We start from the raw sequence: 72089 nt of genomic DNA on the forward strand, positions 1-72089 counted from the left end.
AGGCCTAACTGGGGCTGGAAGATCTGCTTTCAAAGTGCTTTGCTGACATTTCTATCAAGGTAGTGCTGATGGGCAGAAGGTCTTCAGTTCCTTGGCATGTGAAACACTCCATAGGACTGCTTGAGTATCTTTCCAACATGATAGTTGACTTCAAGTAGCAAATGACCCAAGAAGGCGCAAGTAAAAATATTCAATGTCTTGAAGATGGTGGCGGGCAAGACTGGAGCAAGAGTGAGTGTGTGAGTGTGAATGAGTGTGAGAGAGTGTGAGTGGATGTGAGTGTGGATGAGTAACCATGAGCAGTGCAGAAATGTGGGGCAGAAGGTTTCTGTGCTGTGGATGGAAAAGAGCCAGCTATCATGGTAAGCGGCTCATCGGGGAGCTTATCCCTGTGTGGCTGGGAGGCCCCACCATTTTGGAAGATCTCTGATCTACTCTGGGAGAAGGCAGCAGGGAGCTGCTAGGGCCAAGTGACCTGAGCCCACCAGAGTGCCTTGCACCATGAGACCACAAGACCCCACTGTGTCAACGCAGACCAGCACATAATAGCAGTGCTATCATGGTGCCTGCCACAGTAGCCACAACTGACCAGGAGCCAGGCACCATCCCCCATAGCAGAAGCCTGTTTGGAGCCCAGCACCTTCCCCCACAAAAGCAGTGGCTGGGCAGGAGTGGAGCCCCACCCCCAATAGCAGCTGAGGCTCAGGAGCAGACATCCATCCCCAGGCAGCAACAGCATAGATTGGCAGCTGATACCCATCACCAGCAGCATCAGCAGAGGCTGATCAGAAATGGTACCCCAGCCCAAGCAGCAGTAAGACTTGGGGAGCCGAGAACTGCACGACAGACTAGTACCAGCCACCAGTTGTCAATCCTCCAGGACGCATAGCAGGCAAGAAGTGCCATACACCAAAACAGTCTGGGAGGTGCACCAGCCTTATTTAATACACACCAACCTGCCGACACATTCCAACATCACTCACCAGGCCTAGAACTACCAGACGGCTAAAATGGTGAGACAAAGAAACTACATCCAAATGAAAGAAAAGGAGGAATCACCAGAAAAGGAACTACAGGAAATGGAAGAAAGCAATTTGTCAGATAAAGAATTCAAAGCAATGATTTTAAGGGTGTTCAAGCAATTTAGTGAGAACAACAAGCAACTTAATGAGAATTATGAAGAGCTCAGTGGGAACTACAACAGCTTAAAAAAAAAAAAGAGGCAGAAGCTATGAATAAAAGTCAAGAGGAAATAATAATGACATAGCTGTTACAAAAAAACACCTTAGAAAGATTCAATAGTAGATTAGAAGAAGCTGAAGATCGAGTCAGTGAGTTAGAAGACAAGGTAGGAAAAAAACACCCAAATAGAGCAGCAAATGGGGGGAAATTTTTTTAAAGGCAGGAGGAGAATTTAAGGGAGCTTTGGGACAATACAAAATGTAACAACATTTGTATCATAGGGGTACCAAAAGAAGAAGAATCAGAGAAAGAAATAGAGAACCTGTTTGAAGAAATAATGACAGAACTTCCCTAAATTGGTGAAGAAAAATGTCACACAAGTCTAGGAAATATAGAGAGTCCTAAGCAAGATGAACCCAAAAATACCCAGAGCTAGACACATCATAATGAAAATGATAAACATTAAAGACAAAGAAAGAATCTTAAAGGAAGTAAGAGAGAGACAGAAAGTTACCTACAAGGGAACTCCCATTAGACTGTCAGATAATTTCTCAATAGAAACACTGTGGGCCAGAAAGGAGTGGCATGATGTACACAAAGTAATGAAAGGCAAGGATCTGAATTCAAGACTACACTATCCAGCAAGGCTATCAGTCAAAATTGAAGGAGAAATAAAGAGCTTCACAAACAAACAAACAAACAAAATGCTAAAGGAATTTACCACCACCAAACCAGCACTGCAAGAAATGTTAAAGGGACTGCTGTAAGAAGAAGAATAAACAGAGAGAGAGAGAGAGAGAGAGAGAGAGAGAGAGAGAGAGAAACACAGGCATAAAATAAAAATGGCAACTAATAAGTATCTATCAATAATAAACTTAAATGTAAGTGGCTTAAATGCTCCAATCAATAGACATAGGGTAGCTGATTAAATAAGAAAACACGACCCATATACACGCTGTCCACAAAAGACCCACCTCACAACAAAAGACTCACACAGGATGAAAGTGAAAGGATGGAAAAAAATTTTCCAAGCAAATAGAAATGAAAAATAAAAAGCTGGTGTAGCAATACTCATATCTGATAAGATAGACTTCAAAATGAGAGCCATAATAAGAGACAAAGAAAATCAATACATAATATTAAAAGGATCAATCCAAAAAGAGGATATAACTCTGGTACACATATACACACCAAATACAGGAGCACCAAAATGTATTTAAAAACTTCCGGAGAACTTGAAAGGAGAGATCAATAACAATACAATCATAGTGGATGACTTTAACACCCCACTGACACCACTGAATAAATCTTCTAGACAAAAAATTAACAAGAACACAGAGTCCCTAAATGACGAACAAGATCAGTTGGACTTAATTGATTTTTACAGAACATTTCACCCCAAAGCTGCAGAATATACATTCTTCTCCAGTGCAAATGGAACATTCTCAAAGATAGACCACATTAGGATAGAAAGTAAATCTCTACAAATTCAACTAGATTGAAATCATATCAAGCATCTTCACAGATCACAATGGCATGAAACTAGAAATCAATTACAACAAAAACTTTTAAACACTTGGAAGCTAAATAGCACATTATTAAACAACAAATGGGTTACCAAGAAGATCAAGGAAGAAATTAAAAACTTCCTGGAAACCAATGAAAATGAACACACAACAACACAAAATCTATGGGATGCAGCAAAAGCAGTCCTGAGAGGAAAGTTCATAGCACTATAGGCCTACCTCTAGAAACAAGAAAAATTCCTAATTGACTTTCTAACCCTACAACTTAAAGAACTAGGAAGTAAACAAAAAGAAAAACCCAGAGCAAGTAGAAGGAAAGAAATAGTAAAGGTCAGAGCAGAAACAAATGACATAGAAACTAGAAAAACAATTCAAAAGACCAATGAAACAAAGGGATGGTTCTTTGAAAAGATAAACAAGATTGATGGACCCTTAGTCAGACTCACCAAGAAACAAAAGGAGAGGACCCAAATAAAATCAGAAACAAATGAGGAGAAGTAACAACTGACACCACAGAAATACAATAGAACATTAAAACATATTATGAACAATAGTACATCAACAAATTGAAAAATCTAGGCAAAATTTCTAGAAACACACAGTCTGGACAAATTTCTAGAAACACACAGTCTCCCAAAATTGAACCGGAAAGAGATAGAAAACTTGAACAGACCAATAACAATTAAGGAAGTAAAAGATGTAATCGAGAAACTCCCAGAAACAAAAGCTCAGGCCCAGAAGGCTTAATGGGGGAGTTTGACTGAACATTTAAAGAAGATCTAACATGCATTCTCCTCAAACTATTCCAGAAAATCCAAGAAGATGGAACACTTCCAAACTCATTTTATGAGGCCAGCATAAACTCCAAAACCAGATAAAGACACTACAAAGAAAGAAATCTACGGGCCAATATCCCTGATGAACACAGATGCCAAAATTCTTAACAAAATATTAGCAAATTGAATCCAGAGATATATAAAAAATATCATTCATCAGGACCAAGTAAGATTCATCCCAGTGATGCAAGGATGGTACAATATTCCCAAATCGATTAATGTGATGCACCACATAAACAAAATGAAAGATAAAAACCACATAATCTTACCAGTAGATACTAAATAAGCTAAAAAACACATAATCTTACCAATAGATACTAAATAAGCATTTGACAACATTCAGCACCCATTTCTTTATTTTTTTTCCAATTTTTATTAATTTATTTTTGTTACAAATGTTTCTCCTTTTTCCCCCTCTAGACACCTTACTCCCCAACCCCTCCCCAAGCAATGTTGTCTATGTCCATTGGTTATGCATACATGCATATAATTTCTTTGGTTCATCTCATCCATCCCTCCCTACTCCCCTATTCTGAGTTTTGTCAGTCTGAACCATAATCCTTTCTATGTTTCTTGGTCTATTTTGTTTATCAGCCCACCTTGTTCATTATATTTCACAAATAAGTGAAATCATGTGGTGTTTGTCTTTCTCTGATTGGTTTATTGCACTTAGCATAATACTCTCGAGGTCCCTCCATGTTGTCTCAAAAGACAAGAGATCTTTCTTTCTTAAAGCTGCATAGTATTCCTTGTGTATATGTACCACCGCTTTTTTATCCACTCATTTATTTATGGACACTTGGGCTATTTCCAGATCTTAGGGATTGCAAATAGTGCTGCTATGAACATAAGGGTACATATATTCTTTCTGATTGGTGTTTCAACCTCTTAGAATATATTCCTAGAATTGGGATCACTGGAACAAATGGCAGATCAATTTTAAATTTTTTGAGGTAATACCATATTGTTTTCCATAGTGGCTGCACCAGTCTGCATTCCCACCAGCAGTGTACTAGAGTCCCCTTTTCTCCACACCCTCACCAGCACTTGTTGTTTGATGATTTGTTGATGGCAGCCATTCTCAGTGGTGTGAGGTGATACCTCATTGTTGTTTTAATTTGCATCTCTCTGATGATTAGTGATGTTGAGCATTTCTTCATATGTCTCTTGGCCATGTGTATGTCCTGTTTGGAGAAGTGTCTGTTTAGTTCCTCTGCCCATTTTCTAAGGTCCCTTGTCTTCCTTTTGTTGAGTTGTATGAGCACTCTACATATTTTGGAAATTAACCCCTTATCTGATGTATCATTGGCAATTATGCTCTCCTATATAGTAGCTCTTTCCATTTTGATGGTTGTTTCTTTTGCTGTGCAGAAGCTTTTTAGTTTGACGTAGTCCCGTGTGTTCATTTTTTCCTTTGTTTCTGTTACCTTAGGTGATGTATCAGTGAAAATTCTGCTGCGTGTGATGTCCGGAATTTTGTTGCCTACATTTTCTTCTATGATTTTCATGGATTCACAAGGAACATTTAAATCTTTTATCCATTTTGAGTTTATTCTTGTGTATGGTATAAGTTGTTCATCTAGTTTCATTTTTTTTGCATGTAGCTGTCCAATTTTCCAACACTAATTATTAAAGAGGCTGTCTTGACTCCATTGTATGCTCTTGCCACCTTTGTCTAATATTAATTGAGCATAATATTTCAGGTCAATTTCTGTGTCCTCTGTTCTGTTTCATTGATCTATATGCCTGTTCTTGTGCCAGCTCAAGGCTGTTTTGATTATAGTAGCTTTGTAGTAAAACCTGATATTTGGTATTATGGTCCCACCTACTTTGTTCTTTTTCAAGATTGCTGTGGCTATTCAGGGTCTTTTTTGGTTCCATATGAACTTTTGATGTATTTGTTCTACTTCTGTGAAGTATGTCATCGGTATTTTGATGGGGATTGCATTGAATCTATGATTGCTTTGGGTAGTATGGTCATTTTAATGGTGTTAATGCTTCCAATACATGAACAAGGTATGTGCTTTCACTTTTTTATATCTTTCTCTATTTCCTTTTTCAATGTCCTGTAATTTTCTGCAAGTAGGTTCTTTACTTCTTTGGTTAAGTTTATTCCTAGGTATCTTAATTTTTTTGCCCCATGATGGTAAATGGGATTGTTTTTTTAGTTTCTCTTTCTGTGAGTTCACCATTGGTGAATAAGAATGCCATCTATTTCTTGACATTAATTTTGTATCCTGCTACTTTGCCAAATTCATTTATTAAGTCTAGTAAATTTTTGATGGAATCTTTAGGGTTTTCTATGTCTTATATCATGTAATCTGTGAATAATGACAGTTTCACTTCCTCCTTTCCAATTTGAATTATTTTTATTTTTTCTTTGTGTCTGATTGCTATGGTCAAGACTTCCAGTACTATGTTAAATAAAAGTGGTGAGAGTGGGTATCCCTGTCTTGTTCCTGTTCTTAAGGAAAATGTTTTTAGTTTTTGCCAATTGAGTATGATGTCGGCTGTAGGTCTTTCATATATGGCCTTTATTATGTTGAGATAAGATCCCTCTATTCCCACATTGTTGAGCATTTTTATCAGAAAGAGGTGCTGGTTTCTGATAAAGGAAATGGTGTTTATTATATAAACTACTCAGAAAATTATATTCAGCCTTTTTTTTAAAGTTATAAATGACAACATGACATGGCTATATATTTAATATATCTGAATATTGTGATGCCCAATGCTTTGAATGACATTGAAAATGATCATTTGTTAATAATTTACTACATCAACTTTTTCTTTAAATCTAACTTGGTACTAGCATACTTGGGGACATCTCTAAATAAAAGGAACAATAGTTAATTCCTCTTCTCCCACCACACATTCACACCATTTGCTGACAGTAACTCAGGGAGGCAACTGGCAAGGAGAAATGAACCCTAGCCAACTGCTAAAACTTGAAAATTCCGTCAGCCCATAACATTCTTTATTTAAAGGATCACAGCACAACAGGTAACATGTACATCTACTGCTTCTAAATTTTCCACGATAGTTCTAATTTTTACACTTTTTTTCTTACTGTCCAGATGCAGGTCAAAAACATATATTTGATTGTCAAACAGGCCTATATTCAAATTGCTACACTACCTTTAATGAATTGACAAGTTAGGTAATCTCCAGGAACCTCATGTTCCTCTCTAATGTGAATTCACATCCATCCTTTATCCAAGGTTAGATCTTGAAAGTATGATTGCTGCATATACATTTCTCCCATCCTCCAGCTGCTCTTGAGAGATCACCCCTTCTCCTTTTCCAAACCTTGTGTTAATCTGATTTGGGGCACTGAGTCATCTTGAAACTTTGCACAAATCACTTAACCACAATGACCAGTTTCTTCATGTGTTAAACAGCAATATGATTTTTGCCCTTATAAACACCTCTCAGCCTTATGTTAATATAGTTAAGTGTCAAAGGCTTTGTGAACTGCAAAGTCCTGGTTGGTAAACTTTTCAGTTTTCTCCTTAAACTGCCAGTAGATGCAGACTTCTTCACTTCTAGATTATTAAACAACATACATATTACATACAATTTAGAAAAGTGCTTTAAAATATTTATCTACTAATTAAAATTATTTGTACATATTTTCTATAACTGAAATGGTAAAAAATTAATAATCTGTTAATATTTCAATCTTTTTCACTGTAAACAAACTCAGTAGAAAGCAAAAACTTTTTTTTATTAAAAATTTCAATTCTATTGGAAGCATCAGGTTATTATTATGAACTCTTACATACCTATTCCCTAGCTTCAACATTTATCAATCTGTTTCATCCAAACCCTACACTTCATCCCTAATTATTTGAAAGCAAATACGGGTGCGTACATCATTTTATCAGTAAATATTTCGATATCTACCTACAAACTGTTGTGGCAGGAGAGAACGGAGAGACCACCAGGGCTGAATTAAAGTCAAATAGAGAGCATAGCCGGTGGTGACTGATCTCGAGTTCCCCAGAGGAGAACTTTTAGATCAGCCCGATTTCAGCTACATTTTTATTTTATAGGGAGCTTGTTTCAAATTTCTGCATCTGGCATTTCTTGACGGCCTTGAGGGGAGAGCAAGCAAGCAAGTACAGAAGCGGAGGCAGTTGACAATAAGCGGGAGGGAGCGGAGGCAGGAGCCAGCTGAGGCGGGAGTGAACTGCATCAGCACACATCTATGGACAGGGTTGTCCTGCCATTCACTCTATTTTCTAAGTTCTAAAAAACAAGAACTGTGCTTAGAGGACAAATTCTCTTAGAGAACAGCCAGGCCAGCTGGCACTTCCTCAATCTGTCCCCGAAAGCTCCACAGTCAGCCTTTTGCATTATTTAATCAGGGTGGAATGTGACAAGTAGGCCAGTGCACAAACAAACCATAAGGACCTTTAAAAGATAGCAATGCCTGGCCAGTGTGGCTCAGAGGTTGAGCATCCACCCATGAACCAAGAGGTCCCCAGTTTGATTCCCAGTCAGCGCACATGCCCATGTTGTGGGCCTGATCCCCAGTCGGGGGCATGCAGGGAGTGGCCAATAGATGTTCTCTCTGGATGTTTCTCTCTCTGCCCTTCTCCCTTCCTCTCTCTAAAATCGATACAGAGAAAAATTTTTTTTAAAAAGCAACAATATTACTATCACATAAATATGGTAATTTCTTAATATTGTTATAACTCCGTGCCATTGACCTAAACTCCCAGAGGCCTTCACGACAACCAAAGGGGTTGTCAGTTACTCATCTACTGAAGAACATTCTTCACTAACTAACCCCTGAGTAATCACTAACCCCAGGGTAACAACTAACCCTTGAGTAATCCTGGGCTCGGCGCCAGGAATAATCTATTGAAAACATCTTGGCCTTTGAGATGTCTGGGAAACTGAGTAACAGGTAATTAACTAACCGCTAAATTCCGCTTCTGTAACATGCTTGCTTACACCTAGTACCCCCTTACAAAATCCTATAAAAGGGAGCCATTTTAGCTCTCCGGGGCGCAGTTACTCCTATGTGGGACATACTGCAGGTGCCTGCGGACTTAGCTCAATAAACTCCTTTTATTAAACCCTATCTCGGCGTCTGAGTTTGGTCGCTCTCCTGGGTTACAACATTTGGAGGCCCCAGCAAGATCACCTCGAGGTCCCCCTCTGAGAGGGGTCGACCTCCTCAGGCACAAGGCGAGGCGCCTCCATCCTCGCCTCTACAAATTTGATCTTCTGACTGCGGCCAGATTCGGCTTAGGGTCTCCGCGCCACGTGGTCTTGGTAAGTGGATCGATCCATTTGTTTCTCTGTGTCTTTGGCTCCGGAGCATTTGGTGAGGCTGTACAGGTGGGTTGCCGCACACTGTCTGCCTCTAATCAGAGTCAGGACGCTGACTTCTGATTTTGGAAGCCTAGGTGCTTCACTTTGAAGGTGTGTGTGTTCCGTGAGGGTGTGAGACTAGTCTCAGTGATTGTTCTTGTTTGTCTTCTGATTTCGTGTTCTTGTATGTTCAGCCTCTCTTTCTGCTCTAACTGTTTCACTTTCAGGAGAGACGCCATGGATCAAGGACCATCCAGGAAACCGACCCCCCTTGAATGTCTGCTCTCTAACTTTTCCAATTTTCTCAAAAGGTCCTGTAATTACAGGAAGCCAGCAGACCCCGGCTTCCTGAGGACGCTATGTGAACTAGAGTGGCCAACCTTCGGGGTGGAATGGCCCTCGGAGGGGAGTTTTGACCCTAACCTCCTCTTCGCCTGCGTTCGGTTGTCTATAGGGTCCCTCACCCAGATCAACGGGTATATATAGATGTCTGGATTGACATAGTATTAGACAAGCCTCCCTATATAACAAAATGCGGAAGGGAGGAGCCCCAAAAGGGAATGAAAGCTAAGGTAGGAAACCATACCATCATGGTTGCAGCCCCAAAGGAGAGACCGTGGGGGGCAACCAAGGAGAACCAACCAGAATCCCCTGGGAAAGCACCCAAACCCCCGTTATATCCAGTCCTCCCAGGGGATCCTGAGGAATCGCTCCTAGAAGTAATGACACCCCCGCCCTATGCAGGAAACACCTCGGGCGGGAAGGCGACGGCACCCTCAGATGAGCCTCAGGCAAGAGCCCCAGGCCCGGCTGACAAGGCCAGACTTTTGAGTCCCTCACATACACGGGACTGCACCCCTTATCAACTGGCTCAGGAACCAGACACCTCAGTCCCGATGCTCCCATTACGAGAGGTGCCCACCGCGCCCGGCACTATGGGCCCGGCACTATGATCTATGTCCCTTTTTCAACTAGTGATTTATATAATTGGAAACAACAAAACCCCCCTTTCTTGGAGCAACCACAAGCTCTGATTAGTTTATTGGAGTCTGTATTCCGGACCCACCAACCCACTTGGGATGATTGTCAACAGATCTTACAAACTTTGTTCACCTCAGAGGAGAGGGAGAGGATACGCGCTGAGGCAATTAAGGCTGTGATTGGAGATGACACTGGCCCCGAGGGCTTAGACGATGAACTGCCTCAACGACCCCCAGAATGGGATCCAAACACTGGGGAGGGGATGCAGAGGTTACGCACTTATCACCAAAACCTCCTCAGGGGTCTAAGGGGCACTGCTAAGAAACCCACCAATTTAGCAAAAGTAGCAGCCACTATGCAAGGGAAGGACAAATCTCCCATGGCCTTTTCAGAAAGATTATTAGAAGCCTACAGAACTTATACCCCCTTAGACCTGGATGCAGATGAGAATAGACGAATGGTCAACATGGTCTTCATCTCACAGTCAACCCCAGACATCAGAAAGAAATTGCAGAAATTAGAAGGCTTTGAGGGAAAGAATAGAAGTGAGTTACTTGAAATAGCTCAGAAAGTTTTTCAGAACCTGGAGGATCCCATTAAGGAGCAAACTAGGCAACTGTCTCGAATCTTGCTGGCAACCCCTAACAAGGGACCACTAGCCACCTATCAGGGGAATAAGGAACCATCTAAAGGTAGACCCCAACTTAAGAAAGATCAATGCTCCTTCCGCAAGTTTATGGGACACTGGAAGAAAGACTGCCCCAAGCCAATGGCAAGAAAAGCACAAGAAATCCCTGCACGCTTACTCCTAGAGACTGAGGAAGATTAGGGGGGTCAGGGTTCCATAAATTTAGGCCCCCAGGAACCCATGATAACCCTGACGGTCGAGGGAAAACAAACTGACTTCCTTGTTGACACGGGGGCCACCTATTCGGTTCTTCAGTAGGCCTCTGGAAAGCTCTCCTCCCAAAAGACATCGATTATAGGGGCGACAGGAAAGCCAAAAGCATACCCATGGACTAAGGCCAGAATCACTGATCTTGGGAAGGGCACTATCACTCACTCCTTCCTTGTAATGCCCGACTGCCCCTACCCATTGCCTGGCAGAGACCTGCTGCGAAAGCTGAAAGCAACTATAACTTTTCAAGACAATAGCACAACTCTAAGCTTAGGGAACCAACAACCTTCCACTATCATGGTTACATTACCCCTTTCTGAGGAATATCTCCTTCAAGAGGAAATGTCACCTTCCTCTGGGGAAAGTAACTCACAGGATGTCTTGACTAAATTAGCCAAACAGATTCCTGAAGTTTGGGCTGAAACAAACCCACCGGGGCTAGCCTCTCACCAGCCCCCTATCATTGTGCAATTGGCCAGCACTGCTACTCCCATTCAAGTAAGACAATACCCAATTCCCCAAAAGGCCAAGGAAGGGATTGCCAAACATATTAAGAGACTGAGAGATGCAGGCATTTTAATTCCGTGTCAGTCCCCCTGGAACACCCCATTGTTGCCCATGGAGAAACCGGGAACGGAAGATTATAGGCCAGTTCAGGATTTGCGGGAGGTAAACAAAAGGGTTGAATCTATCCACCCTACTGTGCCTAACCCATATACCCTTCTGAGTCTTTTACCTCCAGACAAGGTTTACTACTCAGTCCTGGACCTCAAAGACGCCTTCTTCACCCTGCTGCTTGCTGTGAAGAGCCAACCCATCTTTGCCTTTGAATGGACAGACCCCAAAGGGGGTTTCTCAGGCCAGCTTACCTGGACCAGACTCCCTCAGGGCTTCAAGAACTCTCCCACCATTTTTGACGAAGCCCTGAGCCGGGACCTCCTCAACTTCTGAGACAGCCACCCACAGGTAACCCTGCTCCAATATGTAGATGAGCTACTCCTAGCTGCCCAGACCTCCGATGAATGCCTTGCTGCCACTCGAGCTCTTCTCATTGAGTTAGGCAATCTTGGGTACCAGGTATCCATGAGAAAAGCCCAAATCTGTGTCAAGAAAGCCACCTATTTGGGTTACCATTTAGAGGAAGGGAAATGCACCTTATCCTCAGGAAGAATCCAAGCAATCCTTGGGGTCCCAAGGCCAACCACCAAAAGGCAGGTACGAGATTTTCTAGGCGCGGTTGGATATTGCAGACTGTGGATTCTAGGGTTTGCAGAAATTGCAAGACCGCTCTATTTATGTACGGGGGGAAAGGAACCTGATTTAACTTGGACTGAAAAGGAGGAAGAGGCTTTTGAAACACTTAAACAGGCACTTGCCTCAGCCCCTGCCCTTGCCTTGCCAGATACCACCAAACCTTTCCAGCTTTTTGTTGCAGAACGCAAAGGCATAGCAAAAGGAGTCCTAACCCAGACTCTGGGACCAAGGAAACACCCGATTGCTTATCTCTCCAAACAGCTTGACCCTGTTGCCGCAGGCTGGCCGTCCTGCATAAGAGCAATAGCTGCAACCGCTCTCCTTGTCAAGGAGGCGCAGAAGCTGACCTTAGGCCAGGACCTCCAAATCATCGGAGGCCACACCACTGAAGCCTTACTCAGTCCCCTCCTGACAGATGGATTTCCAACGCTCGCCTCACCCAATATCAGGTACTATTATTGAACCCACCACAGGTTACCTTCTCCAAGTCTACTGCCCTCAACCCGGCTACCTTACTCCCCGATGGGAATCAAGGAAAACTGCTCCACGATTGCCACTTGTTACTAGATTCCATAGAGGAAATAAGACCGGACCGCAAAGACGAGCAAATAGCCAACTCTGACTATGACCTCTATACTGATGGGAGCAGTTTTATCAAGGATGGAACTCGTTATGCCGGGGCAGCAGTAGTCACCAATTTACAGGTAATCCGGGCTCAGGCCTTGCCCCATGGAATTTCTGCACAGAAAGCAGAACTGATTGCCCTGACACAGGCACTAAACTGGGCAAAAGGCAAGAGGGTCAACATCTATACTGACAGCTGCTATGCTTTTGCAACTGCTCATGTGCATGGAGCCCTATACCAAGAAAGGGGGCTCCTCACATCAGCTGGGAAAGAAATTAAAAATAGAGAAGAAATACTCAACCTCTTAGCAGCCATCTGGCAACCTAAGGCTGTAGCCATTGTTCACTGCAGAGGGCACAAAACCAAGCCTAGTCAGATAAAAGAAGGAAATGACCTAGCAGACCGGACTCCTAAACAAATTGCCCTAACTGAGGAAAAACCTACAGAAATCCTCCCTGCTCTTCCCCTTCAGAAATTGCCCTCCTCACCATCCCACAATGAAGAGGAGCTCAACCTGGGAAAGAAATTAAATTGTTCAACAGAAAAGGGGAACTGGCATTGGCTCCCCGACGGAAGACTACTTCTCCCCAAAGCCTTGGGAATTACTCTCATTAGACATCGCCACTTTAGTACTCACCTAGGCACATCAAAATTAATCTCTCTAGTCAGTAGACACTTCTATATTCCAGATCTCAAGACTATAGCCACTTCGGAGGTTACCCGATGTTCTGCCTGTGCACAGGTAAATCCAGGACCTCCCAGACCCCATGGACTTGGGGTCCGAATCAGAGGGCATGAACCAGGTGAGCATTGGGAACTTGATTTTACTGAGATCTCAAATTTGGATTTAAGTACTTACTAGTTTTTGTTGATACCTACTCAGGATGGACTGAGGCTTTTGCCATGAGGCATGAGACTGCTAACGCAGTTGTCAGACATCTTCTAACTGGGATCATTCCTAGATTTGGCCTGCCCTTAGTACTGGGGTCAGACAATGGGCCGGCTTTCATAGCCAAAATTTCCAAATTAATAGCAGAAGCTCTCAGAATAGGCTGGAAATTACATTGTGCCTATAGACCCCACAGCTCAGGTCAGGTAGAGAGAATGAATAGAACTCTTAAGGAGACTCTTACCAAACTTAAGATTGAAACCTCTTGCCGTTTGCTCTGTTGCGCACTCCATGCACCCCATATCTCAAGAACCTTACCCCTTATGAAATCATCTATGGGAGACCACCATCTATTATCCCTAAGATTCACTAAGACCACATAGGCGAATTATCTAACCAGGGGCTTCTCAAGTCTTTGCAGGCCATCAAAGTCATCAGAAGAGAGGCCCGCATCCCCTGGAACCTACCTGGGATGGGCCCCACTTGGTAATTCTGACAACCCCCACAGCCTTTAAGGTGTCTAATAAGAGACCATGGATTCATCACACCCAGGTAAAGAAAGCACACCCTGATCAGATCCCAAAGAAATGGATTCTTTCCAAGGATCCCACAGACCCTCTAAAACTCAAGTTTACTGCCTCCTCTTGAGTTTGTTATGGGTCCCTACCCTCTGCAGCATTCCAACTAAACATACCTGGATCCTCACCAGGACTAGAGATGGTTCTAGGCTAGCCATCAATGAGACCTTCCAAACCTCCCAGGTAACCCTTAAGACTGACTTTTCACAATTCTTCAATGACAACCTCTGTCACGGAGAATTTGGTTCCCGTCACACAACCCAACCAATAACTCGCTTTGGCTCAGCAAGTAAAACTTCAGTCTGTAACCTGGGACACCTTAACCATGTCCTGTGGAGCACTCAGTATTATGGTTGTCCCGAGAACCCATTCCCCAGGCATATGAGGGCTACATGTGGTGGACCAGGAGAATTTTATTGGAAGGCCTGGGGTTGTGAGACCCTAGCCCTCAGATGGTCACCAGGGGGTGGCAATGATGATGATATAACCCTCCTGTGGGACCGCACACCCCATACCCACAAGGGACTAGATGGAATAGACCCTACTTGCAAGAACCAAACTTGTAACCCCACCACTATTACTATAAACCAGCCTCTAAACTCAGCCTGGCTCACTGGAAAAACATGGGGATTGAGACTATATCTCACTGGATCCGACATTGGTACCTTATTCACCATCCAGCGACTTCCCTGGGTTCCTTCTTGGAGGGACCCACCCAACCCTGCTGGGGGTCTACCCCCACGGCTTCCCATCGGACCAAACCACATTCTCAACCCAGTAACACTCGCAGAGTCTCTAGATAGCCGGAATAGGACAACAGCTCCAGCTTCTGGGTCCCCTCAGGTGCCAACGCCACACCCCCTCAATTCCTTTAGCAACTCGCTTCTAACCATGTTAGATTCTGTTTTCTCTCTCTTAAATAATTCTCAACCTAACACCACCAAAGACTGCTGGCTCTGTGTAGATCCAGCACCACCCTACTATGTTGGTATTGGGGCAAATGCCACGGGTACTCTTGCCCCCATGAACCAAACTTTCAGTGACTCAGACTCACCTGGGGAAGGAACCCTAGCCAACTGTGCTCGAGCCGGCAAGCTCACCCTAGGAGATCTTCAAGGAAAGGGGACCTGCTTCATCCTTGGAAACCTCGACCTCCAAGCTTCGCCATACAAAGACAACTGCCTGACCAACACCCTCATGGACTCTGCACCTAGCAGGACTTGGTTTGCATGCTTATCAGGTATCCACTGTTGCATTAGCCCCAGGAATCATTCAGATCTTTGTGTTGTTATCTATATAGTTCCCCAGGTATACCTATATGCAGGGCCCACAGGTGCAGCCCATTTTCTAGCCTCAGACTATCATACTAGACTCCAGAAACGTGTACCCATTCTGATCCCTGTACTGGCTACCCTTGGTATTGCCGGCTCCACTGCCCTAGGAGCGACAGCCCTCATTAAGAATGACCTTGCCCTTCGTGATCTGTCAGGCACGTTCTCCTGCGATATCGAATTACTCCAAACCCAAGACAAATACCTTGAAAAACAGGTTGACTCCCTAGCCGAAGTGGCCCTCCAAAATCACAGAGGTTTAGATCTGCTCTTCCTCAAACAGGGAGGCCTCTGTGCTGCCCTAGGAGAGACCTGTTGTTTCTATGCTAATCACTCAGGTATCATCAGACAATCTATACAAGAGCAGCAAAAGCGATTACGAGATAGAGAGAGAGAAGAACTTACCTCCACCTCATGGTATGAGAGTATGTTCAATTGGTCTCCCTGGCTGACCACCCTCCTCACAGCTCTAGTGGGTCTGCTCCTCCTCTTATTCATAGCCTTAGCTTGCGGACCTATCATCCTTAACAGAATCACTGCATTTGTCAAGGAGCGGGTCCAATCAATTAAGCTTATGGTACTAGCCCAACAGCAACATTACCAACGCTTACCCCTGATCGATGACTAATATGAATCAAGAATTTGATTAATTCACCAGAAGAAGTGGGGAATGTTATAACTCAGTGCCATTGACCTAAATAAACTCCCAGAGGCCTTCACGACAACCAAAGGGGTTGTCAGTTACTCATCTACTGAAGAACATTCTTCACTAACTAACCCCTGAGTAATCGCTAACGCTGGGGTAATTACTAACCCTTGAGTAATCCTGGGCTCCACGCCAGGAATAATCTATTGAAAACATCTTGACCTTTGAGATGTCTGGGAAACTGAGTAACAGGTAATTAACCGCTAAATTCCGCTTCTGTAACATGCTTGCTTACACCTAGTACCTCCCTTACAAAATCCTATAAAAGGGAGCCATTTTAGCTCTCCGGGCGCAGTTACTCCTATGTGGGACATACTGCAGGTGCCTGCGGACTTAGCTCAATAAACTCCTTTTATTAAACCCCATCTCGGCGTCTGAGTTTGGTCGATCTCCTGGGTTACAACAATATCATCAACTATCCAGTCAACGTTCAAACTTTCTCCATAACCTCATAGTCTTATATGTTTTTATATCCATGTGTTTAACCGAATTCCTTTTGGTTTTGAGATGTCGGTCTCCCATTCACCATCCGCGCTTTGCTCGCTGCCCCCTTCCTCCAAGGTCCCGCTGAAAAGTGACTGGTCAGCCCCACCCTGGCTTGGCAGCACCGCTAACGTGCTGGAGACTATGGCTCGGGGAACCGAAGTCGCGACTCCACTGTGAGCCCCAGAGGGAGCTCTTTTTCAATTACACTGAGGATAGTCTTCACTAACGCGATTGGCAGAGGCACCGGAAGCGCTTGTGAGTCTACAACCCAGGCCAAGGGTTGTTCCGGGAGACGCTCTGGAAGACTGGTGCGCGGTTTCCATCGGGACTGGAGCCCAGAGTGACCCCGCCCGCCGCCGCGATGGAGCCAGACGCGGGAGGCCGCACGGCCAGCGCACTGTTCGCGGGGTTCCGGGCCTTGGGGCTTTTCAGCAACGACATTCCACACGTGGTGCGGTTCAGTGCGCTGAAGCGCCGATTCTATGTGACCACCTGCGTGGGCAAGAGCTTCCACACCTATGACGTGAGTGACTTCTTCCTTAGGAGCTTCCCGAAACATCCCTCGGGGCCCGTCCTGTCCCTCCATCCCACTTCCACCCACCTGGCGTTACTCTTTTTGCCCGTCTCTTTTTTAACCCCTTCCAGCCCCCTTTTGCCGTCGCATAGCTTCCACGTGCTGATTTGGATCTTGCAGTCCGCTTGGGGCGAGTTTCGGAGGCAGTCTGGTTAGGGGAAAGTACTAGAGAACGTTTACGTCTGCGTAATATATTTGTACAGTAAGTAATTATTGAAGTTCCCTTGAAGATGTAAACGTGCTTGAGACTAGCCCTAGGCCCCGCCCTCTTAATGAGAAGTATTGCAAGACATTTTATTGTGCGGTTGGCGCCACATGCTAGGTTAAAATTCACACTGACCATATGTTGAGAGAACTGAAGAGGGTGAGATTAATTTTGATTTAGGGAACTGTCCATATTTGATAGCAAACTGATTTCCCTAAACTTCCCCTGAGCATCTGTTTTCTATTAAGTTGAGGGTCCGACAGGGGACACTCTCAGCCTTGCTGCGATTTCTTTGCAAGGTACATATGATTATTTTGTAGCACCCTTATGTAAACTAGGAAGCTAAATCTCAGAAAAATCAAGTTATTTGCCCAAGGCCTTCCAGCTTGTTAGGGGTAGGTCTTTCTCCTTTAATATCTCATATCTCATCAGTCATGAAATAGTCTTTGTTGCTGTTTACTTGTTTCTTTTGTCTTCTCCAAATGAATGTGTGCTCTGTGAAAGTACGGACCTTTTCTTCTTGATGAGAAAGATAGTAGCAAGTGTTAATTAAGGACCTTTTTTTCTGGAAACTGCTGTAAAGTTGTATTCCTTGAAAGATCGTGAAAATCAAATGGGTTATTAGCACGAACTGGCTGTTGGTAGCCTGTTGAGTTAGTAGAATAGGAAAATGAGGGTCATGCCCAAGGTGGAAATGGTGGTGATTGTAGCCAACTTTTATCAAGCAGTTACTGTATGACTGGCTCCATTCTGCTTTATACAAATTGTATTCATTGAATCCTCATAATAACCCCATAAAGTGGGTATCTGTATTCATCTTTATTTTATAGAAAAGGACTTTGAGGCACAGAGAGGTTGAGTAACGTTCTCAAGTTACATTGCTGGATGAGTAACCATAGATTGGGCCAGCGAACTATAGCTTGCAAGACATCCTGCCACCATTTATTTTTGTATGACATTTAATTATTTCCATATATGTTTGTGTTTATTCTAACATAACATAATAACTTCCAAGTAAAATTTGCACAGTAGTAGAATACAGTATAATGAAGTTACAGCATGGGGTGGAGATGTGTCTGCTCTCATTTAAGAAACATAGGATATTTAACTCATCTGTATGGGCTCTTTCAGTCTTAGCACTCTTACATTTCTGGGGTTTGAATTCCTACTTAGACTCCTGAGCTCTGTGCTCCTGAGATGGGCAGTTTAGATGTTTTTAAATGGTTGGGAGAAAATCAGACGAATAGTATTTAATAGCATGTGGAAATCAAATATCTGTAGCCATAGATTAAATTCATTGGAATATAGCCACACACATTTGTGTATGTATTATGTATAGCTGTTCTCTTGGTACATTAGCAGTTGAGTAGTTGCAGCAAAGACCACATAGCCCGCAAAGCCCTAAAATATTTACTATATGGCCCGTTATAGAAAATGTTCAGCTACTCTTGCCTTCACCACTCCTGATGAAATAGTTGAAGGTATGAATTTTCCTAATAATGAAAATTAGAATCAATAAGTGTTTTTCTGAGAAGAACAGCATAGCAAATTTATGTATGAGGTTATATCTTGATCTTTAAATGTTAGATGATTATAATTGTTTTTGTTAATGAGAATTAATGCTTTTTTCCCTTTTTTTTTTTTAAACAGGTTCAGAAACTTAGTCTGGTTGCAGTAAGTAAGTGTAGACTTTATTCTGTATTTATATATGTTTTGTATCTATTGAACATTTTGATATAAATTTAAGACTTACAGAACATATAAGGAATCCATTGTGTATTTCTGATAAACTTACATAGCAAAAAAAAAAAAAAAAAATGTTACATTTAGTTGTCATGTCTATTTAGTCTTCTTACTGTGGAATAGTTTGTTATACTTTCTTTTTGCTTCACAACATTGACACTTTTGAAGTCTTTGTAGGCTAGTTCTTTTTTAGAATGTCCTTTAATTTGATTTTTAAAAAATTTTTTGTCATGATTAGGTTCAGGTTATGTACTATGTCAAGAATAATAAAGAAACGATTATGACTTCTCAGTGAATCATATCAGGAAGCAGCACATGCTGTTAGTTAGCCGTTTTCCTGACAGTGATAACTGATCATTTTGTTAAGGTGATATCTACCTGGAGGCTCCATTTTAAAGTTTTGCCCTTTGTTATTAATATGTATCATGTGGTAAGATACATTGAGACTGTGTAAATATCCTATTACTCTTCAGAGTCTCATCCACTGCATTTATCATTTAGTGGTGCTTCTTGCCAGAATCTGTAATTAATATTATGATTACCAAATAATGATTTTGAGATTTTTATCATTACTTTTACTGTAAGGAAGACTTTTCTCTTTTTCCACATTTAGATGTTTTTCCAATGGAAATTATCTATCTATCTATCTATCTATCTATCTATCTATCTATCTATGATAGATAGATAGATATATTTTAAACTGTTTAATAAAAAAAGGGCTTACCATGGCTGAGAGATTTTAGTTTTACTATCAAATATGATCTTTGTAAGAGAAACAGAGGAGAACTGTAAGGAATCCAGTGGGTATATCTGATAAACATATATTTTTTAAAAAGATTATAGGAGGCAGAAGAAGGGCATTGTGACCTAAGTTGAATACAGAAGTGAATAATAAACCTATAAAAATAGAATTTTGTAAGTGAAATTTCAGTGTGTAATATGCAGCATGAAAAATACTTAATCCTCTAGCCCCCAAAACAGGAAATAAAAAAAGGCCAGTGTGACCATAACAGTGAGAGAGGACTCAAGAAATCATATCGTATCAGAAATGGCTAGAGTTGGTAGGCATATTTACCTTGGAGAAGACTGAGTGGAAGCCACATTTTTCATTTTAAGGGTCAGCATGTAGAATATCATATGGAGTATTTTCGAGGATACTCCAAAGTGTAGAGCTAGACGCAGTTCAAAGTTTTGACTTTCAAAATTTTCCTGGAGTTATTAGTGAACTTGATACTTCTGAAAACATTCACCTACAGGCTGGATGACCATCTGCTAGAGTTTTATGTATTGAGGATTTTTTTCCAAATAACCTCAAAAAAACATGTTTTCACTTCTTTAGAATTATGTTTTTATGTCTGCAAATCCAAGACATTAATTCTCTTAGAGAGGGTTAGGGTGATTTCATAGTTTCAGTCTAATAGTTATTAGATGTCTAAAATAACATTGAAGTCAAAATTTTATACTCTGCTTCTCAACTTTCATTTATATATATGTATATGCATATTTTACAATTATAACATGAAAAATGTTATAGGTATACTTGAGGTTTCTGTCTGCTTCAAGATCTTAACAATTCTTTATTATTTCCTTTACCTTTTGTCCTAGGTAACTCTCTTCCACAGGATATCTGCTGTATGGCAGCTGATGGGAAGCTAGTCTTTGCTGCTTATGGGAATGTTTTCTCTGCATTTGCCCGTAATAAAGAGGTTTGTATCCCTGAGCTATTTTACTTTGCTTGTCTTTTGCAATTAGTAATTGATTGTCATGATAGTGGGGGAAACTTGAATGTTGCCATTCTTCATCTGGGACATTATTCACATTTGCACCACTGCTTTATGGGAATTGGCTTTTTTATTATGGACAACTCAGCCCATGACTGATTTTCTAAGAACCTAGTGCTGTTCCCCATATAGAGAAAGCTTGATTGTCTTGTTTTCTCTACTGATAAGGAAGAATCTTTTTTTGTCTTCATCTACTAATTGGATTCCAAGTTTGTCCTGGGACAACTAACTTGAGAGATGACCTGGCTTTAGTGGTCCAGAATGAAAGGAAAAGTGGCAGTAGGGATGCCTAGATAGCCAAGGGATAGAATTATTGTACTTGTCTAGGGTTCAGTGGACAAGTACTTTAGGAGTTTGTTCCCAAAGTCCTCTATCATCACTTTTGTGGTAGGATGGCAACTTACCTGTAGAGTTCTTTAATGGAAGATGTTTGGGTTTTAGAGAGTTGAAAAATGTCTTTTTTGCAATGTATTGCAGTATGTAGTTTTCCCTGGGAATATTTATATATTCCTGGTATGAGAAGGCATCAAAGACTATTAACTGTATGAAGTTATTACCACCACTAGGTCCAAAGGGATAAGGAGAAGAAACAGTGTTATTGGAGCCTGGTGAGAACTGAAACCATGGAGAAGGGGCTGTAGTTATTGAGGAACACAGTACTTCTTCCCTAAAACAGAAAGTTATCAGGAAGAATTACCCTATATCTCTCTTCTTTCCTCATCTCATCTAGAAGCCAGCTTTTGATGGAGTCTGTAGACATCAGCCTTCTAGAACATACCATTTTTCTAGGACGCATGGAGTTGTGCTGGTTGGATTGAGTGAGGGACCCAGCTCTGTGTTTGCCTCCTCTCTAATCTCAGTTGAGAGGCTGAGCCTCTGAGGTCTCACTTCTGTGTTTCTAATCGTAGGTTCTTTATTACTGAACTGGGAAGCAGGTGAAAATGCCTAATTCCTTGCTATTAATCTAACCTTGGATAGTCGAAAGTTGAGCCACATTTCTTAACATGAGCATCTTAAGGATTAGCGTGTTGTGTTTTATGAATATGAAATATATTGAATGATTAAGATGAAATGAGTAATATGAAAATCTTTTGAATTTTGATGTTGTAGGTAGTACATACCTTTAAGGGTCATAAGGCAGAAATCCATCTTTTACAGCCCTTTGGGGATCACATTATCTCTGTTGATACTGACAGCCTTCTTATTATTTGGCACATATATTCAGAAGGTAAGAACTATCCACTTTATTGCTTTATCTTGGAATAATATGGTTATAGATAAAATTTAAAAATCTATACCGGAGGTTTCACATATAAGCAGTAATAAAATTTTAAGAAAGAATCTTGGGGAAAAGGTTCTAAGTGAAAAATGGATAAGCAATTTTCATCAGCTAGTTGAGCTATTTATAACTTGTTTAATGTGTTTATCTAAACTAATATATTTTCCATTGAGGTTCTCCAAGTTTAGTGACATGTTATATTCTCTGTGGAGTGAATTTTAGTATATGTTTATACCTGTTAATTCTTGGTTTGTATTTTCAACTTTTAGTAAAGAGATTATAATAGTAAATTTGAAGATCCTGTAGTCTGGAGGAAAATGTACATCCTTTTTCTAAGGATGAGTCAATGTCCTTTAACAGTGATATACAGTGGCACTGAGCTATGTTTTTGGAACTACATAACCTTCAAAGATTGGGAATTTATCACCAGAATATCCCCAGCTTTCCTCAGTAAAAGACTGTGGATCTATCATAAAATAAAGCTGCTAAGTTTTTTTGATCTGCTTACATTTTTATCTTATATTACCTCTTAATTAACTCATTGTTTGATTCAGTAAGTTTGGCTTTAGTAGAAATCCTAGAAATTTCCCCACCTGGGAGTTATTCTGTCTTACTCATATTCGTCACTTTTTTCTTTGTTTTTGCTCAAGTAGAGGGAAAAGTAGTCCCTGAACAGATGGATATTAAAAGGCCTTTCATAAAGTTTGAGAATCTGATTCTTAGAGTCCAACTGGCTTTCTATAGATGCTGATGCCCAGCTTTTTGTTACCGTTACAGCAGCACATTGAACCAGTGTCTTCAGAGCTGTTTGTAATGATTTTAAGTGTAAAGGCGAGGATCTTTAAAAATAGTATTTAAAGTAAACTTTGTATAATTTTTACCTGTATCTGTGCTGCTTAAACTGGGATACACATACCTCTGGGAGTGTGCAGCAGTGTGCTAGATAGTATGTGAAACTAAAGATTAAGTATCTTCTTGGATATTCAAATTCATTGGAAAATTTGTTTTCATTACGGATGAACTGTGTGTGAAGTAGAAAACAAAATTTGTACATAGAAATTTTAAACATATGTAAAATTTCAAAAACTGTTAGCAGTTCTATGGGAGTTTGTGGGAAGCATGTTCTTACTTTTTTATCTTTCAGTGGCCCATCTAACTCTAGGTATTGACCCTTCACTCCCTGAAAGAGCTCAGAGCAAGCACTTCACGTGAAACTTTCACTCTTGATTATAAAAATATTAAGGCTGATTCCTAGTGTCACTTTTTATAAGTTCTTATTTTTCATTTCTATAAACCAATTTGGCAGTGAGTAAAATTTTTAATAGTATTGATATTAGAACTTTTAGAAGAATTTTCACAGTCTAAATTACATTTACAGGTTGCCCCCATCACGTTTAATTTCTTACAGAATGTTTGCAAGTTACTATATAAGCCTTTGCTTTATATTAGTATGTAAATCTTTGATGTGATAGACTTATTTTAAATGCTAAATATATGGGTATATGAAAAATATTTTGAACTAGTTTATAAAAAGTAATTACATGTTATTTATAACTTTTACTTTTGTAGAAGAGTATCTGCAATTGACTTTCGATAAATCAGTATTTAAAATCTCTGCAATTTTGCATCCAAGTACCTACTTGAATAAAATACTTCTTGGCAGTGAACAAGGAAGCCTACAGTTGTGGAATGTGAAATCCAAGTGAGCATTTATTTAGAATATAATATGGGTGGCTCCTACCTTACCTGTTTGCTCCCTAATTCTTACTTAAGTGTCTGAATTCTCTCTGCCTTTATATGTTTACTTGGAGGGCTTTCAATAAATACACAAGTTTTTGAAATTGTTACTCGTGGCATCAAAGATGTGAAAGTTGGCATGCAGTCATTGCACATGGTAGGCAACTTCATGTATGCCCATTGAAAAGTACATACTAATTACCCTAGTCACTGTAAAAAATAAAATCCATATAACTATAGAGAAGGCTCTAATAAAGTAACATAAGTTTAGAAAATATAAGATTGTCACTGGGCAGCTTCTAGTTTTTGTTAAAGAAAGTAAAAGAAGGCAAAGCAAATCAGTATTTAGTGGTAGCATTTAAGAATGGTTTCAGGGTAAAAGTACTCTTATCATCGATCACAAATATGATAGATATCTACTATAAATTATTAGTATTGCTAGAGGGCTAGATAAGTGATTTTGAATGCCTCTACCTGTTATTTGAACATTTATCCAGAGGAAAAAAGTAGCAGCTCACGATTCTTTATATAGCATTAAAAAGGCAAATATATATATATATATGACTATCAAGCTTTGGCTGGGTAACTCAGTTGGTTAATACATCATCCTGATACGCCAAGGTTGCGTGTTAGTTCCCTGGTCAGGGCACATACAAGAATCAACCAATGAATACATAAATTAGTGGAACAACGAATCAGTGTCTCTATTCCCTCCCTCCCCCTCTCCTTCCCTCCCTCTCTCTAAAATAAATGAGTTTAAAAATATGTAAATATATACACATATATATATATGTATATATGACCATCTAAATTGTCCTTTCCAAAACCCTTATAAATTCTGAAGAGAAAATAAGATCCTCAAAGGGTTAATATTTATCCTAGTATTTAGTCTTAAATCAGTGTTTCCATTTAATTTAGCTATTTTGTTCAGGGATGACTGAGATTATCTCTGTCCATAGGTTCTCTGTTTAGGCTCTTTATGTGATGTTTATATTGTTTATTGTACATTAAGTATCCCTTGGATAGTCATTGAGTGGATTAATATGTGCCCACTTACAGAATTTAATACATGATTTAGTACTTTATTGATTGTCATAATAACAATTTCAGATATCTCTATTAGTTCCAGGGACTTAATTTATTCATGGCTTGATTCCAAAATTTAGAGCATCATCACTATTGTCATATAAAACTATCTAAAATACAAGTAGTATTGTAGCTATAATCCCTCTTGTGATATGTTTCTAGAAACGTTGCAATAAAAAATGAGATCTGCCTGCATTCTAAGATTGTTTTCTATTGTAGTCTCTAATATAAAGTAGTTTTTACTCATACATTTTTTTTTCTCTAATTTCGTAAAGAGTTGGAATACTTTAGTAGTTATTGACAGCTTGGAATCTAGAATTGGTCTCTCTGGGCTCTGTCAATTGTTAGCCATTTGACCTTAGCTTAATTATTTCACATATTTAAGTTTCTTGGTTTCTTTATCTGGAAAGTGGTATAAGTACCTCATGGGATTGTTTTGAGTATTAAATAAATAATACTAAATATATTTAGTATAGTGTAGGGCAGAGTAAGAACCTAATAAGTATCACTTGTTATTATTTAACTTTTTAATGTGTAGTTGATTTTTTTCCCTCCAAAATATAATTTTTAACTGTTTTTCTTCTTGTAGTAAACTTCTATATACATTTCCCGGATGGAAAGTTGGAGTGACAGCTCTTCAACAGGTTAGTTTTTTTTTTTTTTAACTCAAAGAAGAAATGGAGTTAGTAGTAGTATCTTTCAGTTCCAGGGTTCAATCATATTTTTAGACCTAAAGGCAAAAAAATATATAGACTAGTTTATCTTTATAAATATTATACTAAAAATATTGTTTTGGAAATGTAATCGAAAACAAATAATAAAACCTTTGCCTATAAACTTTGTGGAAATTGTTTTGCCTGAAATTAGGTTCTTAACCAGTGCTTGCTGTAGAATTATGTTTACCAAATCATTCTGCAAGCATGTTGTCCAGTGCCTTTTACAGAGTGGAGATGAGTTGTTCAGTGAAACATTGTAGGTCATACAGACATTTATTTGTCAGGATGTTGAGATTTATAGCTTGAAATAATTGGGGCCCAAATCCTAACATTTCATTAATATTTTGGGGCTCTTCCAGATATAACTGTTGGTTTTTATGAGTACAGAACATGTCTGAATGAATGAAAGTCTGTCTTCAGAGAATCTTATATTAGACACAGTTTGCAGCCAATGTACCCTTGTCTTTTTAAATATCCATTGTTTATACCTGCTCAGTTTATATGCATTTCTTCATTCCTTTTCATTGCTATAAACTTTGGTCTGTTTTTGCTTACCCAGAAGAGCCCAAAGGAATCAGATGTTAGGTCCCTTGAGGGCAAGGGATATATACTGTTGAACCTGGTTCTCAAACTTAATTTGATCCGGAAGTCTGTTCCAGAAGAGATTTGTTTGAAAACTGAATCATTATTTCCCATTAGAAATAATGTAAATTGAATTAATTTCTTCTGCACCCATAAATGATTCCCTTTTTCAACCTTTCTTATATACAGCACGTCTAATGGACTAATTAATCTGTAAACACATTTTTTTCTTAAATTTGTTGAACCACCCCCTACTAGCCTTAAAGGAGTCATTTTCAGTACTAGTTCCAGGGGTATCTTTCAAGTGGGGAGGTCAATATGCAGCATCTTTACTTTTTCGTGTATCACAGCCTCTGAAATGCTGTCACCAGCTAACTGCTTTTTGTATATGCAAGTCAACAACAGTTTTTCTACCTCTTCAGTTGCCTGTGATTCTTGTTTCTTTCATACTCTTAGCAACATTAACACTTTTTTAAAAGTACATGTTTTTATTGTTTTTTTTTTTAGAGAGAGGAAGGGAGAGAGAGAAACATCAATGAGAGAGAAACATCAATTGACTGCCTCCTGCAGGTCCCCTTCTGGGGATCTAGCCTGCAACCGGGATAGTATGTGTCCTGAACTGACTCGAACCAGAACCTCTCAGTCCATGGGACTGCTCAGTCCACTGAGCCACACCTGCTGGGCAACATTAGCACTTCTGATGGCCTCTTTATGTTTTAAATTTGTGCTAATTGTCCATTTTGCCAGGACAAAAGCAAAAAAAACCCACAAAAATATTCACAGCACAATTTCCTGAGATGTTAACGAGGTGGGATTTAGCTGTAAACTGACTCATACTGGCACATTCTCCTTTGTGGCCTGAGAGACACTTTTTGTCATGCTGATATATCAGCATGAAAGGGTTGTCAGGTGGAGAACTGAAGTTTTGTTAGACAACCAAGACATTGTTTTTTCGTGAACAACTTGGTCAAGAACCGAATTCGTTCTAGAACTGAGGTTTGTACTTGTTTTAATATCCACAGCTTCTACACAGGGTCTTCTGTGTAGTAGTCATTTGATGGCAAATTAATAAAATGTTTAGCCTGATTCCATTCTATAATGCTATTGGGCATTGACCGTCTATGCTAAAATAGAGATATGTATTATAGATCCTGTATGTAAGACCACTCTATAAAAGAAGATTGTAATCATAGGCTATTATGGCTAGTAAAATTTATAGCTGTTGTAAAAGTTTTTTGCCTTTTGACATATTTTAACTTAATCATAGGCTATTATAACTAGAACAGACTAATTGTAAAACTTTTTGCCTTTTAACATATTGCCTATTTTCCTTGAGTAGACAACTCTTCACTTTCTTTGTATTTGGCCTTCTATGTTGCCATGCATATGACAAGCTTTTATGTTTTCTAAGAATTGTCTTTTTTTCTGTTTCTGTCTAGTCAGTGACCTATCTATAGTGATTTCACGCATGAGCTTTCTTTTCTGTTATGACTATTTTCTTACCAAGTGAGCTATGTTTTGGGGGAGGGGAGGTGATGGTGACTACCATATTTGAAGGTGAGACATAATTTGGACAAAAAATTACTCTTAAATACTTCTGTGTTCAATAACAATTTCTTTTGATAACATATAAATAATGAAGCATATAATTAGTATTATTAAAGTTGTTTGAAAATATTTTAAAAGTTAAATAATTTAATTTTCAGGCACCAGCTGTTGATGTTGTTGCTGTTGGGCTTATGTCGGGTCAGGTTATCATTCACAACATTAAGTTTGATGAAACATTAATGAAGTTTCGTCAAGACTGGGGACCTATTACTTCCATTTCATTTCGCACAGGTAATTATTGATAAGACTTAAGAACACTTACAGTGCATTACTTTGAAGCTTATAGAAATTTTCTTAATAGATGTTTTCTTGTAATTTAATAGAAATGAATGAAATACTAGAGTATAAAGAGTCAAAGGAACATGGATTCTGGGTGTATAGTCTTTTCTAACTTTATGTTTATGGATTGAAAGGGTAGAAAGAAGAATTGATTGGTTGTTTTATGGTGCATGTTTTTGTTAATGTATTTTATTTTTATAACAGATGGTCATCCAATAATGGCTGCTGGAAGTCCATGTGGCCATATTGGACTCTGGGATCTTGAAGACAAAAAATTTATCAATCAAATGAGAAATGCACATTCTACAGCAATTGCCGGACTAACATTTCTCCACAGAGAGCCACTTCTTGTCACAAATGGTGCTGACAATGCTATCAGGGTATTATGATTACTATTGTCATCTTCTTGGCTCATCTGTCTGACTCTTCAGGTTATTACACGTCTGCTTTAATGTATCAGCCTCGAACCTAGAAGAGGGAAGGAATGTGGAATAAGTTATTGGTACAGATGAAACAAAAAGCACAGCAGGATACATTGACTGTAGAGAAGTGAGAAAGTGTTATAGTTTCTCTCTCCCCCAACCCCCTACTTTAGGGTCAGAGGCCGGGCCAGCACTACCCAGTGCCAGTTAATTTATGTCAAAGGTGATTTGACTGCTTGTAGATCACTTACATTGTGGAAGAACCTTACCTTTTTATTTTTTGGCAGGTATGGATATTTGATGGTCCCGTAGGTGAAGGCCGGCTTTTGAGATTCAGAATGGGACATAGTGCTCCTCTTACCAAAATTAGATATTACGGACAAAATGGACAACAAATTCTTAGTGCAAGTGAGTTTCTGCTTCAGCTTAGTTTATTCCAGCAAGTATTGATAACAGGGTACTTAATATTTACTAAGTTTGGTATTTGTACATTTTTAAATTCAGATGTCACTTTGATTGACTTTGAAATCGAGGTAAAAGGAGGAAATGAAAAATGAGGTGATTCTTTTTGAATACTCAGGAAATGCTGTAGATGATAATTATCTTCACTTGGAGTGTCATTCTATTTACTAATCCTGAGAGAGAGAATAGTCAGATTCTGAAGATGTAGCCCATATCTATTCTAATAATGTGCTGAGAATTATTAGTACCTCATTTTATTCTTTGTTCTTAATAAGAATTCTGTGCACAATTGAATAATGTAATGAAGAATGTAGTTGCAATCTGGCTCTCCTTATAAAGTGTCCCAAACTGTAACTTCAGTCTTTTCATAGAATCTAATTGTATAAGATCTGTGATTCAAATGGTCCATTGTTTTGATGAAGTTTGATTAGGTATTTTCTATATATGTCAACAGGTCAAGATGGAACTCTTCAGTCATTTTCCACAGTACATGAAAAATTTAACAAGAGCTTGGGACACGGTAGGTCATTTGCAAGGTGAAAAAAAATCTGCTGGTCATAAAAGAAACATTTCAGGATTCCGTGAGATGACCAAAAGAGATTTTATTGATACATTTCCCCTTTTCATAGATGAAATTTTAAAAAACCTTTGTATGGAAGGGCAGTAGTAAGATTCCTAAGATCAGTGTTGCTATAGAAGTGTTTGAGGTGCTGGTAGATTATTGAAGAGGTAGACATATTGGGTGGTTAAAAACATGGCTGCCACCCAAAAGACATTGATGGTCTAACGTGAGCCATCTGTAAAGTTCATAATTTTAAATATGGAAAGGAGCTTAGAGGAAGCATCAAAGTGTCCCATTTTTGGTAAATAGGGCACATTTTGTTCTCTATTCCTTCACATGGTTTCTTGCATTTGAAAGATTTTGTTTACTAAATAAAAATGTTTTTCAGTTTTATTCATAATTACTCTTCTTTTTAACCTAATATCCTGGATATTCATGCATGTAATGTGTTTCCAGATGAATTTCAGGATCATTTGAAATCAATATTTAATGTGATTTCTTTTGGAATTAAATTGAAGAAATTTGATATTTTTAAGAATCTTCACATCTAGCAATATGATATATCCTCATTCAAGTTGTCTGTTTATTTCCTCAATAAGGGTGTTTTTAGTTTTCCTCCTGGTGTCCTATATATTTAGGACTACTCAGTGATATTTTACATATTTAAAAACATTTTATTAAATATTTTTAAATGTTTCAATTGAATTTTTTTCTTTATTGTTGAATGTATTACAGATGTTCCTCATTTTTCCCTCATTGACCCCCTCCTCCCCACTCCTGCCCCCCTTCTGCCTTTTCCCACACTGTTGTCTGTGTCCATTGGTTATGCATATAAGTTCTTTGGTTTATTTCTTCCCACCCCTCAGACCCCCTTCTCTTTGAGATTCGTCAGTCTAGTAACCAATTTGTTCTTCTTAATCCCTTCACCTTTTTCACCCATTCCCCCAACCCCCCTCACATCTGGCAACCAACAAAATGTTCTCTGTATCTATGAGAATGTTTCTGTTCTGCCTGTTCATTTTGTAGATTCCATTGTCAATAGATATGTATTCATTGCCATTTTGTTTGTTCATATATTTTATCTTTTTCTTCAAAAAGACTCTTCAACATTTCATATAACGGTTTGGTGGTGATAAACTCCTTTAACTTTTTCTAGTCTGGGAAACTCTTAATATGTCCATCAATTCTAAATGACAGCTTTGCAGGATAGAGTAATCTTGGTTGTAGGTTCTTGCTTTTCATCACTCTGAATATTTCTTGCCACTCCCTTCTGGCCTGCAAAGTTTCTTTTGAAAAATCAGCTGACAGCCTTATGGGAACTCCCTTGTACGTAACTAGCTGCCTTTCTCTTGCTGCTTTTAAGAATCTCTCTTTGTCTTGAACCTTTTGCATTTTGATGATGATGTGTCTTGGTGTGGGCCTCTTAGGGTTCATCTTGTTTGGGACTCTCTGTGCTTCCTGGACTTGTATGTTTGTTTCCTTCACCAAGTTAGGGAAGTTTTCGCCATTATTGTTTCAAACAGGTTTTTGATTTCTTGTTCTCTCTCTTCTCCTTCTGGCACCCCCAAGATGCATGCTTGAAGTTGTCCCAGAGGCTCCTTACACTATCCTCATTTTTTTGGATTCTTTTTGCTGTTCTGATTGGGTGTTTTTTGCTTCCTTATATTCCAAATCGATGATTTGCTTCTTGGCTTTACCTACTCTACTATATTGAATCTGTGTAAATTATTCTTTATTTCAGTTAGTGCCACCATTTCTGACTGTGCATCCTTCATTTCTGACTGTTTTTTTTTTATGGTCTTGAGGCCCTCATTGAGTTCATTGGGGTTCTCACTAAGTTTATTGAGCATCCTTATAAGCAGTATTTTAACTCAACATCTGTTAGGTTGCTTATCTCCATTTCCCTTAGTTCTTTTGCTAGTGATTTTTTCTGTTCTTTTATTTAGGACCTGTTTCTTTGTCTCCTTATTTTTGCTGCCTCCCTGTGTTTGTTTCTATGTATACTTAACAAGAGGTATGGGGCTAGCTGAGACCAGATGCTGTTTGTTTGAAAGAATTTAGGAAAACCTGAAGCTGGATCCAAGACAGGCCAATCCTATGGTTAAGCAACTGGTAACAGCTTGGGTGGGCCTGAAAGTTGGGTGGGGCGGGGCCTCAGGGAATCACCAGGGCAGGGCAACCAGTGTGAGCCAAGTTGCTGGAGTCCCAGATATGGCTGTTGTCTGCTGCCACAGGGAAGGGCTCACCAAAGGAACAAAGGCCTCTGACAGCACGTTTGTCCTGGAGAAAGTCCCCTCTCCAGCCCTTGTTCTAATGCCAAACAGCTCAGTTCTTCTCTTTATGTCTCTGGTGCCCCTCAAGCTACCTCCCCTCTAAGCTTAGAGGGAGTGAGTCTGATAAGTCCATGTGCTGGCTCTTTAAGAGGAGCTGCCTGGGGCTACAGCCACTTCAGCCTCCCCCAACCTCAGTTCCCTCTGGTTTTTTCAGCTAGAAGTTATGGGGACTTCTCTTCCTGGCACTGGAACTCTGAGTGGGGTGCCTGGTGTGGGAGGCCCTTCCCAGAGAGGACCTTCCCAGCCAAGGAATCGTCCTGATTTTTATCTGCCACATGAGAGTGTGGGACCAACCCGTCTGCCTCCGCCCCTCCTACCAGTTACGATGTGGCGGCTACTTTAATTCCGTAGTTGTAGGACTTCCATTCAGCTTGATTTCAGACAATTTTGAATGATGGTTGTTCTGTAGTTTAGTTGTAACTTTGATGTGGTTGTGGGAGGACACGATACTGTATTTACCTACACCCCCCTCTTGACCGGAAGCCCTTAATTGAATTTTTAGAGAGAGGAAGAGAGAGAGAGAGATAGAAACATCTATTGGCTGCCTCCTTCTGGGGATCGAGCCTGAAACCCAGGCATGTGCCCTGACTGGAATTGAGCCGTGACCACTCAGTCCATAGGTTGACTGACACGCAATCCACTTAGCCACATTGGCCAGGCTATTTTACATATTTTAATGATTTTCTAGCTAATATGAATGTGATCATTGTTGCAATTAGAAATATAATGTAATACAAAATGTATATATTTATTATAATGATATTAAATATTGCTGCATTGTAGAGAACTTGCTGGGTTTTTTTGTATTGGTTCTGTGTCTGGTACAATGAAACTATTATTATTTTTAATAATTATTTGGCTGTTCTTTTGATTGACATGACTATACCATTACTTCACCTGCAAAAAAAGAGATTTTTACCTTTTTTCAATTATTTATATCTCAGAGTTTATTTTCTTGTGGCATAATTACTTAGGTTAAACTTACAAACAATTTAATTGATAGTGGTAATAACATTTTTATTTTTCTTCTGCCTTAAATGAGAATATCTTGAACTTTAAAGTTATGTGATGGTGAATAACTTTTATGTACATTTCATTAAGAAAGATTCATAACTATGTTTCCCTCTTCCCTGTCCTCAGGATTAATAAATAAAAAGAGAGTCAAACGTAAAGGACTTCAGAATACCATGTCAGTGAGACTTCCGCCCATCACCAAGTTTGCAGCTGGTAAGTAACTTCATACTGTGTTTTGAGACGTTCTGCTTTGTCATTTATTTTGTACTATATATTTCTTTATATCTTTCATTTTAATGGATGTTTTTGCAAATATTAATAAGCATCTGGAAGGGAACCTCAAGTGCATGCTAATCTTGTGTAAAGACTAAAAATGAGTTGTTTATAATTTGAACTTGCTATCTATTTCAGGCTTTGCTCATCTCTGTAAGAGCTATTAATAAACAGTATTTGATATATCATTTTGTAGCCCTTTTTATTCAGTCATATGCCTGGTATAATGAAAGTCACTAATGTAAAAAGGCAAGAACTGGGAACACAGAGTTCTAATTTAATAAAGATCTAAAATACACTGAGGTTTTACTATATACTATGTCATTTGAGCAGTGCTTCATTCAAAGAAGTACAGTCATCCATCGCCACTGCACTTCGACTTTTGCAGCTTCACTCTATCGCGGTTTCTTCAAATATAATATAGTATAGTATCTAGAAAAACCGCGATACAGTGACGCCGTGAAAGTCCAAGTGCGAAATGGCGAGGGACAACTGTATATAAAGAAAGAACCCTACTTCACGGAAATTCATTTATCGCCATAGTCTGGAACTGATTAACCGCGATAAATGAGGACTGACTGGAACTCAAAGGAAAATGTATTGGTGATGGGATTGTTAAGTGAAAACTATCATAGACAATAACTGTATAGGCACCATATTATTTATTTATTAAAAAAAATTTTTTTTATTGATTTTAGAGTGAGAGTAAGGGAGAGGAAGAGAGAGAGAAACATCGATGAGAGAGAAGATCGACTGGCTGCCTCCTGCATGCCCCCCTCTGGGGATTAGCCCACAACCTGGGCATGTGCCCTGACCGGAATCAAACCACTGACCTCTTGGTGCATGGCTTGACGCTCAACCACTGAGCCATATCAACTGGGCTATAGGCACCATTTTAAATTTAAGGTTGTTATAAGAATCTGATGGGTGATATTTTTTTAACCTTTAATTTTGACCACCCTCTTTTCTGTTTTTTATCTTAGAACTGTATGATCTTTCTAAAACATCTGGATCATGTCACTCATCTTAAAAACCTTTCAGTGGCCCCTTATTATTAGGGTGGAATCTCGACTCCTTAACGTAGCCTTCAAGATACTTTGCAATGTGCCTCAGTGGCCTTGCTCTCCTCTCCCCCTCTAAGAAAGTGCTTTACTTATTTGCTGTGCTTCATTTTGTTCAAGTTGCTCTTGGGCCTGTGTATGCCCGTCTACCCCATCCTCCCAGTTATTTTTCACTTGTTTCACTGCTTATAAGGCACTGTCATACTTAATTTCTTCTAATGAGATCTCTTGTTAGATTGGAAGTTCATCACTTTCAGGAATTATCTGTTTATAATTGTGTCTGTAATGCTTAATGATGACATAGAATATTACATGCTTAATAAATAATAGGTGAATGAATGAATGGGAGAATGAAAAGCAGTTGATTTATGATTTTAATCATGTTTTAGAGGAAACTCGTGAAAGTGACTGGGATGGTATCATTGCTTGCCATCAGGGTAAGCTATCTTGCTCAACCTGGAACTATCAAAGATCTACAATAGGCGCTTACTTTCTCAAGCCAAAAGAGCTGAAGAAAGATGACATAACTGCAACAGTAAGTAAGCTTGTTTATAAGGGCGTTTTCCCCCATAAAAGTATCCTGCGGTGATCTTGTTATATTCAACTGTATTGAATATAACTGGCTGGTTTGGCTCAGTGGTTAGAGTGTCAGCCTGCAGACCAAAGGGTTCAATTCCCTGTCGAGGGCACATCCCTGGGTTTGATCCCTGCCCTCAGTCGGGGTTGTGCAGGAGGCAACTACTCAATGTGTCTCTTCCTTCCTTCCTTGATTTCTTATACTATATGAGTAGGATTTAGCTAAATCTTTAATCAATTATAGATGTAGAAGTTATTTCAATCCTTTATTTCTTATTTTCTTATGTTTGTATATTGTGATAAATGCCTTTTAGAGAAATTCTGATTGAGTACAGTCTAAGCCTTTTTAATTACAGCTTTTAAATGCCAGTGTTTATTTGTAAGTTTTTATTCCTCTTCAAAATTTTATTTATTTATTTTTTGTTAATACGTAAGTCTTCTATTAAGATACAAAGAAACATAATTAAATTTGGTTTGCAGAAGTGTTGCCTCTGCTTTTTCTTGAACAGTTTTATTGAGATGTAAGTTACTCATTTAAAGTGTATAATTCAGTGGTTTTTAGTATATTCATAGAATTGTGCAATCATCACCAAAATCTTACCAATCTAATTTTAGAACATTTCCATCACCTCAAAATGAAATCCTATACTTATTAGCAGCCAATCGAATTCTCTTACTTTCCCCCTCTTTCATCTCCCTTACCTAGGCAACTACAATTTACTTTTTATCTCTATAGATGTGCCTATTTTGGGCATTTCATGTAAATGGAATCATACAGTAAATATATGGTCCTTGTGATTGGCTTCTTTCATTTAGCATAATATTTTCAAGGTGTATGCATATTGTAGCATGTATCAATATTGTATACTTTATTGCTGAATAATATTCCATTTTGTGTATAAACCACATTTTGGTTAGCCATTAGTCAGTTAGTTAACGGACATTCCAAGTTTGTCTGCCTTCCTACCCAGGATTGTTTTGGCTATTCTGGTCCCTTGTATTTCCATATGAGTTTTTTTATTGCTGACAATATGATAGATGTCCCCCAATTTTCTCCCAGTTTTTCCCCCTCCTTCCAGCCCCTGACCCACCCCAGGCCTTCACCATGCTATTGTCTGTGTCTATTGATTATGCATATATGTATATAAACCCTTTGGTTAATCTCTTCTCATCTTCCCCTCCTCCTTTGAGATATGTCAGTCTGTTCCATGCCTCCATGCCTCTGGACCTATTGTGTTCATCAGTTTATTATGTTCATTAGATTCCACTAATAAGTGAGATCATGTGATATTAGGATTAGCTTGTCAGTATCTACAAAAGAGGCAGCTAGGATTTTGGAAATACTTATTAAAAGTTTAACTCCACATTTGATCCTATTTTGTACCAATTTCTTTGTAAGTATGTATACTTTATTATCCATAGTACAAAAATCCAGTCTTAAGATTTGATACTATTTTCTACCATAGAGATTCTGTCTTAAGTGTCTTAAATTTACCTGCTCAGGTTTGAATAGCTATTGTAAAGTAGTGGTAATGATAATTATAGCTAATGTTTCTTTTGTGTGCTTACTTTGTTCTAGGCTCTCTGCCTAGCACATATTATTTTATATTATCCTCACAACAGTCTTGTGATTCGGTCTATTGTTAGCCTCTTTTTATAGACAATAAAACTGAGGCTTAATATAGGCCTAAGGTCAGTAAGGCTAGTAAATGGAAGAGCTGGGATTTCAACCTTCTTGGACCACTCAGTTTAGAACCTGTGTCCTTAATCTATAATGATCACTCATAGATCATTCAGTATATGTATATATAGTGAGTATATTAAGTATATGTATATACTTAGTCATTTCTCTGGCAAACTTAGCTACCTGGAACAAAGCCAGTAACCAGTAAATAATAAACAGAAGTGTTTATCAGACAGCCATGCACTAAAGCACAATTTGTTAGTCAAAGGTAACTCAGCTTACTCATTTTGCTTTGCTTATGCTGTTTTCAATAAGACATTAGAGTGAATAAATAAGAAAAGGAGATTACCAGAAGCAGGCCCACTAACAACAATCAATCCTATTAAAATAAATACAGATTTTCCCTGGCCAGTGTGGAGCAGTTGGTTGGGCATCTTCCATGCACCAAAAGGTTGCCAGTTCAGTTCTCGGTCAGAGAGAATGCTTGGGTTGTGGGTTGTGGGCTTGATCCCTGGTATGGGGTATGCAAGAGACAGCCAATAGATGTTTCACTCACACATCAATGTTTCTCTTTTTCTCTCTCTCTAAAAATCAATAAAAAATAAATTAAAAAAAAAATACAAATTATAAAAAGTATAGCAAGCACATCAGGAGCCTTTACTACTTGTAGGTTATAGTTTAGTCCCATTAGTCCCTGGTACTAGAACTATACAACATAGTGTAAAAATTTATGAGTTTTTCAAAGTAGGTAAGATTATATTTATGTTCTATTTAGCAGATAAAATGCTTTTCAAGATTAGTTCATAATTTCCTATCCAAAAATATATATATATATGTAAATGGAATAAGTTTAATTATCTAGAAAAAATATATGTAAGTAGAGCATACTTATGTGAATGCAATGTAAGTATGTCTTGACTCAGTCCATAGTGTATTTGAGTCAAGACATATGCTGCTTTGAACAGTTACATAGCCTCTATTAAATATTTTATTTTCGATCTGAGAAGCTATCTATTTCTTTAGGCATAAATTCAGCAGTATTTTGAATTTTTTCTTGAAACTTCTGACTGACACATAGTAGCATTCAGGGATTTCTCTGGCCATGACCCAATATAGAACAGTCTCATGTTTTTAACATAGAAAAGACATCTCATTAATACAACATTGACATTTTAAGTATTAAAATCTGCATTTATTTTATAGAAACTGCTTATAAACTAATGTTTTCTATATAATGTCTTTTGTATTCCCTTCCAGTATGTCATAATTAAATATTTTTAGCTTTTTCATTGGACATTCTAATGATATGTTTTTAACTGTATGTCAGCTGTACAAGCATTTTAAAAGTAAGGCGAGGTAAAGACAAATTAGGGAATGCAGTGCTTTGACTTTAGCACTGTTCTGGGTAAATTAAAAATTGAAAACCAACTGATAATACAATTCTTCTGACTTTGTAAATTTCAACTGAGTTAACTTCAGTTATATTTTATTGTCTTGGCTAATAATTTCTTCATACTTCGAAGAGAAAGGAGATAGAATCAAGGAGATATTTCTTATACAAATATAATTATATTATATTTAAGAAAATTAATGAACCCATTCATTTATCATGCTGTGACTTTTTTAAAAAAAAGGTAATTAGTAGATAAAAAACACTCTGGAAACTATAAAGTATAATAAACATGTTAGTTATTTGCTGTGTCATTTGTGTTTAAATTTTTTTCCTAAGGCAGTGGATATCACTTCTTGTGGAAACTTTGCTGTAATTGGTCTCTCATCAGGAGCTGTAGATGTATATAACATGCAGTCTGGTATGCATCGAGGAAGTTTTGGTGCGGATCAAGGTATTGAATTTTTTTTTCTATTTCTTATTTAAAAAGAATATAGATAGAGAGATAAAAGGCAAATAGCTGTCATTGACATTTATTAAATTCTTGAGTGCCAACCATTTAGCTATAGTTGTAGGTGGATTATTGTCAGCCCTATATGACAGATCCTTCTTTTGTAACCATTGTGTTGAAATACTCAAAGAGATTGACCTCATGGGTGCTAGGGGAAGGTGGATATTATACAAATGAAAATTTTTGTTTTCTTTTAAGCAGAAACTCTTAATTGTTTTTTGAAAGTTTTGTGTATTAACCTTATGGGCTTCTATGTTTTTACTCAAGCAATATAATAATCTCCCCTACTCCCTAAAATTCAGAGCAGTTTCAATATTTTAGGGAAGGTAAATGAAGGAATCGCTCTTTGTGTAGTATTCAGAGAGGCAATGCCAATTCTTTTTTTTTTAAAGCTCATAAAGGGTCTGTTAGAGGTGTTGCAGTGGATGGATTGAACCAGTTGACAATTACGACTGGTAGTGAAGGATTACTCAAGTTCTGGAACTTTAAAAACAAAAATTTAATACATTCTATGAGCCTCGATTCATCTCCAAATATGATGCTGCTACATAGAGACAGGTAAAGTTTTTCTTTTAATGATAATGAATTTTCTTCTTGATGTTTTTTGGTAAAAGTTCTTAGTTTAAGTACATAGTTCTACCAAGTGGGAAAAATAAAACTATTAATATAAAAAGAACAGCATTTTGCTTAATTTCCCTAAAGGTACACTTGATTTAAAAAATTAAAATGACTGAGATTTTAGTTTAAGGTTTATTGTTTGTTTGTTTATTAAAACTGATGCATTTATCTTGCTAGTGGCATTCTGGGACTCGCTTTGGATGACTTCTCCATTAGTGTTCTGGATATAGAAACTAGGAAGATTGTCAGAGAGTTTTCTGGACACCAAGGCCAAATAAATGACATGGTAAAACAAACTAGATGTTTAAACAAAACTTGACCCATTTAGGTTAAAAATGTTCAAATAATTGAATCTGTTTTCCTTGAATAGCATTAAATTATTTATCTTATGAGGAAATATTCCAGAGAAATAATATGGAGACTACTTTTCAAGGAGATGTTTAAGGAAAATGTAGAATTAAAAGAAGTTTAATATTCCCGGGTGTGGCTCACTGGTTGAGCTTCGACCCATGCACCAAGAGGTAGCCGGTTTGATTCCCGGTCAGGGCACATGCCCAGGTTGTGGATCCAATTCCAGTGCGGGGGCATGCAGGAGGCGGCCAGTTGATGTTCTCTCTCATCAATGTTTCTCTTTCTCTCTGTCTCTCTCTCTCTCTCTCTCTCAAATCAATAAAGAAAAAAAAATAGAATGTCCTGGAATTTAAAAAAAAAAAAGAAGTTTAACATTTCTCAGGAAGTTAATACCATCAGATTAAAATATAAATTGCAGAGTTTATCTTTTTCTCTTAAACTCTAAACAAGGCCAAAATGTACTTTGGAGATTGAGTGATCCATTGAAATATAAGTATATCATTTTTTACTTAATATTAAAGTAGGTTGAAGGAAATTATTTCTGGTTTTCTACATGTATAACAAATTAATATTAGGTGACTTGGAATATCTAGTACCTGGTTTATTCTAGTTTTGTTTTATTTCTAGAGGTTATGTAGCTTAACTCCAAAAGAGTTTAAGTAATAATGTGTTTTAGCTTACTATTATATTCTTATAGTGGGGTGTGTGATATGATAAGAAGTATCCTAGTTTAAACAGTGTATGTAGAGGATCGTATTGAGTTTATATTGTCATTTTGCATCAATTGCGGATTCCTTGATCTACTTAAAAAGAGAAAAAAATTAAAATAAAATTCTAGCTACTGAGTGGCAGTCCCAACAGCTACTTTTACTTATTAGTTCTCACACCAAAAACCAGAATTTGCAGTGTTTACCCATTTTCTTAAAAATAAGAGAGAGCTCTGGTTGGTTTGGCTCAGCAGTTAGAGCGTCAACCTGCAGACAAGAGAGTCCCGGGTTCGGTTCCTGCTATGGCACGTACCTCGGTTGCAGTTTGTCCCCAGCCCCCAGTTGGGGTCATGTGGGTGGCGACCACTCAGTGTGTCTCTCTCTCCCTTTTCCTCCCTCTCTCCCTTTCGCTGAATCTGAAGATAAATGCCAAAAAAAAGGGGGAGGATCAGGAAATTGTCTTGTTCTGCAGATTGGAGATTGGTAGAACTACCTGTCTACAGAATTTGTTGTAACAGTACCTATAGAAATAAGGGTGGAAGTGGGGTAATTTTGATGAAATAAGCATATTTGAAAACATCTGACAGTGCCAACAATCTTCCTGTTTCTTTGCTTTTCACATTTTACTTCAAAGTTGTGTGTCTGGAGTTTCTCCTACTCAGTAATAAATTATTCCTGTTAAATTAAATATATGTGCGTTTATAACATGACTTTACTTATCAGAGTCATTTTTCCCATCCTTTAATATCTTGCACTATCCTGTAAATAGAATCCTTTGTACCATAAGTTTTGAGTTTCCACAGTATTATTGCATCCTGACGAACAAATTAGAGTTCACTTATCCCAATATCATTTGCTAATATGGATAGTTATGAACCCTTTGGTGTGCTTAGACTCCTGGATGAATACAGTCTATTGCCATTATAAACCTTAAAGTTTTTCCTTTTGGGCCTTCTTCCACATCTAACCTGATTTAAGTTTCAAAACACTTGCTGCATGCAAGGAGAGCTATTATTTATTCATTTCTACTGATGAAAGATTTAACTTCTTAAGGGTGGCTTAAATAGTTTATTCTTTGGATTTATTTTGAAAATCTTACTATTGTGGTTTTAAATTATATTTTGGAAAGAAACCATGATTAATGAAGAAAAGGAGATTTTTAACTGAAACTACAAGTAAAAGTAGAAGGACTTCTTTAGTAACTAATATTTTAAGGTAGCTAGCATTCAAAATTGTATTTATTCTTAGAAAATTAGTCTAACAGACTCTTGAAGAAAATGTAGTTTTTATTGCTTTCACAGATACATTATAATGGAAGTAGGAAACAAAATATTTTTAATTGCATGTTCTCAAAACAGTTTTATAGTTTAGTCAATTTGTTAATTGTCTATAAATATAGGAGATGCTGGAGTAAAAATTTTAAATTGGGTGATACTGTTAATTTTTAAAACTTTTTATAAGTCATGTAAAAGCCTAATCCTTATCTATATCCAAATCAGTGGTATATAAGAAAAGGTATTTCCTTTATATAAAATAAGGCTGTCTAAATTTTGCTCAAACTTAGTTTTTCATGTAGCCTGCATCTTTTCATTTCTTTCATTCTTTAAGCTGCTAAAAATACAAATGCAAATACTGCAAACATAAATACCCACACATACACATGTACACACCCACAAATTATATATGTATTTGTTTTTTTAATTTAAAGGCTTTCAGTCCTGATGGTCGTTGGTTAATAAGTGCTTCAATGGATTGCTGTATTAGAACTTGGGACCTTCCTTCTGGGTGGTGAGTTTTATTTTTAAATCCCTAACCTCTCAGAAGATTTCTCAGCCGTTGTCTTTTACCTGTGGTTAATGGATTATGTGCTTCTAAAAATATGAATATGTTTGGGGATTTTTCTAACTTGATGGTATTTTATCCTTAGAATGTTTTTGATCTCTTAGATAACAGGGATTAATGCCATAAAAAATAGTGAGGAAAATGCAGTTTCTCTTTGGTTTTCTGTTTCTGCAAAATTGAGATATAGAAGTGAGTTGCATAAACCTGACAAAAGCTCATTTGGCCTTTTTGATGCTTCAATATACAGCTCAGACTTTATGACTCAAACTTTTATTTTGTATGTTTTCTGCTTGTTTGTTTTGTTCATATTGAATTTATTTAAAACGTCAAAAACTTTAACTTTCCTTGATGTATGTTATATATTCTCTGTCTCTAACATAATTCTTGAAAGAAGACATTTTAGATATCTTAAGGTAATGAAAAATGTGTATCTTAAGATTTGGATAAAACCCAGTAGTGTTCAGAAATCTGTTTCATAGACTGAAACTTGCTACTAAAATAACTCTCAAAGAGAAAACATTGTCTAATTTGAACAATGGTGACTGAAAGAGAGAATGTGTTTGTGTGCTTTGTTGTTTTAAAAATTATATAGGAATAGCCCTGACCCATGTGGCTCAGTTGGTTGAGCATCTTCGCTGCACCAAAGGATCACCAGTTTGGTTCCACGTCAGGGCACATACCCTGGTTGCGGGTTTGATCCCTGGTCTGGGTGCATAGCGAGACAACCAATCAATGTTTCTCTCTCTCTCTCTCTCTCTACCTTCCCCCTCTCTAAAAAAATACTCTTTAAAAAATTATATAGGAATAGTTGGAATTTAAAATCATACTACTTAACCTAGAATTGCTTAGGATGAATTATAGAAATAGCAAAGTATCTAATTTAACAGGAATATACCATAAGGAAAGACATTGATGAGAAAAGTGAGAAGGTAGATGGTACTTACTAACCTTCAGAAATATTTCTACATTAGTCTCTGTTTAATTCTACTTACCCTTTTTTTTTCCCTCACAAATTAGATAAGCTCATACCTGAAAGTAGTTTTACCTTTAGAAAGGAAAAACCCTAATGTGCTCATTATTTCCTTTCAAGTTTGATTTAGGAATGAGGCACAACTATTTATTAAGCATAGGCACCTGATTTGGACTGTGTACAACAAAAGAGTGTCACTAATGAGTCCAGCTCTGATAACTAGGAACTTTGTCCACAGATGTGTCTCTTTTTCATTTAATGGAGTAAAGCAAAATTTAGTCAGTTAGCTGTGCCCTCTATCTTCAAAAAGTTCACCTACAGTGGATACTTCCTTAATTTTTAAAACACCTTTTTTTTAAAAGACACCATTAACAATTATTGGTAGTCTTGGACTAAAAGTGAACATTACAATTTGGATTGCTTTAATTACATTAAGAAAGTTCTACAAGCAATAGAGTTGACATTTGCCCTTGTCATTTTCCTTTTTAGTAGTTTTAGTTCACATTAATGGGTGAGATAGGTTAATATTCATTAGTACTAAATTGGCAAAATATTTTTTCTAAGTGGCAAGATTTCCTTTGAAATGGAAAAATTAAGATCTGGAAGCATTAAACCTATCCATCTTTGACTCAGCATTAGTTTTTTTGCTAAATTTTTTATTTCAGTAAAAAATTGAGCAGGTTTAAATTTGTCAGGTGTTCAACTCTGGTGAACACTGAGGCAGTTTTGAGTGAATACACAGGCACGAAGGTGGGAGAAACACAAGAGTAAGAAAGGAGTCACACAGGGATTGTTCAAAGAAATGTAATAATAACTTCACTGATTGAAGCAAAGTATATTTTTAATAAAGACAGAAATAAGGACTACTTTGGTTAAGATTGGAAGTATAGGAAATGAGAAAACTTGAAAAGCAATTTCATTCAACTGCTGCTGTCTAGCTGCAACTAAGCCAGCATTTACCATTAGCAGCTAGGCATTTTATATGCCTTTATTTTTCATCTTCCCTCATTCAAATGGGTGTAGGTACTATTGCTACTATTAGTCCCATTTTACAAATGAGGAAATGGAGGCTTAAAGAGAAGCAAAGTGATTTGTCCAAGGTGGCATATTTTGTAGATGACATTTTGCTACAATAAGCTTTAGAGAAAAAGACATTTCCCAATAGTTATGATTTCCGCCTTGTTTGGGTTGTGTTATGTTACAAGGATAAACTGATTTTCTTAATGTGGAAGATAATAAGGAAGTGGGGATCAGTGTTTCATCATATACCCATATGTTGGGGTTTTTGATTCCCCCTGTTTTTAAACCATGATTTGTATGACAGTTTTTGTGTAACAGAGATTAGTGCCATAAAAATGGTAATCTTTAGGATTCCTAGTTCCTTCTTCGGTAAGCAGCTTAGTCATTTACTTAACATGTTAAGTAATTAAAGAATAAATATACTTATTACATAGTCTGAAAAGTGAAGCCATTTATGAGTAAACCTTTGGGTGTGGTAACATATAGGTGTATCTACCTGGAATTATGCTAGTCTAAAACAAATTGCATAGGTACTGAACTGTTTCCTGTAAAGTTGCTTTAAAGTAGAGATGCTTTTCTTGTTTTTCTAGGATTCTTAGAGAGGCAGAGTTGAAATTTTTTATCCCTGAAATTATCTGTCATTCCCTACCACAACCATCTTTTATTTCATTGTTTTCAATCTACTGAAAGTTCAGGTTGAACTCTTTGGGGGATGAAAAAGGTATAAAATAGCTTTAATAGAATTTTGCATTTTGTTCTTTCTCATCACTATTTTCTGAGGAACATTACATGAGAATTAATTGGAGTAGAACATTATATTGCATTTCTCACTGAGGCAAAGCCCTCCCTTTGTTCTGTTCATTAAAGATTGTTGTGTAATGTGATTCCATAACTTTGGAGATTCATCATCTAGACACTGTCTGCATTTGTTCAGGATATAACCAGAAATGACTTAGTATTCAGAGCTTGTGCTTAAAAAACTGATTTCTTACAATGGGAATTTTATTAATGTTCTCTCAAAAAGTACTTATCTGGGACTTTCATTCTGTGGGATTGGCAGGAGACTTTTTGGTACTTAGGTATGGGATTAGGCCTTCACACTTAAGCTCTGTGAACTGATGTAGCTGTGTAAAATATGCTGTGTGTGTGGAAACCACCTTCCTCAATTTGATGCTTTTCCATAATGCAAGGTCAGCCTACCCACACACAACAGCTGTGGAATCAGGTTGCACAATGAATTTGACAAAATAATTTTAGTTACTATATAAAATAAATTTGCTCAAGCAGTAGATTCTCTTTTTAACATACGTGTTAGGAAGTTTCACCCCTCACATACTTACAATTTTAATGAGCAAATATTGATCAGAACAAGAAATGGTAAGATCTGAAATTGCTGTGTTTAGACTTTTTCTTCATATATATAAATTGGGATGTTTCTGTTCCGGGTTGTTTGAGTTAAATGGATTTATATAAATAATTTCACAGTCTCTGGTATGTAGTAAGTGTTTACCAGTGTTTCCTTTTCCTCAATTCTCTTGACTCCCAAGAGAAACCATTTTTGAGAGCTTCCAGAGTAAGTTTGAGAAGAAATCAGACAGGTTATTACTCACCTTTTCCCCCATAAATGATAGTTTAATAATGGTCATTGTTCTGAGCACACTTTGGTGTGTGTTTCCAGTGCTTCGGTCTTGAGTTCATTATTTAAGCTTTACATTATTAATCACACTCTGAACAAATTGGGAGAGAAATTTCATTATGGACAAGTCGGTTAATGTCTTCACTGGAGAGTCCTCCTTCACATTTGAGCTGCTCATGATTCAGCAATGTAGGCATCCCCAGCGTGTGAATGTGCTATTGAGCTGCTTGTTATGCCTTTGGTCTCAGCAGTGTTTTTATTGAGTTTATAGTGATTAAGAGTGCAGACTGCTTGGGTGACAATCTTAGCTCAATTTTCTACCTTGAGCAAATTCTTAAATCTTACTAGGCTTCCTTTTTCTGAACTGTCTAGTAAAAACAGATCTTCCTCATGGGGTCATGAGGATTTAATGAGTAGATTTAAGGGCTTAGGATACTTAGCATAGAATACTTAAAAAGTGCGACCTGCTGTTATATTGTTTTTCTTGAAATAATATTTTATTTAATGTAGGTACTGAACTTCAGTCATTTTGTTGTGCCTCGCCATGGATAATAATGTACTGGCTCCAGTGAATAAAGTAGGTTTTAAAACAACCGTGATTAGAAACAGTATATTTCTCTTAAAGTATACAAAGTATTCACACTCTTAGTCAACCTAAGAAGCTTCCTTTGCAGGAGATCTTCCTCTTTGCTCATTAAATTCCTTCCTGTCACCATGCTAGTCCAGATCTTTATTGCTCGTTAGATGACTACTGGCATAATTTCACTGTTCTTCCTGTTCAGAGATACTGTACTTTGTGATGACAGGGTTTTTTGTTTTTTATGAAAATGAGCATTTCACTACTATCTGCTCAAAAGCCTTTAGTGACTTTTCATTGATTAAAATAAAAACAAACTCAGATTTTTCATATTCATGACCATGTGTGTAGCCTTATGCTCATGTCTCAAATTGCACTCCTCACTAGACCAGTTGTATTTTCCTTCGCCTTGCCCTCCATACTGCCCTCGGCCAGGATATGCTTTCTTTATCATCAGTGTCCATTGAAATCCTGTCCAGTTGGAAGGCTTATCTCCAACACTGTTCTCTGAGAAGCCTGCAGTGAGTCTACCGGGGTGTGACTGCTGCCCCTTCCTCCCCAACTTTTCAACCCTTCCAACTTTTAAATCTGTGAGACTAGTTTTTATATGCTGCTTTATGGTTACGCTCTGTGGACTAAATTATTTTACATACTTCATGTATAGTATGGTTACCTATTTGAGAAACATAATTGCTCATATTTTTTTCCATTACTATTCTCTTATTTGCAGCCATTTTATTTTATTATTTTTTTCTGTTGCCTAAGCCTCTTATAATTTTCACTGGAATAACAAAAACAAAAGGGAGTACTGATAATTAGATTTATTTAAATGTGTGACATCTTCAAAAATGTCCCCGAATCAGTTTACCAAAATGGCATTCCAGAAAGAGAATAATTCCTCTTATATTCTTGATGTTGAAACCCTCTCTGGTTAATTGGTCTATTTGGTGTTCTGGGTTGTTCTCATTAAGAGAGGTTATTTTTACATGGTAACTTTGTTGACAAAGCTCTTTGTTATTGATGACTTTCTGGTGTTGGTGATTTTTAAAAAACCAAAGTGAAAATTTTCTGTATCTATTATCTCCTATTATTTAACAAAAATATATTTTGTGAATTAAATGTTTTGGTAGAGTTAAAGTACTTTAACATCTTGATCCTTTCTTTATAGCCTTATAGACAGCTTTTTGTTGGACTCAGCTCCTCTGAATGTTACTATGTCCCCTACTGGAGACTTTCTGGCCACTTCCCATGTGGACCACCTTGGAATTTATCTATGGTGAGTTTGTTCATACAGTTCTCTTTGGGGTAAGGAGGAGAAGGAAGATGACAACATAGATAACCGTAGTTGCTTACATTGCCTTTTTTTTTTTTTTTTTAATTTATAAAATGGGGATGTCACATTGTTGACAGAAGGTTAATCTACCATAAGTTTATGGCTGATTCAACATCTGCTTGATCACTTAGATACCTTTGCTCAAGTGTGTATTCTAAACTACACGATTGATTTTTATCTCTTACCATATTTAGCAGAAAGGAAATCCCTAGCCAGGGTTTAGAAAAAGGGAATCCCTAGCCGGGTTCCTCCTGCTACTACCCCAGTACTGTTTTATTACCTTACATTGTGGGCAGGATGGTTGATAAGTTCATTGTAGTCACATAACTCTTCATAACCGTGTAAAGATATGGCGATATTTAAATTCCACTGTGACAAACATGTAAGGGTTCAAGATAAATGGTCCATCATCTGTGACTAGAAAAAATTTTGGCTATTTCCTGAGGTCAGATGTATAATCTTATTAACTTATTATTGAGGAAGAGAAAAAACTTATCTTTTTAATTGATTTTTTTTTTTTTTAAGAGAGAGAGGAAGGGAGAGAGAGATAAAAACATGAATGTGGGAGTGAAACATCAGTCGGCTGCCTCCTGCATGCCTCCTACTGGGGATCAAGCCCCCAGCCCTGGCATGTGCCCTGACTGGGAATCAAACCAGGACCTCTCAGTACACAGGATGATGCTCAGTCTTACTGAGCCACGTCGGCCAGGCTATTCCCAGTTTTTGTTTTCCTTTCTAAATTCATAATGTATGTAAAACAGAATCTGATTAATTCACTTTGGGACAGGAAGCAACATCTTGATTAGTCATCCAAGGCCATGGTGTAGGGTCAAAGTAGCAGAAACATGGCCACTTAGAGGAACATTCTAGGGAAGAGGAAATCTAGACTATTTACAACCTCAAGAATCTATCTGACTTTCTGACTTAAAACTCTGAGTCCATCTTTCCTTCAGTTATTATTTTCTTAAGTGATGGTTGACAATTGCCAAAACAATATGAATATATGGAGATTATGTTACTTTAAAAAGTATTATCCAGAACTGATCTCTCAAATGCTTTTTTGTACTTCATTAATAATGTTCCTGCACAGCTTTCTTGTGATAACATTTATGACATGAATCAAGGCATTTTCTAAATAATACTCTTAATCTTTGAGATCTTTTTTAAATTGTACATGATTGGAATCTGTAGCCAAATTCAAGATTGTAGAGTAAATGAAGTTTGTTTATTTATTTATTTATTTATTTATTTACCAGTAATTGAAGTTTTTCCAAAAAAACTATGTTTTAAAATACAACTCATGTTTTTATTTCTCAGGTCCAATATTTCCCTGTATTCAGTTGTTTCATTACGGCCACTTCCCACAGATTATGTTCCTTCAGTAGTGATGCTTCCTGGAACTTGTCAAACCCAAGGTAATCACAAAAGAGTAAAATAATTTTTGAAGTGTAATATCATAAACCTAAGATGGGGGGCATTGCTACTGAATGTAAAGTTTAATGTATTTGATCAAAGTATTTTTGCCCTGGCCAGTTTGGCTCAGCAGTTAGAGCGTGGGCCTGCAGTCCGGAGAGACCCGGGTTCGGTTCCCGCTAAGGGCACGTACTTCGATTGCAGTTTGTCCCCGGCCCTGGTTGGTCGTGCAGGTGGCAGCCACTCGATGTGTCCCTTTCACATCGATGTTTCTCTCTCTCTCTCTCTCTCTCCCTCTCACTCTATCTGTACAAAAATTGGAAAAATATTCTCCGGTGAGGATAAAAAAAAAAAAAAAGTATTTTTTAACTTAATATGAAATATGAATGACTATGAATTTTTACAGAAATATTATTGATGTGGCATTAATAAGATATCTAATAGAATACCAGTGGAGAAATGATGGGAGTTGTATTTAATATGAAAAGATGAGGAAATGAAATCAAGAGAGTTTACAAGTCTACATTGAGTAAACATGTTATGAAATACTAAAGGATTTGGAATGAATTAAATTGCTTTTACATGATAAAAATATCGCTCTGTTAATTTTTAATACCCGAAAATGTTTGTTTTCAGATGTAGAATTATCAGAAAAAACCATAGAACCAAGCGATGAAATGATAGAATATGATTCCCCAGAACAGTTGAATGAGCAGTTAGTGACTCTGTCACTCCTTCCTGAATCACGGTGGAAAAACCTTCTTAATCTGGATGTTATTAAGGTAATACTATATATAGTACATTTAATGTTCACCCCTAAAGACACATTCTAGAAGCATTTTCTTTAGTAGAGATAGCTTCCCCTATTTTGAGGGCTTTAGGGGGAGCAGTTAATGCCTAAGGTAACAAAGAGAATACCATTTAGATGAATCCTGTTTAATCCAGTGTGCTTATCACAAGATTCTCTTTCTTTATATATATTGACTGTAAGAGCATTCAGCAGACCTTTGGACATAGCAGAAGTACAGCCTGCAACTGCAGAGCTCTCAGATATTGGTTGTTTAAATCCAGCCTATAAATTATTTTTTTAATTAATAAAAAAGGCAAAGAAAAAAAATATCGCCACCATGTGTGATATATATTGCTAGGTATTTGGAGACAAAAAGACTTCCACTGGTCTTTTTAAAATTAATCTTCAGTTACCCTTTATCATCCGATACACTACACTACCAATTACAAGAAGATTTTAGAGCTTGCAGTGTTGGGTCCAAGTGTGTCAGTTAATAAGAACTAGGTAATGACTTGTGACAACAGCAGTGAAAACAAAACCTAGCCCCTTTGTATTTGAGGAAATTATAATTTTACATAAAAAAATGGACAATAATGGCATAAGTTAATTTTTCAAAGCATGTTTCTTTTTTTTAAATTAATTAATTTATTTTTGTTACAGATGTTTCTCCTTTTTCCTCCACTGATTCCCCCCTACCCTTCCCTCCCAACCCTGTCCCCAGCTTTGTTGTCCATGTCCACTGTTCATGCACACACGCATATAAGTTCTGTGGTTTATCTCTCCCCTACCACCCCCTCTTCTGGGGATTGTCAGTCTGTACCCCACTTCCACGTCTCTGGGACTACTCCATTACTCAGACTGCTTTGTTTATTATATTCCACAAATAAGTGAGATCATATGATACTTGTCTTTCTCTGTTTGGCTTGTAAGCAAAACAAACCAAAGCATGTTTCATGACCTTCATTTGTGAGCAACAAAAGCAATTGAAAGGAATAGACTAGAGTAGGAAATTTTAGAGACCATTCTCTAATAATGCTAGGTGTTATTTATGAAGCTTGATTTGGTTAGATCTACACATACACACGTTCACTGGAGGTCATGTGTGTGCTAAGTCACATTGTGGGCTGCCATGAAAATAAGTAAGGAACACCAACTGATAACTATGACAAAGTGGTAAGTATTTTTGTGAGTAATAACTTAGTACCTAAATAGATATGACTATCTTTGAGAAGATATCTAAGAGAAGAAAAGTTTTTACATGTTAATTTCCTCTCAGAAGTTAAACATGTTTCTTTTTACTTGTTCACTTTTTAAGACATTGGGCATCAGCATAAAGTATGTTGTCTAGGAGCACAGTTATGAAATCAGTCCATCATGTCCAGTCTGTCAGCTAAAGGGATACTCAACGGAATAGTTCTAAAAGAAATACATGAAAAAGTATAAGTAGATGAGTATGAAGGGAGTAATCAGAATAATGCCGTTAATTAAGTTTTTGGACTGCTCTGTTCTTGTTAAGTATAGTTTGTTCTGTGTAAAAACGTAATAGAAACCTGAGTGGGTGGTTTTATGAGAGAAATGCATACATTTCTATTATTTTTATTTCCAGTGAATGAAAAGAGTTAGAATTTATATATTTGTTTTGTGGGCAGTTTTTCTACTTCTGGTTTTCCTTAGGAGTATCCATATTATTATGGAGCTCCTCCAAAGCCTTTTGTTTTTATTTACAACTCAGGGACTCTCTCCCTTCTAGCTCTATAACAGTGAATTAGAAGGGTAACTGTGACTCTTATTAGTCTCTACCATCACAAGGAAGGGCTGTAATGTAGCCGTACTTTATCCTGTTTTCAGGTAGTACCTTCCTTTTCTCCTGTTCCTGCATGTGGCCACCAATATCCCTGGCTTTCTTACCAAAAGCAAACCTCCCTAGGGTTACAGACCTGAAATGGAAGAGGGTTAGTGTGAGGTGAAATGGTGATACTCCTTTATCAAGCAGTTTGCCATAGAAAGGCTCTTCATCAAATGCTCCTGAAATACTGACGTGTAGCCATGTAGTCTTCAAAACCAAATTCTGTTGGTGGGAAATCTGATGGTGGTGTTCCTGATTGAATTATATTAACACTGGAAACATTTTATAAGCAAGCAATAGTGTTCTCTGCTTAAAACACAGAGTACTAAGGAAAAATAAAAATTTCAACAAAATAGAATAATTAGGGATATGCTTCACACAAAAATTATACCTAATTAATTCTAACAGCAGTTGAGAAAAGAGCATTTGTGTAAATTTTGCTTTCTAGCCCATTTTGATAAAAAGTTTATATTTTAAAGAAGTTCAAAAGTGCTTGCTTATTATTTCTTTACCTAAATAGTCATATAAATATTCATGTTTCAGGAAAATGAGCTATTTTTATCTTGGGGCTTCTCCTGAACCCCGTCATTTTCCTTCTGTCTTATCAGCAGGGGTCCTGGAGATTTGCGTTGGGAAGCCATTTTAAAGATATTTATGGTATTGATTAATGGGATTTTAACATTGTAATCTGAAAAACTTTCATTTCTTTTTGTTACTTTTTGGACTTTGTTTTTAAATTGACTAGGAATTAAATATTAGAACTGTAGGCAAGATACTTATTTGATAGTCTTTTTTCTTTTCTCATTTTCTCTTAATCAGAAAAAGAATAAACCAAAGGAACCACCCAAAGTACCCAAATCAGCACCATTTTTTATACCAACAGTTCCTGGCCTTGTACCCAGATATGCTGCGCCTGAACAAAATAACGATCCCCAGCAGGTAAACAAAACACCAATTAGAGGATTCTAAGCATATAGGATGTGTGTTTTGTGTTATACATTTGTAGTTCTTTACCGACACCTAGTTTTACATGTATTGAGTAAATTAATGATAGCTTTTAATTATAAACTCTACTTTTTTTTTTTAATTACACTTATATTCTTTGAATAATGTGTGTTTATTTTTGTTTAAGTCTAAAGTGGTAAATCTTGGAATTTTGGCTCAAAAATCAGATTTCTGCTTGAAACTTGAAGAAGGACTGGTAAATAATAAATGTAAGTTAAAATATGAAATATTTTACAAAGTATTTTGAGCTTATTTTACCTTCTATGAAGAGAAATTGAATGAATATTATTGTATTTCTCAGCTGACAGGAGATAGTAAAGCTAAACGGATTGAAACTCTGAAATAATTTTAGCTTTTATATTATATTAAATGATTGACACTAAATTCATATGATAATGATATTAGAATATAATTTGAAAACATTTCACACTTTCTTTGTGGAAAATTAGATTTTCTTCTAATTTTTTTGCTTTTTTTATTTTCAAATTTTTGCTTTTGTTTTTATTTACAACGACGGTTCACAGTATATTCAGGAATATGGCAGACTTGTATCTTCAGTGGTTTTAGATATTTCCAAATTATCTCTCGAAAAGATAATTTTAAAATTTATTGAGTTGGTTAATAATAGATTTAAATTTTGAAAGCTACAGTCTGTAACTATAATGATAAACAATAAGAGCTGTAAGCAATTAACAAAATCACAGTCACTATCTTGCTTGAGTTATCCTCTTGTTTTCTGTTCCAAATGCTCTTGTTTTTGTACCAAAATCACATGAGTCCACATTGTCAGTCAAAGAATGGCACTGATGGGCCATTGTGGATGACTGAAGAATAGCAGGGTATCATAAAAGGGGTAATTTGTTTTATTTTGGGGGTAGCAGACAAACAAGGGAAGTGCTAGTGTTTAGTATATACTGAAGGACAGAAATAAAATTAGACTTTGTCATTGGTGGTGTTCCTTTTCAAAAACCTAAAAGCATACTCATTGCCATTGTAATATCATATGCCTCCTATAGAAATAGTTCTAAGTGCATAGACTATGTTTGTAGGATGCACATAAAATAAGAGTGTTTTACTTCTAGAAAACAAGTAGGTTTGGGATAAGCAAGAATAAGATGGGGTCTTTCCTCATATTTCTGTTTTAGTGTTACTTAATGAGGATATAGTACTTTTATAATTTTTCAACAATAAAAAGAAAGATAAATGAATTCTTCCACCTTGTTCTACTTTCATTGGTAACTACTATTAATAATTTGGTATGTGCTTTTTTATAGCCTTCTTGTATTTAGATTTGTTCTGATTTACTTAAGAGCATCTTAAAGCCTCTGTTGCTAGGCACTAATTAGATTTTCTTTAACAGCCCTAACAGCAGGAAAAACAACCTTAAATTACTGAAAATACAAAGTTTAGTGCTTTTAGTACTTTTATCAATTGCTCTCATCATTTGTACTGGTTTTATTTAATTTGGGTTTATTCTACTACTTAACAGGAAGAAATGAACCCACAGAAAGAATTTCCTATGCAATTGGGGTATGAAATGAAAACTATAGTTTCTGAAGGGGACTGACGTAGGTAATAACTGGATTCTTCTTAAAACTTAATACAGATGAAGCTGCTCTGAACCTTCTGAAAGAGTTAGGCCCATCGGGAATTGAAACAGAGCTGCGAAGCTTGTCTCCTGATTGTGGCGGATCTGTAGAGGTCATGCAGAGTTTCTTAAAAATGATCGGAATGATGTTGAACAGAAAGCGTGATTTCGAATTAGCCCAGGCATACCTTGCATTGTTTCTAAAGGTAAGTCTGATGTAAGACAGTACTTCCCAGCTGGCCTTCCACTGGAGTAGAGTTGTCTGACAACACTTTCTTCGAAGGTGGAAATATTCTTTATCTGTACTGTCCATCATGGCAGCCGTTTGTCACATGTGGCTACTGAGCACTTGAAATGTGGCTGCTGTGACTGAGGAACTGAACTTTTTATTTTATGGGAATTTAATTAAATATAAATAGTCACCTGTGCATACTGACTACCATATTGGACACCTGAACTACACAACTTTGTAGTCTTTCATTTTTGTTTTTATTTATTTATTTGTGCTCACCACAATTTTGACTCGACTCTGACTTTTCTAAGTCATTTAAGCTATTAATTTTTTTTAAGTAGTTGCATTTTGGCTGTTTTTTTATGATCATGAAGAGAAAATCAGGTTTTATATTTATTTTTGCTTTGTATTTTTTTCTACTGCTGAAGTAAAAATATTTACTTCTATCTTGGTTGAAGAAGTTTCGAGTCATTTGGCAATAACAGAGTTGCTTTTATGACTGATATAATGGAGAACTCATGTTTATTTCAGAAATACAATGTACCAAAGAAGGCAGATGATGCTGATTTTCTTTTTCTTTTTTCTTTTTATCCTCACCTGAGGACATTTTTGCATTTATCTTGAGATAGAGCAAGAGGGAGGGAGGGAGGGAGGGAGGGAGAGAGAGAGAGAGAGAGAGAGAGAGACACCGATGTGAAAAAGACACATTGAGCGGTCACCACCCACATAGTCCCAACCAGGGCCAGGGCCGGGGACAAACTGCAACAGAGGTACATGCCCTTAGCGGCAACCAAACCCAGGTCTCTCTGGTCCACAGGCAGATCTCTAACCTCTGAACCAAACTGGCCAGGGCATGGTGCTGATTTTCAATGATGGCGAATATGATTCTTTATCACTAATATATAAAATCCTTTCATTTAATCTGATTATTTAAAAAGTAGATATTTAGTTGGTAGCATGTGGGATGAAAAAATAGAAATGCCACTAATTGTTTCTATTTTCTTTCCCAAATTTGCCAAGTTTAGTTTCTGAATATCAAGTTACTTAAATCTTTAGAAAATAAAGCTAAGAACCCACCAGTGTTTATTTCCAGTGGGTTTCAATGAAAGGAGAAATTGACAGAAGCACATAGAAAGGGGTTTAAGTTAGAACTGTGTCCTGTTTCTGGATCTGTTTGAGGACTACTTTAGGGGGAGGGGAGTGGTGACCACTCCATAGTAACAGCACCATAGAGGAGGGAACTCAAGAAAAGTTTGTAGGGGAGAGGGAAATGAGAGATGATAATAACTCAGCGTTTAAGAAAAAAGTATTGAGAATGCTCTCTTCTGGTGTTCCTTAGTAAAAAAGGTGAATCCAGAATAAACAAAATTTAAGTTTTAAATTAAATGTTCAACTATCATTTTTCTTTTCAGTTACACCTTAAAATGCTTCCTTCAGAGCCAAAACTTCTAGAAGAAATGACACAGTTGTCATCACAGGTGGAAGAAAACTGGATTCATTTACAATCACTCTTTAATCAAAGCATGTGTATTTTAAATTATATAAAAAGTGCTTTGTTATAAAAATAAATTTAAGTGACTTTTATAAATCAAAGACTTTTATATTAAATGGTTTCAGTTTAACTCATATTTTGTTTTTCAAGTTGCATTGTGAAAAAATAAATGCTAGCACCACTGATTAGTCATTTTACACTTAAAAGATATTTTCTTGAAATAAAATTATACCAGCCTTTTGTTTTAAAGACTTAAAGTATCTACTCAAATAATTTATTTATGAGTCTCTTTACATCAGTTACTTATGTATCACCTTTTTTTTTATTGTCACCACAAGCTCATCTTTTTTAATATTTGTAGCATATAAGAGATGCTGGATGTTTTGTGTAAAATATTGCTTAATTATGTTGAAGATAAAAGTGATATATAGTATCGTTATAAAAGCACCTTTGTGATATGACTTTTAAAAGGTGTGTTTCCTTTCTTGGTGGCCTTTGTTGAACACGTGGACCTTTGTCTCTGAGAGCTGGGAGGCGTGTCAAACATTAGTACAGCCCCCTTGTAATGCAGGAGAGGAAGCTGCTAATATCAGCTTGGGACCTCAGTGTCAGGTCCATATTTTCTAGCACTGCCCTAGTGCTCTCTCCATGGTAGCCTTTCTAAATGTTCTTTTACCAGGAATGTGAGAGGCACTTGGACTTGGCAAATTGCTGTAGGAGGCAATTGAACAGATACCTAGGTTAGGTGAGGGAAATTCCAATTTCCATTGAAGATATCCTTCAAAGGTTTTTCTTCCTTACTGATGACCTTTTTATTTAGCAAGAAACTACTGACTTGACTTTTCTTTCATCATTGTGAAACCATATAGTTCTTGCATTTCCTCTTTCCTTAACATTTTCTTTTCAGGTTTCAAAATTTGAGCAATACATGAATTAAAAATAAGCAATTAAAAGCTCAGTGCTCTAAAAACAATTTCTAGTTTACATACTTAAAAGTGTCATTCATAAAATTCACCTCATTGTGTTTGAATGCCAGGATAAGAAGGTTTTACAGAATAATCTCCAGAAGAACAGTCCTCACAAGGAGTTGTCAGTGATAAGTAAAGTGTTTTAGTTTAAATATATGAGGTAGAATTAGTAAACCACTAAAGAAAAAGCCAATCTGGTTTTGTATTCTCGTTTTTTTTCTTTTAGAAGTGTCTATAAACTTAAAGCTACTGATGGAAATATTAATAATGACAAGTTCTAACTTTAGAAACTATTTACCTCTGCCCAAATACTGTATTCTAAAGTTGTAGCAAAATTCCAATATACAAGCATGTACCATGTGAAAATTATAAATGACTGAAACAATAAGCACTCTAAACTGAAATTGTGTTGCTTTTATAAATCTTGAACTGAATTTTTTTCTCTTTTTCAAATGAGAATACAGAAGTTGAGTGTATTGTTTTCGTTGGAAATATTATTTTGTTTAGATAGTATTACAGCCTCATTTTTAGGTAATCTAGTGCCTTTCCTGTGTGTTTGCCATCAAGGACGAGAGAGAAAGAAGTACAGAGGATAATTTGTGTGTATATTTTTTCTGAAAATGTATCAGTCTTTGCATACTGCTTTTTCTTTATTAAATTACAAATGTAGGATGTGACATTTTACTTGCAAAAACACCAGAAACAGGTCTTTTTTTGACAATGACCTTCAATTACAATACCCTCCCTAGAAGTAATAGTTGTTGACTTTCCATCAAGACCTTTTTCTATGAATGTGTATAGATGTTATGTAGAGTCGCATGAAATGTATAATGTTTGGTTTTTACATAAATATTTGTGTATATTATTCAGCATCTTTTCTACCTGGTTACTTTTAGTTTATTACAATCATATCTAATCTCTTTGTATAGTATTCCACAATCTATAGCCTATAATGGAAATTTAGGTTAGATTTCTTCTTCCTAATTGTAAACAATACTGAAAGAATGTCATCCTGTATGACTCCTTATGTCATAATCAGATTTCTCTGGGTACATATATGTAATGGAGTACTACCCAGCCATAAAAAAATAATGAAATCTTAACTTTTACAACAGCATGGATTGACCCAGAGGGTATTATGTTAAATGAAATAAGTCAGACAGAGGAAGACAAAAACCATATGATTTTACTTATATGTGTACTCTAAAGAACAAAATAAACAAAATGGAAACAGACTCATAGATACAAAGAAAAGACTGAAAGTTGACAGGGGAGAAGGGTTGGTGGACTCCAAAGAGGTGAAGGGGTTAACGAAGGACAAATTGGTAGTTACAAGACTGTAAATTACAGCATAAGGAATATTGTTAGTAATAATAACTGTGTATAGGGCCAGATGGGTACTTGAAACATCAGGGGGCCACTCTGTAAAGTACATGATTGTCTAATGGTGTACATCTGAAATTGATACAGAATAATATAGAATGTCTATAATTGAAACAAAAAATTTTTTAAAAGATTTTTCTGTAATATATGCTTAAATTTTGAATGGCTGGGCCAGATAGTCAGTTTTAAAGAGATACTTCCATTGGCTTCTAAAATGACTTAACAGTTGCTAGTTTCTCCTCAGCAATGAATGAGTACCTGCTCTCCATATCATTAAGGACATTCAGTATTATGGATTTAAAAAATTTTTATTAATCTAATAGGTGAAAACTTATTTTTATTGTTATAATTTAAAAATTTCTGATCAAGTGAGAATGGGCATCTTTACATATATTTATTTTAGACTTTTTTTAATATTTTTTATGAAAATTATATTTTACATTGTTGGTTTTCTATTGAATAATTTGTCTTTTTATTTTTAGTAGTTTTTTATATAGTCTAGATATTAGTCTCTGACATCTGTTAACAATGTTTTCTCTCATTTTGTCACTTGTCTTTAACTTTACATATGGTGTCTTTTTAAGTTTTATATTTATGTAGTCAAATTGATAGATATTTTTATGACTTAATTTCAAAATATAAAGCATATTTTGTTTTTTTGCTGTTCTTTTTTTTAATTAATTTTTTATTACAAATGTTCCTCCTTTTTCTCCCATTGATATCCTTACTCTATTTTTCTTCTAAGACATTTATTATGTATGCATCTAGATCTTCCTCTAAACTGGTTTTTGTGAAGAGTGTAAGATACAGAGCTACTTCTATTCAAATGTCCAGAAACGATTAACCGAAGTCCATTCTTGACTCACAGATGTGAAATCTGTTTTAGTATATGCTAAATTCTTTAATTGAGGTGTTTGCTATCTCTAATAAATAATATATTGCTTTGGTTATAGTTTTCTGGGATGTTTGCAGATTTTGTGTGGGTAAAGCCTAATGATTTTCAAAAATTTCGTGGCTATTGATCAGCATATCTTGAAGTTTTGATTTTCATTTGCACTAAAATTATAGGCAGAAATTTCAGTATATTCTTAGGAAATCCAAACAAATGTGATCTTCTGCAGTTGTAAGACTTCACTTTCTATTCAGTATTCGTATTTTATTTAAGTGTTTTATTAGGATTGCTTTAACTATGATCAGGAACAGAATGTTGGATACTAACAGAGCTTAGCAGAAATTTTTGACTGACTTCAGTGGAAATGCCTTCAATGTTCCACTACTAAGGATAATGTATTCTTGGAATTTCTGGTAGAATCCCTTTGTTAAGTTCTATTTTATTAGTAATTTACCACTTTTAAAATTAGAAGTAAGTATAGAATTTATCGAGATTGTTAGCATATATTGAAAGATCAATATTTTCTTTAATTGGTGCAATTCAGTGAATTTTAATCAGATATTTCTATTATTGAATAATGTTTTTATTCCTGGGATAGAACTGTTTGTACGTAAGGCAAAACTGGTGCATTTGTTTGTTTTCTATCCTTGATATATTTTTATCTATCCTTGAGATATATATAATTTGCCTAATCAAATGGTGAAAAAAAACTTGCGAAAAGTCTTTATTATATTTTAATTTTTGCCTATTTAATTTTTTCTATGGTTACCAAACTAATTGGGTTTTCTGTCTCAAGAAATTATATTTTCTTACAAATTATGACTTTAATATAGATTTTACATTTATTAATGTAAGTTGTTATGGTTATGCCTTTTTATTAATCACTCAGTTGCAATGACAGAAGCTCAATTCAAATACATCAGTGTCTGCAAAGTCCGGGGATAAAAATTGGCTTTACCTGCTGGTAGATCCCAGGGTTACTCGGGAATCAGTTTCTCCATCTCCCCCTTTGGATCTCATTGGCTAAATGTTCAGTCAAGATCTCTCCTCACATTTTGAGGACCAGCTGTGTGCCAGAATTTTATTTGTGCTAGGATATACTTGATCAAAACCTGAGGCAATTCAGCTGCCAGCAGCTCTGAATTTACATATTTCCCCAAAACCAATTAGAAAGTGATTATTAAAATCCTAAAATAGAATCTTATTGAGCCTACTTAAACTTTGAACCGTAGAGGAGGGATGATTGTATGGTAACATCTAGGCCGAGGGAGAGGCCTTCCCATGACTGGATGATGTTTGGAGAGCTCTGGAAGTTTCCACCGGCTTCCTGAGGGTCGCAAGGGAGAGAGCTGAGATACAGTGCCAACAGGCTGGCTGTGGGACAGCTTGGCAGAGTGAGCCCTGACCCATAGCAGGTGGCGGCAGCACCCTAGCCCAGGGCCCAGTGGGAAGACTAGCTGAGACTTAAGGCACCGGATGGTGGTGCTGGGTGGAAGGAGGGGGAGGGGAAGAAGGCAGCACCGAAGGCTTTCCCTTTACCCACAGGACATCTGGGAAAGAAAAGGGAGAGGATTGAAGTGCTGAGAGGAAAGAAACAGGCTTAGTTGAAAATTTGAACTAATGTTCAAAACAGTCTAAACTAATGTGAAAGACTGAGAAACTTTATTTTGTCATTTTGTGCCCCTCCCCCCATATCCAGTGGTAAGAGGGCTTATGATGAAATGTAATCAGTTATATAAAGTAACAAATTCTGTAGGAATTTTGTCTACTACTGTATGCTGAATTTCCACTTCCAGTTATGCTAATTTCCAATTCCAGCTGAATTCTAAATGTCCCTAAAGAGGTATATAAGTATTTCAATAGATTTTATCTCCATTTCTGTTTTTATTTATTTATCTTTTAAATATGTTTTTATTGATTTTTTAGAGAGATGAAAGGAGACAGAGAAAGAAACATTGACGTGAAAGAGAAACATCAATAGGCTGCCTCCTGCACGCCCCACACGGGATCGAGCCTGAAACCTGGGCATGTGCCCTGACTGGGAAGTGAACCAGGACCTCTCAGTCCATGGGATGGCGCTCAAGCCACTGAGCCACACTGCTGGGCTTCCTCTCTATTTTTTAAAAATGTCTGTTATTTACACAGACTTGTAGATGGCAATGATTTAAGGTCCACTGAAAAGTAACAGTGGGATAAATCCTAACAATTTTTAGCAATATCATTTATTATTATGGCCAGGAATAGATATTTCAAATCAGCATATTTTGCTACCATTTAAAATTTTCCACTATGTGACTAAATTCCAGTTTAAACTTCTTTATTTTGGTCTTTTCCCCCCATCTGAACTTTCTAAACTGGCTTCTGTCCCTTAACTCTGGTTCCTGTTTCTTCAATCCTGACCACACCCTGCTGTCTACAGTACATTTGTGCAAGCCCAGTGGGCACAGGAGTGACAGGTGAGAAGATTGCTCAACCTGGGCTCACCTTACCATGTAGACTGAGTCTCCAAGAAGTATAATGGACCAAAAGGTAACAGCCTACCCATCCGGTGTACTTGCACTTTTCGTCTTTCATTCATTGACTTATTCACTTTGTCTCATCAAATATTAGGCACCTACTCTGTCTCAGATGCTGTTTTATGCTCTTGAAATACATCAGAGAACAAAACAAGGGTTTCTGGTCCTTGTGGAACTTAGTACTAGCAAATAATTCTTTGATAATTTTTGCCACTTTGCCTTTGCCCTTCTTTAGAGCAAAATGAAAGAGAAATTGTTTCTAAGCCTTCACACTTTGCAAAAAGAGTGCCTCCCAGGTGTTTCCTTGTTTTTAAGTTGGAGTGCATGTGCGTGTGTGAGTGTGCGTGCATTTGTGAGCATGTGTGTGTGTGTGCATGTGTGACAGGTCTCCAGTAGCTTCTAAATGTGCATGCATACCTGCATGAAAGAAAGTACATGACAAAACGACTGCACGCTGTTTGGCTACCGTTCTTGTTTTAACAGGATTTGATTATAGTGTAGAAAAGCAATGCATATGAAGAGATAAAGTAAGGAGGGAAAAAACTTTTTCTGAGGGTGCCACCTCTTCCATTCACTGAGGGAACAGGTTGGTACTAGATGGCCAGATTTGGGGGAGCAAAGGCAGGCGAGGAATCAGCCTTGCTGTGTTTGTTAGACATGGCTTAAGGAGCTGAGGCCCACTCCCCAGGGGGCCAGGTGCCAGTGCTAGCTGTTGGCACAGTGAACACAGTCTAACCCAGTGGGAAGGGACACGATGAGTTGTTTATGTCTGTTGCTGGGGTGATAAGGCGAGGTTAAGGGCAACACACAAGGCAGGACTATAATGAGAGGAAATACTAGATGCATGTGGGACCCCTGTGCTTTTCTAAAGCTACCCCATTCCCTTTCCTCGGTGCTTCATCCAGTATTCCTGTGTGGGGTTCCACAAGATGTTGGCGGTACTAATGCAAATGAGGCAAGGTGCCTGACACCCAACTTTAGGAGGTGAACCCATAGGAGGAAAGGCAAACAGCATGGAGACAAGAGGACAACTACCATGATCTTGAAGAGAGGTGAGTGATGGTGGGGGAGGTGCACAGAGACAGAAACCAAGGGGGAATGAAAAGGCAAGGTGGGGCTAAATGCACGTTAGTTGTTACCTCTGGGGATGTATGAGGGCCAATGGACTGGTACAAAGGAAACATGAACTTTTCTGCATTATTGCATGGCAATTTTTTTTTTTTTAATTAGACAAAGTAGGATAAAAAGTTAACAACTGTTGATACTGGGCAATTCCAGTACTCTGTATTGAGTTGGGGTTTTTTTTACCCTATTTTACTTAATTTTTTACTCTTCATTAGCTTTTAAAGTAAAATTTATATCTACTTACATATAAATTTATATATAAATCATCCATATGTACATACATCCTATTATGTACATATATCCTAGGTAACAGGCCAGAATCACTTCTCCCGGAAGGCAGCTGCTGAAAGCGACAGCTGTGTTTATTGCCCAGATCACTGAACCTTCCCAGCAACCTCCAGGTACCACTTGACCTGATAACCCACACTTGGATGTGAGTCCTTAGCATTTGTTCTTTGAGAGGAGAGGATGGTCTCCCGGTCTTGTCTCCTCTGTGCACTAAACTGACATGAGTTGGGAGGTAGGAGACCCATGAAGTGGCCATGAGTCACCTGGCGATTGCCTGAGCTTGGAGCCCCTTCAGGAAGTGGGAAGGGACGCTCTTGTCAGAAGAGATCCTCACCTAAATGATGTGGTGCCTACCTGAGATTTCCCAGAAGGCATGAGGAACATGGGTGGGGAGTTTCACTCTCTTTTAACAAACAGAAATAATCCACTTGGTTCCATGTGAACTAAATGAAAAAGGGAGACAGTCTCAATGAGCTTATCTCTTTACCCTTTACCAGAGCCCAAAGAAGGAAATTACGATTCCTCTTCCTGCTGAGAGGTGACAGTTACCAAGTATACTACACCTGTGTCACTTGAAACCAATTTTATCTTTAAAAAATACTAATTCTTGCCCTGGCCGGTTTGGCTCAGCGGTTAGAGCGTCAGCCTGCGGTCCTGAGAGACCCAGGTTCGGTTTCCACTAAGGGCACGTACCTCGGTTGTAGTTTGTCCCCGGTCCTGGTTGGTTGTGCGGGTGGCAGCCACTCGATGTGTCCCTTTCACATCGATGTTTCTCTCTCTCTCTCTTCCTCTCTCTCCCTCCCACTCTACCTGAACAAAAAATGGAAAAATGTCCTCGGGTGAGGATTTAAAAAAACACAACAAAAAACAAACAAACAAAAATACTAATTCTTTAAAAAATATTCTTTTTGAAACAAAGGGCTTTTTTCTTATAGTTCTTATGTAACAAAACCCCTGTACAGATAGCACTGCCGAGAGGTACTTAGGGTAAATTTAGATTATATGAGCAATGTCTCACTGCTTTCCCAGGCCTGCAGGGGCTCAGCCTGGTTGGTTTCATCTTCTGCCAACACAGCAGTTTCATTCCTATGGCTCTGCCTCTGGGCTGTTGCCCTCAGCTGAACTTCCAAATTTTGTGCATACAACAAGTGTTCAATAAATACTCAATTCCATGGTTTTCGTAGAGAAATCCAGTGTTCCGTGGGAGTCTCTGAAATCCTTTCAGGGGTCAGCAGAATTTTATGAAAAACCACTTTCATAATAAGGCTAAGAAGTTATTTTACTCTTTGATATCAGTACTTCAAATGCAGAAAATATCAATCAGTATTATCCGTATAACCAAAGCTCGGTAGGGTCACTGATAATTTTTAAGAGTGAAAAAGTCCTGAGATAAAAAATGCTGACAATTACTATCCTGCCTGATTGGTTGATTAAGAAGTGCCAGCATTTAGCTATACCCAATGCTCGTCTCCAAAAATGCCTTAAAACATGATGTTCCAAGATGTGGAATATGAATCAATACTATTCTCAGACCCTCCGAGAGGCCAGTGGGGCCAGGGCAACTTCCAGTTTTGAGATCCCATTCAACCCTGGTTTAGCTGGGATCATTGGTCTACTGAGTGCAGTTAGGACTTGATGGCAAGCTTTGGCTTAAGACAATGAAGCGATAAATCAAGAATGTGTACATTGTTAATGTAATGCCATGTATCAGTCTGGGTGTTTGGAATCAGTTTCAGCTATTTTTAGCAGAAAACAAGTTTATTAAAGAACATTAGGGTATCTTCCTAAATCTTTTGTGGGCTGTGTGGCTGAGAACCACATCTAGATTATATCAAGTCACCTGCATGGCTGATACTGACCCTAGTACTTCTGAAGGCTGGGGGTCTTGACCACTTTGGAGCAGATTCCACACAGCATCTCCCCCACAGCAATCCCTTACAATCACATTGTCGTGTGGCTGCATCCAGTTGGAACAGCCTAAGGCTCTTGCCTGAACCCAAGTCACAAGGGAGGCCAAGAGAGTGAGGTTTTCTGGGTTCTGTAATGCAGAGACTTTGGGAAATTCTCCAAAAATAGAAAGTGCTCACATGTATTCGAAGAAAAAAAAAATCCAACATGCACCCTTCTACATTTAAACTTCCCAGTAGCAATAACAGCAGCAACAATAATAAAATACCATCTCTCATGCAAATGAAAACACACTCACCCTCTTCTCTCTTACCTGATAGAAACAATTTTCTATCAGTTAAAAATGATTTCAGGATTAAGTAATAGAATATAGCAACTAATCATAATTTCAACAAATGTTTAGGACTGGTTGTTTTTTATACATCAAAAATTCTAAAGGTAAGCAGTTTTTTACATTGCTTCAGTTATTCAGTGATGCTGTGAAGGATGTAGGGGTTTTCCCCTACTTCCTCTGCTTCACTTGCATGAGCAGGACAAAGTTCCCCACATCTCATTTTGTGGTCTGAAGATGGCTGTAACTGTACACGCCAGACCTCAGCAAACCTTCCCAGGCAGGGAAGAAGGAAAAGAGGCAAAATTATTTCTTTATTCAAAGATTTTTTTTTTTTAAACAGATGAAGACCACACTTTTTTTTTTTCCTTTATTGATTTGAGAGAGAGAGAGAGAGAAACATCGACGTGAAAGGGACACACCAAGTGGCTGCCACCCACATGACCGACCAGGGCCAGGGACAAACTGCAACTGAGGTACGTGCCCTTAGCGGGAACCAAACCCGGGTCTCTTTGGACCATAGGCTGATGCTCTAACCGCTGGGCCAAACCAGCCAGGGCAGGATTTGTTCTTTTAATTACAAAGACCCCTGCCTCAAATATCCCCCAAACAGACTTCTCCTAAGTCTCACTGGGCAGAACTGGCTGATATGACTACTATTTGACCAATCACTGATAAAGAGAAATGATTAATTTAGAACAAATGATGTATCCCCCAGGTCTGGGGAAAGAAAATAATGTACACTATCTGAATCTGATGCTTTTAAAAGGGAAGAAACTGCAGACATCGCTGTTGTACTGGCAATGGACACTGTCTTTAGGTTCATAATAACAACCAGCAAACGAAAACTCTTACAACATTCATTGTCTACCAGAGATTGTTTGTAATGAGTTACGGATTAAATATGATTTAAATGAAAGAAATTTGGTGTACAATTTAACAATAGCAAACTATTTTAGTGTGAAATAAAAGTGCATGCATTAAAGGAATGAAAAAATGGTCTATGAGAAGAAGTGCCTTAGACACGTGCATGAGTGATGACCGCTGCACTTCTAGGACAGACAGCAATGTGGCTCTTAGAAAGGAATCTAGAAGGTATGCTTTAAAGACAAAGGTGTCGTTTGTGACGAGATGTGATCCTGCTTCCGTGTATATATTTGCTTTCTGATGTCAGTCTAAATTCCAGGCTCCCTCCAACTTAGGGCTCTCTCACCCGCCCCACCACCCTCAGGTCCTCCTTCCTGATTCACTGTGAGCCTGTAACTCCTCAAATTACTGTTTTTATTTTATTCTTTAAGCTTTATTGAGGTTATAATTGATATAAAAAGTTTCACATGTAATGTGTACTTCTTGCTGAGTTTGGAGACAGGCTTACACCATGGCTCGGTCAGAGTGCCCTCTGCTGATTCTGGAGTCAGTGCTCATTCTGAGAAGAAGTAAAGGCTGTCTCAGGTCAAGTCCAGGATGTGTGGGCAAAGGGCTGATGAGTCAGTCTTACCACCACGTGATGGCAAACAGAGCTGGTTCCATCTTGTTCTTTCATCTAAAAATGTTAACTGACCCAGTATTAGAAAGAAGATTCTAGGGAAGGATTCAGCACATTTTCCAGGGGGTTATACTGAATAAGAAGCCGTCCAATGTCAATAACATTAAAACATGGTACATTCAGAAAAAAGAATGTTTACTTTTAAAAATAAAGTTATGTCTGTAATTTTGCTTTCTGTTGAAGAAGAAATGACAGAAAGGGAAATGATATATTTTAAGGAGAGAAAGCATGTCACATCACTTTCCAGGAACAACTAATACTACGCTTTAAATACACGCTGAACAAAACAAATGTAAAAAACATAGAGCACTCCGTGTTGTTCTCATTAAACTTACTATAGCAACTTAAAAATACACCGCTTCCTTCTCCTTCCTTCAAAAACAGTAACCACCAAACTGCCTCTTTAAAACACATAGCACTTGGCACTTTTCCAGAGGCTAGGAAGTTGTTGGCTGTGCAAAACTGAGTCGATCGTGGTGAGTATCCTATAAAAAGTAGTTTGTGCTCCAGAATTTCCCCAAGGTTGAGGCATTCCTCTGCTCCCAGGCCACAGACTTGCACTACACAGGAATGAGCTCCTTCACTATAACCTCCTCCACCATTCACTCTACACCATGTACATAAAGGGATGAAGTGTAGGGAAGCAGGAGGAGGAAGAGACTACGAGGAAAGAGCAGTGGAGAGAGCCCTCGTCCTGGCTCTGGCTGCACACCCTCATGCCCGGGCTTCAGCGCATCTGCAACTCCTCGCCTCCATCTGGCTCACATTCCAGTCCCTGTGCTGCCAATGGATTGCGTACAAACTCCCGATTCTGCCACTCAAACCCGGGAAAGAGCACAATCCTTGGCCTATTTCTTTGTATTCCACAATATAACCACACTTAACCTGTTCCTTTCCTGAACACACACTGATATTGAGCCACGTAGGCTGCTTCCTTGACATTCTCCCAGTGTGCCCGTGGCTTTCCTACTTCCACAGTTTTGCTTCTGCCTCTGTTCCACCTGGGATGTGCTCCCTGTCAGTCTCTAAATATAAAAGTAGAAAGCATTGCTTCTGGAATAAGCCTCAGCCACTGGCAGGCTTGATGGGAGCTCTGGAGTCCTTTCTGCACTGAAAAGAGGGTTAAAACAGTATGCAGCTCACGGGGCTTGTGAGAAATGCCACACCCAAAGGAAAGCCTTTCCTCGTCGCCCACGTGTGACTGCATGTCTCTGGGGCACCTCCTTGTGCGATGTGGATGATGTGCTGCCAGAGAACCTACGTGGACCAGAGTAACTCTGTCCTGAGGGTCACAGGACACAGTCTGAAGTAATCTGGCCCACCTGTTTTAGAAAGTACATTTTTTTACACTTGATAATATATGCATTTGTTTTCTTTTTTTTTTTTTTTTTAATCCTCACCCGAGGATATTTTTCCATTTTTTGTACAGATAGAGTGGGAGGGAGAGAGAGAGAGAAACATCGACATGAAGGGACACATCGGGTGGCTGCCACCCGCATGACCATCCAGGGCCGGGGACAAACTGCAACCGAAGTACGTGCCCTTAGCGGGAACCGAACCCGGGTCTCTCCCGACCGCAGGCTGACGCTCTAACTGCTGAGCCAAACTGGCCAGTGCTGCATTTGTTTTCTTGTAAAATAACGCATGCCTTTTCAATCACTGTGTGCTAAGACCCACCGGTGATTCAGCAGATGGTCTCCAGGTACGCGTTGACATCTGGAACATTTCCAGGCAGGTTGCCTCTAGCTTTAAATAGACCTGTACAGCCTGCACGGTATAGTAGCCCCCCCTTATCTGTGGGGGATATGTTCCAAGACCCCCAACGGATGCCTGAAGCAACAGATACTACCAAACCCTATACATGCAAACCTATCATAAACTTTAATTTATACACTAGGCACAGTAAGAGATTAATGATAATTAATAATAAAATAGAACAACCATAACAATATACTGCAATATAAGTTATGTGAATGTGGTCTCTTTCTCTCTCAAAATATCTTGTACTATACTCACCCTTCTCGAGATGACGTGAGATGGTACAATGCTACCTGATGAAGTAAAGTGAGGTACTCAGAACAGCACACAATTTAAAACGTTATATATTGTTTATTTCTGGAATTTTCTATTTCTTATTTTCAGACCATGAAATATGTTTGACTGCAGGTACGTGAAACCACAGAAAGCAAAACCGTGGTGGGGGGGGGGAGGGCTACTAGACAAGAGTGTGCTGCATGTACGTACGCACTTTCTCTTTGCCAACATGCGACAGACAGCACAGTGAGCCCATAGCACCTGCCTATTGCCTGAATCTTGCTTGTGAGAAGCATGTCCCTGCCAGGTCACTTGGGGTCGGACAGAGCAGGGCTGTTACTTATCTATGAATTCCTAGTATTGACTGACAAGGTGGCTTGAGTACCTGCTCAGTGAATATCTGCTTCAGGTACTTGAGATGAAGGAAGGAGAGAGGAAAGTGAATCAGCTGAATCAGACCCCTCATTTCAAAGCTGAAAGGACCCCAATCTTCCATCAAGTCTGCCAGAGGTTTAATCTGCCAGAATGCTTTCTCCTTCACCTCACCCCCTCCTTTCTCCCTGTGAGCCTCCACACTAAACCTGACCTCAAGATGCATTTAAATGAATATAAACTAATAAATTATGAAAGGAAAAGGAAAAAAATACTCTCCTGAGGAGTGAAGATTAGTAGATCTAGGAGGCAAGCATTGTGTCCAAATGCTACCGTGCCCCCTGGATCTGGAATTAAGAACTCAGGGCTGCGGCGCTGCCTGGCTGGGGCCTGGGAACTTGGAGGGGACGCCGCGTGGAGACAGGACAGCATGGGCCAGCTGGTGCTGGTGCTCCTCACTGAATGCTCTGAGGCCAGGATATTCTAACAGTCCGGAAAAACCGCAAGCTGGAATCATCTGTTGCTTCTGCAATAAATAGCTACTTCTGGATCCAAAAAGTGTTGCAGGAGAGCTCCTGACTAGAACAGGCAGCAAACAAGAGAGAGAACGTCTCTGTTCTCCGCTCCAGCCTTGCAGTCTCCCTTCAGCAGCCTCTCTTCAGCGGAGCCTGACAGGACGCTGGAGAGAATCCCAGTCTTCCCTGCCCTCAGGAAAATAGCAGGGACACAGTTTCCCTGTGCTAATCGGGAGAAATCACCCAGACAATAGAGCATCAGTTTCCAATTCTACAGAGCCTTTGATTTGTTCCCAGGTGGACGCTTTCCTCCCTTAGTTGCCAACACTTCCAAACCAGAGGAGCCCAAAGTTGAGAGGAAGGGAAGGAAGAACTCAGAGAGGATAATTAACTGAGTCACTCCCACTCACCACTTAATTTACAGATTTGAACATTCTGGTTATGGGAGAAACAGCACCATGTATCGGTTGTTGAATCAAAACATATACTTCTGTAAAATAATATCCATCTTTTCAAGGTAGCATCATAATTAAGTCTTAAGTAAGGTCAACTGACATTATAACTGAGTCTTCAGGAAGCAATTCTACCAGTTCATCAGGCCACATTCTTCTGTAGGTTGAGGCTCATAGTAACACCAGTGAACTCCATAAACATTAGCCCACTGATGTCCTTTGGCCATGACGTGAGTTTCTTGATCTAAAATAATATTGTGGGAATAGCCCGGCTGGTGTGGCTCAGTGGTTGAGCATCGACCCATGACCAAGAGGTCACTGGTTCCATTCCTGGTCACAGCACATGCCCAGGTTGTGGGCCAAATCCCCTGTGAGGGGCCTGCAGGAGGCGGCTGATCGATGTTCTCTCTCATCGATGTTTCTATCTCTCTCCCTCTCCCTTCCTCCCTCTCTAAAGTCAATACAGAAAACACAATATTGTGGAAATCACATGGTGGTAAATAAAGCACTTGGTACGTTCATACATGGTGGTGCTGCCAGAATTATTAAAAACAAAAAACACAAACGCATATCTGAAATATGAGTCTATTCCAATGAGGATAAATTGTGGAAATATAAACCAAAGGACATATATGCATAACCCATGGACACAGACAACAGTGCAGTGATGGCCAGAGGGAAGGGGGGAACTAAATGCAGGGGTAAAAGGGGGCGCAGTGGGGACATCTATAATAGTGTCAACAGTAAAAATAAAGAAGGAAAACCAACCAAACCAAAAACAAAAATTCTTGCCCCACTATGACTGAAGAGGTTCAACATAATCAACCTGCCACCAGGTGGCTGGCTGGTCCTCCCAGGAAGGTCTGTTGGAGCCTCAGCCTTAGTCTCTGTGCACAAGCAAAGTATTCAGCAGTAGCGGTAGCCAGATCAGCCTCTGCACTTTCTTAAGGCTATGCCTTTGTCCCTGCTACCATGGTCATTTTGCACTTTAAACAAGCACCACGGTGGCTGGGAACAGAGGCCAACTGATATTCACAGGATGTATATCTTGTCCACTTGTTTATTGAAAGCTTCCTCTGCAGTGGATGCCTTTTGGTAATGTTCACATGGAACACAAATACCTTCACCTGTATCCATGTTGAGAGTCCTTGCTCTAAAGCTGTGCAACTAATCAAAATTCGCATATCTTGTCTGGCTAAAATGCCCAGCACACTAATTAGAAAATGGATTAAGCCCAGGGGAGTTGTCTGGGTGTAGATGCAGTAGCCCTTGATCATTACGTTAGCTATTTAATTCATCCAGGGTGATGCACACATAATATTTATGGCACTTATCCACTGATATCAGAGTGAAGGAAACTATGATCATCATGTTCTGTTCAAGACCTCAAGTCCTCACAGGTATAAAAGCCCTGACAGGAGCTAGTAGATAATTCAGTCTAGGAATTTACCATGTTAAATGTATCTCACATCTGGTAACATCCCTCTTTCTCCTCTGACAGTCACTTAGCATGATGATATATTTCTCTGCACTTACTTAGCACCAAGGACACCCTAGGTAATCAACCCCTCCCCACTCCCCTGCCATGCTTCAGAAGAACATTATCTCAACATTGCCATTCAATTAAGAGTCATAAACTTCTAAAGTTAAAGGGGCAAGGGGAATCTAAGTAGTAATTAAGACTCATTCAGATGATTGGCTCTCTTATTCTTCACTAATGCTTACAAAGATTTTGGTATTTTCTATAGTATTTATGGTATGAAAGCAAGTAGCCTGGTCGAATGGTGGGATAGCATCCTGGGTCTCGTTGATGTTTCTGAAAACGTATTTTTCACAAAAGAAAA

The 72089-nt window shown here is 38.1% G+C and overlaps 1 protein-coding gene across 1 annotated transcript; it reads left to right on the forward strand.

Annotated features, from left to right (window-relative positions):
- Positions 1 to 16736: 16736 nt before the first annotated feature.
- WDR36 (WD repeat domain 36) lies at positions 16737 to 56142 on the forward strand. Its single transcript, XM_036279238.1, has 23 exons — positions 16737 to 17140; positions 19047 to 19074; positions 20745 to 20845; positions 22031 to 22148; positions 23769 to 23901; positions 25612 to 25666; positions 28027 to 28159; positions 28412 to 28587; positions 28917 to 29037; positions 29546 to 29611; positions 33127 to 33213; positions 34724 to 34869; positions 38324 to 38438; positions 38888 to 39053; positions 39291 to 39399; positions 41880 to 41959; positions 47385 to 47492; positions 48867 to 48964; positions 49599 to 49744; positions 52418 to 52537; positions 52731 to 52812; positions 54210 to 54397; positions 55836 to 56142. Exons 1-23 carry the CDS (start codon positions 16979 to 16981, stop codon positions 55983 to 55985), a joined length of 2688 nt encoding a protein of 895 aa, XP_036135131.1. The 5' UTR covers positions 16737 to 16978; the 3' UTR covers positions 55986 to 56142.
- Positions 56143 to 72089: the final 15947 nt, after the last annotated feature.

Source organism: Molossus molossus, unplaced genomic scaffold, assembly GCF_014108415.1.
Source record: "Molossus molossus isolate mMolMol1 unplaced genomic scaffold, mMolMol1.p scaffold_m16_p_3, whole genome shotgun sequence".
Classification (NCBI taxonomy): domain Eukaryota; kingdom Metazoa; phylum Chordata; class Mammalia; order Chiroptera; family Molossidae; genus Molossus; species Molossus molossus.

What these genes read in the sequence shown, in the direction of transcription:
- WDR36 (XM_036279238.1), top strand. Translation starts at nt 16,979, where the DNA reads ATGGAGCCAGACGCGGGAGGCCGCACGGCCAGCGCACTGTTCGCGGGG. An exon ending in GTGCTGACAATGCTATCAGG is followed by an intron (nt 28,588 to 28,916) that starts GTATTATGATTA and finishes ATTTTTTGGCAG; the next exon opens with GTATGGATATTTGATGGTCC. An exon ending in ACAACAAATTCTTAGTGCAA is followed by an intron (nt 29,038 to 29,545) that starts GTGAGTTTCTGC and finishes ATATGTCAACAG; the next exon opens with GTCAAGATGGAACTCTTCAG.